The sequence below is a fragment of the Apus apus genome, chromosome Z (assembly GCF_020740795.1).
Source record: "Apus apus isolate bApuApu2 chromosome Z, bApuApu2.pri.cur, whole genome shotgun sequence".
NCBI classification, from domain to species: Eukaryota; Metazoa; Chordata; class Aves; order Apodiformes; family Apodidae; genus Apus; species Apus apus.
In genome coordinates this window covers 62034086-62086535 of record NC_067312.1, presented here as the reverse complement: position 1 = coordinate 62086535, position 52450 = coordinate 62034086, and the positions used below count along the sequence as shown (strand labels likewise).

Genomic DNA, 52450 nt, shown 5'->3' with positions numbered 1-52450 from the left:
CTTTGGCAATACTGAAACAATACTCTACCAAAAGTATTTAATTTCTTTCATTAATTTCTGAAGTTATCTTTGGTTTCTCCCCATTTTTTTTCCTAATAGACATAACTACACAAATACACAGAGGCACACTGTTGCTGTGGATTATTTTGTTTAAATGGGTATATCTATTGAATTTGGAAGTTGGGTGATTTTCTCTCTACATATTTACTGGCTTTTAGTAATGACTGATGAATAAAAATATACATTTTGGAGGAAAATTTCTATAGTTGTAAAGAAAAACTATTTCTTAGGCATGACACAGAAAACAGAAAAGAATACTTTTGTCTATTCAAAAGTATTTCACATGAAGTGTTCCATTACCCTGCAGGTATTAAATACATTACTGCTGCATAATATCAGCACTCTGTTAAGTATTATTATTCCTAGAGCTTTTCACAGATAGAGAGACTGGAATTCAGAGCTTGTGATATGGACAAAGATAAAAGACAAGTGTTTGGCAAAAGCTAAATGGAAATTTGGTATTTTTAATTTCCGGTTTCCTTCTCAGTTGATCCTTTGCAAAATATTCAACTTGTTACCGTTAGTAAAATCCTGACATTGTCCATTATATTTGTGGACATGTTCTTTCTTCAGAATCTCTTATGATGGAGTTGGAAGTATTCATCTCCACATTAGAGGACAGTTTTTTTTCAAACATGTATTTTTTAGTGGTTAGGTCACATATAGTTAACATTCTTGTGGATGAAGAGGATGCATTTTATTATAAAACATTTATTAGGGTTTTTTTTTAATAACTTTCAAATTTTATAGCCCTTTCTTTTGACTCCAAGTTAGAAACCTGACCTGAAGGCTCTCTTCCAGTACTGGGTCACCACAAGTGCACATGGAGAGAATGTGAGTGTTGGAGGCAGAGCCTGACTGATGTGTGTGGTGAGAAAAAAATCCAGCTGAAACTGATATACTGACTTTAGCATCAGGGCAAGGTTGAAGGAGCCGATCAAGGATGCTGTTTGTTCTTTGGACACCCGGTGAGTACCTGGTGAGTAAGAAAAATGTAATCTCCTTAGAGGAGACTGGCGTGGAGACACAGGCCAACCATTCTCCCCATTGAAAACCAGTGACAGTTTTCAGAAGTGAAGTTGATGAATGCACGCCTGTCTCCAACAGCTGCAGCTGTTCTTCCTGGCATTCTGAGACACTGGAGAGGAAGGGAATACAGGGAGACTTTTGGGAATTACCACTAATCCATTATCTAGCAGTTACTTCTTCTAGCTAGATACTAATCCAGTATCTAGCATGTTAAGCTTCTCCAAAGCCAGGTTCAAGGGTTCTCATTGTATGTGCTCAACTTTTTTGGACTTTTATGGAGACCTGCACTTACCCTGCTTGTCTTCTAATACATCACAGGAACCACATCCTCTGTTTTTCTGTTCCATAAGGAAATGAGGCAGAGATTGGGAAGGCTGCCTTTTAACTATAAATGTGCCTTTCACCACTTTTTAAAATAATGCTTGGTTAATAATTTGCTCCAGGTATTAAGAAGTTAATCACATTTCCAGGGTAAAAAATGAGCCATCTCTGTGGTTCAGTACAATGCAAACATTTTCCTTCCTTTGGCATTGCTGCACAAGATGTGATGTGTTTCAAATAGTAACTGAGAACTTGTAGAAGCAAATATCAGGTGCATACAGGAAACAATGGAAATGTGATCATCTTTGAGTCTATCCAGTTACTATAAGAGAAGGTATTTCTTTAAATGAACCACGTGCAATTTTGTACTGGCTTGCATCAAACTGCAGTATGTCACATCTGATATTTACAGTAGTTTATGTACTGAAAAAGAGTGAGGTGAATTCAGGGTCAGGAGGATACTGTAAATGCTATTCCTGCTGTTCTCTGTAATCCTGCATGCATGTGGTGGGGAACAGTTCAATTTCTTTTTACACTTGTGAATACTCACATTGGGCCATATGTAAAAAGGCGCTGAGCACCTGCAGACATTTGCAGGTGCCAAACATCTTCCCCCAGTCCAGTTCTCCTCCATATTAATTAGATGATCTGAAACCTTGCAACCAAAACTTAATTCCCAGCCCTAGTTTGTGGTCCAGCCTGGACTTGAACTCTGTGGCTTGTTGCTGATTTTGACCATTAATTTATTCCTCATTATGGAACAGCTAATAGTGACTGGGAAGCTTACAGGTCTAGTAAGTCAGATACTTTGGGAGAATAAAAACATGATATGACATTGCACCACCTGCACAGGAAAGGCAGCCTGATGGTTTTATAATTGACCATTATCCTGAAGGTGACTGTGGTCTCCTGCTTTTGACAAAGTACATGACTACAGCCAAAGTCTGATCTCAGTTACAGACACAGAAATAAAATTAAATTCACTGTATTGTCTGATGTAAACAAGACCAAGGTTCAAGCTTCAGCCTCTTTTTTTTATTATTTTTTTTATTTTTTTTCCTGTTCTGCAAATACGATATTCCACCAAGTTTCTGATCCACAAGAACTCACAGTCTGTGGTAGAGTGTACACAATGAAACCCTCCCCATCAAGACTGGGCAATGTTTAAAGTGTATCTGCTGAAACTTCAAGCAAGCTAACCTAAATATGGTCAAATATATAGATAATAAATGAAAATAGGGGTGAGAAAAAAAACACGATGAAACAGAAAAGGCTCAAATAATACAGTGGGAAGATAAAATCAATATGTGCTACAATCCAAAAGACTCATCACCTTATCTGCATTACTAGTATGTCTTTTTATTCCAACAGACACCCAGGTTTTCAAACAAATGAAGGTCAGATTCCAAGAAATGTGAGCCTTATGACACTATTTAAATGAGTGTGACTTGGATTTCCCCATCTTAGAGAAACCAGTGGACTTTGTAACCCTGTGATGTATTTCAAAACTCGGGAAGCAGCATCTATCTTTGAGATGTTTATCTGATTCTTTGTGCCTGCTCACTCTGCAGTCTCATGTGCATGGGATGGGTGCCAGGTTTGTGGCAGGCTATGTACACCTGTGAGGGCTGTTGGGGACCACCACATGCAGTGGAAATCATTGCAGTCCCTATGCACATCTCCTGGGGCATGGGGGAGCCAAGCGGTGGCACAGGGGTGACACTTCTCGGCATGGGAAGCTGCCACTAAGCAAGAAAGCTCCTCCATGCAGCCTGTGGGTGGTACACAGCAGGGAGGAGTGATGTGGGAAAGCTCTCAAAGCTGCTGACAGTTCCCATACTCCACCCAGCAACCCCCAAATGTTCTTCTTCTCCACCCACCCCCCACCTCCTCTTTCCCCAGGTTGAAATACATTAATCAAGCTGCATCCTTATTGATGTATGTCTCCTGCTGGATAGCTGAGGGTCCATGTAACTTTGGATAACCAGGGAAAGGAGGAAGCCCAGGCCCAGCTCTTACTGGGTGGCCTTGCCTCTGAGTTTGTTTCATCAAACCCAGATGGTGATGGTCAGCCAGTATCCTGGCACTTTTTCTTCCACATGGGGCCATGTCTGAAGGCCAGGGCCTAAGGCCAGGGAGTCACAGACCATGAGTAGCACCATGATGCAGTACTGGCAGATCTTGGCTTGTCAGACTGTGGTCTCTCCCCACAAGGGGCTGTCAGACAGTCTGACTTAGGAAAAAAACTTGGTCTTCGTCTCTCTCACTGACATGACCTCAGGTCTTGTCATAGCCCACAGAAGCAACCTTGCTCAAGCTCCTGATGCAGCCTCTGGGAAGACCTCTTAACTGTAAAACCATGAGCCCTCTCCTGGCACAGCCTGGTCAGAAGGCAGACAGTGATCTCCCCTGACACTGTGTGTGACTCGGATGAGGTTTGAGACAGCACATTTTTTCTTTTTTGTCTTTTTGTTGCTGTTGATGTTGTTTGTTTTTTCAAAAGGAAAGAGCAAAATCAGAAAAAAAAATATTCTCACAATTAGAGGCAGGAGACTAAAGAGTGTATCAGAAAGCTAAGGGCCAAATATTAAGAAAATTGTTGTGCAGCATGTCAGACATAAGAGCGTATAGCATCCCCTTCTCAAATACCCTAAGGATAGCTCCTGGCTTCCCTGGTGCTTGGTGGGTTGGGTTCCTGCAATGCATTTGAGACAGTTTTCTTCTCCAAATGGTAGAGGAACCAACAAGAAAAGGTGCTATGCTGGACCTTGGTCTCACCAACACGGATGGGCTGCTGGACAACATGAAGCTTTAGGGTAGCCTTGGCTGTAGTGACCATGAAATGGTAGAATTCAGGATCCTTTGAGCAACAAGGAGAGTGTAAAGCAAGCTCACAACTCTGGACTTCATGAAAGCAGACTTTGAACTCTTCAGGGATCTGCTTGGTAGGGTACCATGGGATAAAGCCATGGATAAGGAGAGGACCCCAAGAAAGCTGGTCAATATTCGAGGATCACCTCCTCCAAGCTCAGGAGCAATGCATCCCAAAAACAGGAAGGCAGACAAGAATGCCAGGAGATCCACGTGGATTAACAAGCCACTCCTGGACACACTTAGATGTGAAAAAGAAAGCCTACAGAGGATGGCAACAAGGACAGGTAGCCTGGGAGGAGTACAAAGAAGTTGTCTGAACAGCCAGGGATCAGGTTAGGAAAGATAAAGCCCAGACAGCCCAAATCTGGCTAGGGACATCAAGGGCAAAAAGAAAAGCTACCAAAAGTACATAACAGATAAAAGAAAGAGATCTGGTCACACAGGATATGTTGAAGGCTGAGGTATTCAATTATTTCTTTGCCACAGTCTTCACTGCAAGGGCTCTGGCCATAGCACCAAAGTTGCAGAAGGCAAAGGCAGGAACTAGGAAAAGGAAGATCAGCCCTGTGTAGGAGAAGAGAAGGTCTGAGACCATCTAAGGAACCTGACAGTGCACAAGTCTGTGGGACCTGGCAAGATCCATCTGCTGCTCCTGAGTGAGCTGGTGGATGAAGTTGCAAAGCTGCTTTCCATCATATTTGAGAAATCATGACAGTTTGGTGAAGTTCCCACTGACTGGAAAAGTGGAAACATAACCCACATTTTCAAAAAGGGAAAAAAAGGAAGACCAGGGAAAATACAGGCCAATAATCTCAAGACTGTGCCCAGCAAGATCATGGAGCAGATCTTCCTGAAAGCTCTGCTAAGGCACATGGATAATGTAGAGGTGGTTGATGGCAAACAGCATGGCTTCATCAAGGGAAAATCATGCCTGACAAATCTGGTGGCTTTTTACAATGGGGTCAGAGCTTTGGTGGACAAGGGGAGAGGAACTGACATCATCTACCTGGACTTATGCAAAGCATTTGACACTGTCCCACACAATATCCTGGTATCTAAATTGGAGACAAATGGATTTGATGGATGGACCACTTGCTGGATAAGGAAATGGCTGGGTGGTCGCACTCTGAATGTTGTGGTCTGCAACTTGATGTCCAAGTGGAAACCAGTGACAACTGACGTTCCTCAAGGTCAGCAACATGTACAGTGGAGCTCAGTGCACCCTCAGCGACTTTGCTGATGGCACCAAGCTGTGTGATGTGGTTGGCATGCTGGAGGGAAGGAATACCATCCAGAGAGCTTCACAAGCTTGAAAGGTGGGCTCATGCCAACCACATGAAATTCAACAAGTCCAAGTGCAAGGTCCTGCACATGGGTCAGAGCAATCCCAAGCACAAATGCCAGCTGGGCAGAGAATGGAGTAAGAACAGCCCTGGGGAGAAGAAATTGGGGGTGTTGGTTGAGGAGAAGCTCAACATGAGCCAGAAATGTACCCCTGAAGCCCAGAAAGCCAACTGTGTCCTGGATTGCATCAAAAGCAGGTTGAGAGAGGTGATTCTCCCCCTTTTCTCTGCTCTCAGGAGACCCCAGCTGGAGTATTGTGTGCAGTTCTGGAATGCTCAACAAAATAAGGACATGGAGCTGTTGAATTGAGTCCAGAGGAGGGCCACGAAGATGATCAGATGGCTGGAACACCTCTCCTATGGAGAAAGGCGGAGAGACTTGGGGCTGTTCAGTCTTCGGAAGAGAAGGCTCCAGGGAGACCTTATAGCAGCCTTCCAGTACCTGAAGGGGGCCTTCAGGAAAGCTCAGGAGAGACTTTTTAAAAGGGATTGTAGTGACAGGACGAGGGGCAATGACTTTATCTGGAAGAGGGGAGACTTAGGTTAAACATTAGGAAGAAATTCTTTAGTGTGAGGGTAGTATGGCACTGGAACAGGTTGCCCAGGGAGGTTGTGGATGTCCCCTCCCTGGAAGTGTTCAAGGCCAGATTGGATGGGTCTTGAAGAAACCTAGTCTAGTGGGAGGTGTCCTTGCCCATGGCAGGGGGTTTGGAATTAGGTGATTATTAAGGTCCGTTCCAGTACAAACCATTCTGATTCCTTCTTGAGATGTAGGGACACTTTGGAATCAGAAGGAATGCTTGGAGTGAACTAGTCTATCATTCATATATGGCTTGTCTGCAGTGAAGGCATCTTTCACTCCAGGTGCATGACATGAGTTTAAGTAGCAGGTATTACATGTGTATAATTGGGGAATAAAGGAGCAGGTTACTCAACACATTTCTCAAGCAGCTGTATCATGGTGAGAAGAAGCAATCAGATCTGTTCTCTGTAATTCCTGTTTGGAACTACATTTGCAAAGGCCTGTTTCTGCTCAACATTACAGAAAATGCCAGAGATTGTACATACACAGACTGACCTAGTTGTATTGGACTTCTTCTAGAACTGGTTTTGCAATATTAAATATTAATTTTAATTTCTATATTACCGGCTATTGTTCAGAAGATCAGACTTCTGGCAAACCTCAAGTTCCTAGTAAACAGCTTAGTGAGGGTAAAATTCTTGGAGGTCAGGGTTAGCAAAAGAAAATGGGACTGATTTGTAATGGTGTACTCCAGCAATCAGTTCCCCAACTTTAACACAGTGTTAATGAGCCTCGCCTGGCAAAGTCCATAAGCCTTAACTAATGGCTGGTTTTAAAGTACTTGGAGAGCTCTGAATGGAAGGTGCATGAAGAGTGCAAAGTGTTACAGCTATTAGAGTCTGTCAGATCTCTTAGCAGTCCTTTCAGAGTTCCCAGAGGCCCCTCAGCACTTTTGGTTCTTTATTTCACCTTGGGGCACTCTCCAGTTACTTCAGTACCTGGAAACCTGAAAAAAAACTGTATGTCCGCTAGGCTTGCCTTGTTGATGTATTTGTCTAAGTGTTTACAAATATTCGGGTCAATTTACAAAAGTGGTTTACAGCTAGAAACACCTTCTTTAAATATATAATTTGTAAGCTACACATGCTTTTTTTCCATGAGCTCGTTGTTTGAGTCTATTTAGAAGTAAAACATTTTACTCTGATCTCAAGTATTTTCACTCATTTCTGAACAGTACATATTCATGCACAAAAGTAACTGGCAATCAGTCAGCTATCAGGAGACTTGACCTTGAAGTCATACTGGGCTTTTGAAGGAAGCTGAGTAGTTGCAGATAGAGCAAACCTTTTGGAACCTTAACCAGAATATTTACTTCATGTGACTCATATGTAAAACCTGTTTAGAGCAGCATTTCATGAGAAATCTCTGATCAATGGTCCCACTGTCAACTTACATATATTAAGAAAATATCTGAGGTGTATTCCTAGATGTAATTTGGTCTCAGCAACTGCAAGACACTGTTCAACCTGAGGTGAACGTAATAGTTACTTGTTAAATCCTAAAGACACAAGAAGGATCCAGAGGTGGAAAGAAAGCCAGATTCCCACACATGGAATTCGCATTATTTTAGTGAATAAAAATCACCTTCAGCGTTGAGGCTTATTTTCCATGCAGGTCAGAGCTATAAATGACTATATTATAATAACGCTATTGGATGACCAGAGTTTAATGATTCCAAATTACGAGAAATGCTTATATTGCCACCTGCTGGGCTCTGTTGATTCACGAGCAGACAACGCAGCTCAACAACGTCTTTCACAAATGTGCGTTGTTCTTCAAATGCTTCTTGCAGATGCAGAATGGTCAATCACTTAAAGTTGAAGGAACAGACAGTTACAGAAAAAATTAAAACACAAACCCATCAATGTTAATGGCTCCAACATCTTTTTCTCACTATTTTATACTTGGGCTAGACCCCAGATAACAACTCCTCTTCACAAAACAATTTTTCAATCTGCTTCAGGGTTGGTTTTTTTGTGTGTGTTTTTGGTTTTGGTTTTGTGGTGGTTTTGGTTGTTAGTTTGGGGGTCTTTAGGCGGTGTTTTTTGTTTGGTTGGTTGGTTTTTTGTGTGTGTGTGTTGTTTTGTTTGTTTGGTTTGGTTTTTTTTAATGTAAGCAAATTCAGTTCTAAAGTGCATGTTTGGCAACTCTTGCCACACGTTTACAAGGAGGGACAAAATATATTTGACATACGGAATTGTTCTTTCTACAGTGCAAGATCTAATACTATGAAGGTAGGGTAACAAAAGTACTTGAATTTTTTCCTAGAGTCATTGGCACTGCCTCTGTGCTGAATATTGTAATCACTTCTGAAGTTATGCAAATATTCTAGAGTTCTGTGTGTGCTACTCTAAGAGTAGTATTGTTTTATACAATACAGCTTATACAATACATCTACAAGATGATGTGACAAAATTGGTGTAGATATGATGGCCAAAATTTGTAAGAAATTTACAGCAAACCAAAGTGCTTTCCAAATACTTTTTTTTCTCTTCAGATTTGGAAAAATCATGAGAGTGTGAACTAGTAGGAAATTGCTGTATATGGGACTTTGCTACTAGTGTGATAGGTTCTGTAGTAATAATATTCTTTATTCCATAAAAATAGCTTTTAGAAGACAAGTGAAATTAAATCTAAGGAGATAGTATATTTGGGAAATTTTTGAATCTGATTTTTATTTTTGGATGAAAGGAAAAAAAAGTTTGAAAACTATATTTTTGAAACTCAAACCCAAAGTTGTAGAAATAGTTCACTCCTTGTTTTTTATCCTGAACTTATTTTGCTCCCTTCACCATTATGTTATTTAACAGCAGGGACAAACAACCAACTTCCTAAAATGCAAAAGATCCAATCCTAAAAATGTTTCGCTTTCATTTGTGTAATAACTTTGTTTTCCCCACCTCCCAGACATCCCAGGTCAGAGGATTTACAAAAGTTTAATTAAGTTTTTCTGGGAAAACATGCAGTTCAAGAAAATGTTTCACATATACAATTGGCATTCTTCAGAGGGTTCTAGCTTGCTGATGCTCCTAGACTTAAAGTGATGAACACTGAAAAATGCAATATGAGTGGAAATACCCAAGGCACTTCTAAGGAAGCTCAAGCAGATACAGTTCAGAACTTGACCTTAACAGCATGCAATATCACAGATGCTGCAAAATCTGAATGCAAACAGATCATATTAGCCTATTTGGACCATCACAGTTAGACTGCTTTTGAGGTCAGAACTAGCTGGACGTTTGAATGCAATGCTCCAGACTGTAATATAGCCATGCTGTTGGTCAGCTTCAGTTACAACTTTTTCTCTCAGGAAGTCCCAAAACTCCTCACTGGCCCAAGCAGAACTGATCAGAAACATCTGTATAGCCACAATGTTGAAAAGCAGTGGGTGGGTATGTACTGAACTCTGCTCTCAACAACTGCCATTCTTTTCCTGCTCTGCTCTTTACTCAGGACAAACAACTTCCTTGCATTGCAGACTGCCACTCCCCATGCCACCTAAGCTGGGTTTTTGTGATTGTTTTCACTAAAGCGGGGAGTGAAGCTGTGAAGCTGACATACCTTCATGTTGATATTGTCAATAACAAAATATCTCTAAATGGTTTGGCAAGGGCTGATTCATTTTTCTGATAAGGTACTACAGTGTTTGGATGCCAAGAAATACTATTTCAGGTCGTTGCTTTTAACTAATTAGTCATATCAGTGTAATTGTACTGTGCAGAATTTTCTATACATTTTTATTTAAATGAATGAAAACACATGATTCAAAGTAAATTTGAAAATAAAATGTTAATGTCTAGCCCATAAGTGAGCCAAAAAGTCACCAGCAAAACAACCACCTGTGAAGAGAGGTGTTATAATCAGGTTTTGGCCATGAAAATAATTGCAGGACTCAAATGGTGGACGATACAGACAGATGGAGGCTATAAACTAGACTAAGGAAACTCTCAAGAAGCAGAGAAAACAGAATAAGGGCTGTGTTGTGTTTAACTTTGGCTTTGGGTAACTATGAGTTGATCTTTCCCTGTACCTCAGTCTGGATTGCTGGAATTGTGCTACAAAGGAGTGCCAACTACAAAAAGATGAGAGTCCTTCTCCTTCAGCTTTTCAGAGTGCTGTGAAACTGCAAAGCTTGTCTGGAGTGCACTGATGCTCAGTATGCACCCCAGACATGGAAGTTACCACTAGTATTCTCAGTTTGGAGTAAATGACCAGGGACTTCAAGCCATACACTACCACCTCTCCTTCTCTGCACACAGGTTTCCCTTAGAATAATGGAATCTACCAATATTTGAGAAGGTCACAGTAAGGAAGAAATCAAACTATGTCTCTCATAAGACTCTGTAAAACATGTGATAGTGCTAATGCGAAATCTTGAGACATTCATAACATACATATCCTTGCTGGGTAGGAACTTGCCTGATTCTTCATTCTTAGAAATACTATGCTGCCTAGCATTGCACTTGTCGCTTATTCATTGTGAAATCCACAGACCATCTTCAGCTCCTTCCTAACATGTGACAAAACTTTGCGCATGCCAACAGCTCACTCCATCATTTAAACTATTTACAGTTCTCTGTCTAAACACAGCTGGATCTCTTGAGCTAAAGGTAAGCACCTACTTTATTTAACCACAGACTCACACATAAAGCAGAAAGGTCTCTTATCTCCCTTGAAAAACAGCTGCCTGTCCAGATTACTCCATACTATAGTCACATTTTGACCAGCTGACTGGGGCTAGTCTCTCTGGCACTCAGCTCAGCTTCACAGACAATAATGTACGGAAAACACTAGAGGACCTGCAGGTACTTTCCGTAGATTGTTTCAGAAGAGCTGAGTTAAGCTGTCTTGGGTGTCCTTCCTTGTCTTTTCAGAAGAGTAAGTTTTGCAGATATTCCATAAATTTTACTGGGTAATTTTAGTACCACATAATGGAGGAACCTGGTATCTAGTCAGTTATGTTACTTAAATGAGATAAGTTTCTAATACATACACAGGTTCCTGGGCATGTCAAGGTCAAGTGTGCAAAATTGGACTGTGTGACTGTAAGTGCTCACTACTAGTCTTGAACTTTGTTTGTTTTTTAAAATTCTGAGCTGAAATATGACATGCATGATGGACAAAACAAGCCTCTCTTCACTTTGATAAGCTCAACAAACTGAGCCTTTTTATTCTCACAGCCATTACTGTTTTGCAAGCTGCTCATTCTTTTTAAATGTTATTTTCCCAGTGGTATAATGTAAATATTGCATACTAAGAGATTAAAAACCCTCCATTTGGCTCTGCTATGCTACTCAAGTGCATCCAGTTTACCACTTTGTAACATGGAGCATACAGTGTGATACACTTTTTTGACTTCTGCTTCTTCCAAGCTACACATATTTTGCAACTTTGTGGCAACATACAGAGAAGTGTAACTTCTCCAAGAGGTATTTGAAGATGATACCTCTGTCCAAATCCACCAAATAAGGCTAAATAATGGAGGAGAGGAGGAAGAAAGGAAAACAACTACAGGGAAAGTTTTTTTACAGCGCTTTTTGTACTCATCAGGACTGGGCTGTACAGGGCCCATGGGGTTTTTTTGTAAGTAAACTACCCATTGCTCAATGGACTGTATCATCATCAAGGTCTCAGACCTTGCCTGTGACCTGATCTTGCTCCTGAAATATCCTGTCTCCCTCATAGATACTAACACACCCAGCACTTGTGCAAAGAGGGAGCAGGCTGGAGAAGGAGGTCCTGAAAATCTGCTTTTATTACAGGCTGCATCTGACAATGTCTGTTTGTGGTTGGTTTTTTTTGTTGTTGTTTGTTTGTTTGTTTGAAATTTGCATTTTGTTGTGTTTTGGTTTGCATTTTTCCATCTTTCCAGCTTTTAAACCTGTTATAAATAGACAGTAGCAAATAGTTTTGAATCGAATGTACTTATTAAAAAAATAATGTGAAACTAACCAGAGCAAGCCAGTTTCCCAACCAGTTAGATTTACAAGTCCTGTGAGATAACCTAGGTAAATTTTTCTGCCCATAAGGCACCATAGAAAGCAAATACGACAAAACACACGTTTCAAAATCAGTCTGCTCTTTCTGACCAGCCTGGCAGCTTGTCTTCCATTTGAGACTGTATTTCAAAATTTTGTGTCCAAAGATCTCTCTAACTGCTGCTCTGAAAAAATACTTATCCCAATGTGACTCTGGACTCTGACTCAACTTCCAAATCCAGGGACAAATCCTACACCAGGTCAACAGCTCTTGTTTTGAAAAGCAGTTTTCTATTGTTATTTATGTTTGAGGGGGGTCTACATTCTTGGAGAAATGGGGCTACTGATGACACAGAGGCTTTTAAAAGATGTGCATCTTTCAATTTCTACTTTTTAATTGCTACCTTTGGGTGATAAATCCAAACTTGATTCTCAATTATGAAACTATGTTGTTCAACAATAGGCCATGAAAGACCGGGTGACATCATAAAATCCTTCAGGAATAAATTTAATTATTTATTTATTTATTTATTTATTTATTTATTTATTTATTATTTTTTTATTGGTTGGAAAGGACCTTGAAGATCATCACATCCAATCATAACCTAAATTCCCCTACCATAACCTAATTTACCCGTTCAGTGTTTAAATCATGTTCCTAAGCACTACACCTGCATTTCTTTTAAACACTTACAGGGATAGTGACTCCACCACCTCCCTGAGCAGCCTGTTCCACTGTCCAACCATTGTTTTGTTAAAGAAATTCTTTCTAATACCCAGTCTTAACCTCCCCTGGTGCAGCTTCAGGCCATTTCCTCTCGTCCTATCATTATTCACTTGGGAGAAGAGGCCAGCACCCACCTCCCTACAACCTCCTTTCAGGTAGTTGTAGAGAGCAATGAGGTCTCCCCTCAGCCTCTTTTTCTTCAAATTAAACAACTCCATTTCCCGCAACATCTCCTCATAGGACTTATTCTCCAGACATTTCACCAGCTTGGTAGCTCTTCTCGACATGCTCCAGCACTTCATCGTGCTTCCTCTAGTGAGGGGCCCAGAACTGCACACAGTACTCAAGGTGTGGCCTCACCAGTGCTGAGTACAGGGGCACAATCACCCCTCTACTTCTGCTGGTCACATTTGATTAAGGCATATACATACTGACATCTGATCGATCCCTTAGCTTTTTTTGTCTCCATCCTGTACATACATGCTAGTGTGGGACATGGCTTTAGTGACTACAGAATCAATTTTTTTGTTTACAAATCCTGAACTGAAGCTTAAGCATACAAATTGTCAGTGGTTAGTAAGCAGTGCTGAAAGTATTATTTCCATACAATGCTACGTATTTTCCAGGTTTGTGCCATGCAGAGAGAATTCATAGTTCTGCATAATTTCTCACTATCTTTTAGATAGAAACCGACATTACATTTACAATTTTCTTGCTCCTCAAGATCTAGTCTACTAACTGTTGGTAGTCTTTAAGAAAAGGGGTCATTAAACTTTTTTATTGAAGACTGCTAGGCATTTTTGCTTTAATGATGTCATCCAAGTCCAGCCAAGCCCCCCCCCCTGCCCCAACCCCCCACTGATCAAAACATCTGCAGTAAAGAAAGCAACATGGGTTCTTGTATTAGGGGCCTCGATCCTGCAGGGAGCAGAAGGTCCCATATGTAGACCAGACTTGCCACATAGGGAGGTTTACTGCCTCCCTGGTGCCAGGATGAAGGATGTACAAAAAAACATCCCTACCTTATTCAAACCCTCTGACTACTATCCATTGCTGGTTTTTCAGGTTGGCAGGGATGAAATTGTTACAAGGAGTCCAAGGGCAATGAAGAGAGATTCAGGGCCCTGGGACAGCTGGTTAGGGGGTCTGGATTGTTAGTAGTGTTTGCCTCCATCCCTGCTGGGAGAAAAGATGAAGAGATAAACAGGAGGAGTCTGCAGATCAGTGCATGGCTGTGTGACTGGTGCCATAGGCAGGGTTTGGGTTTCCTGATCATGGGCTGCTATACAAGACACCTGGCCTGCTGGTGGCAGATGAGAAGTACCTGTCCCAGAGGGGCAAAAGGCTTTTGGGCCAGGAGTTAGAAAGGCTCATTGAAAGGGCTTTAAACTAGGTATGAAGGGGGAAGGGGAGATACCTGGGCCTCTTAGGGACAAGCCCAAGAGAAACATGCCAGGGCTTGAAGGATGGTGGACAAGGGAGGATTCTCACTCTGTTGCTTCATTTGAGAGAAAGGACAGATGTTTAGAAATCATGGAAGCACCTGACAAGTGTCTGGTAGGAAATGGGGCCCACAGTGGAAAAAAGGTGTTGGAATCATTAGCTCATCTGAAGTGCATCTGTAACAGTGCACGCAGTATGAGCAACAAACAGGGGGAGCTTGAAGCCATGGTACACCAGGAAAACTGTGACATAATGGCTATCACAGAAATGTGGTGGGATGCATCACACAACTGGACTGCCACAATCAAAGGCCACAAGCTCTTCAGGAGAGATAGAAAGGGAAGGAGAGGGCGTGGAGTGCTCCTGTATGTTAGAGGATGCTATGAGAGCTTGGAAATCAAGTATAGTCATGAGTTTGAGAGTGTTTGGATTAGGTGAAGGGCCAATAAAGCTGATATTCCTGTGGGACTCTGATACAGACCTCCCAACAAAAGCAGTGAGGTGGATGAAGCTTTCTATAAGCAGTTGGGAGAAATCTCCCAGTCACTTGCTGTTTTTTTTGTGGGGGACTTTAACCTCCCAGACATCTGCTGGGAATACAACACAGCAGAGAGGGAACATTCCAAGACATTCCTGCAATGTGAGGAAGATAATTTCCTCACACAGCTGATTATTGAGCTGAGCAGAGAGGGTGCCCTCCTGGACCTGCTTGTTGTGAACTGGGAAGATCTTGTGGGAGAAGTAAAAGTTGGAGGCTGTTTAGGGCACAGTGATCATGAGATGATTGAGTTTTTGATCCTTGGAGAAACAAGGAGAGGGGTTAGTAAAACTGCCACCTTTGACTTCTGGAGGGCAAACTTTGACCTGCTCAGAAGACTGATTGACTAAGTCCCTTGGGAGGCTGCCTTGAAGGATAAAGGAGTCCAGGAAGGCTGGACATTCTTCAAGAAAGAAGTTTTAAAGGCACAGGAGCAGGCTGTCTCTGTGTGCTGAAAAACCAGTAAGTGGGGTAGGAGTCCAGCCTGGCTAAATAGGGACCTTTGGCTGGACCTTAAGAACAAAAAGAGAGTCTATGACCTTTGGAAGAGGGGACAGGTCACTCTTGAAGTCTTTAAAGATGAAGTGAACCTGTGCAGGGTGAAAATTAGGAGAGCCAAAGCACAGCTAGAGATCAAATTATCTACAGCTGTTAATGATAATAAAAAATGTTTCTATAGGTTCATTAACAGCAAAAGGAGGAACAGGAAAAATCTCTCCTTTATTGGATGCAAATCTTAGTAACAAAGGATGAGGAAAAGGCTGAGCTGCTCAAAACCTATTTTGCCTCAGTCTTCAGCAGTGGAACTAGCTGTTCCATGGATATACAGCCACATGAGCTAGGAGACAGGGAGGGGATGCAGAACAAGGTGATCACAGTTAAAGAGGAAGTGGTAAGAGACCTTCTACACCACTTACACACACACAAGTCTGTGGGACCGGATGGGCTACATCCAAGGGTGCTGAAAGAATTGGCTGACGTGATCCTCAAGCCACTTTCCATGATTTACCTGAAGTCCTGGCTAACTGGGGAGGTCCCAATGGACTGGACGGTAGCAAATGTAACACTCATCTGTAAGAAAGGCAGAAAGGAGGATCTGGGAAACTATAGACCTGTCAGTGTGACCTAGTACCAGGGAAGGTCATGGAGCAGATCATCTTGAGTGTTATTAGAAGATGTATAGAGGATAACCAGGGGATCAGGCCCAGTCAGCATGGATTTATGAAAAGCAGGTCCTGCCTGACGAACATGATCTCCTTCTATGACATGATAACCCTATTATTGGACGAGGGAAAGGCTGTGGATATTGACTATCTGGACCTCCAAAAAGCATTTGACACAGTTCCCCATAGAACTCACATAAAAAACCTGGTTGCTCATGGCCTAGATGAGCATATCATCTGTTGGATCAAGCACTGGCTGGACTGTCGGGCCCAAGGAGTGGTGATCAGTGGAGTCAAATCCAGCTGGGGCCAGTCACAAGTGGTGCTCCTCAGGGCTCAGTGTTGGGACCATTTCTGTTTAACATCTTTATTGATGATCTTGATAAGGACATAGAGTGTATTACCAGTAAGTTTGCAGATGACACCAAGTTAGGTGAGAGTGTTGATCTGCATGAGGATAGGGAGGCTCTACAGAGAGACTTGGATAGACTGGATTGTTGGGCTAATGTTAATGGTCTTCAACAAGGCCAAGTGCTGGGTCCTGCACTTGGGCCACAACAACCCCAGGCAACGCTCCAGGCCTGGGGAAGTGTGGCTGGAAAGTGTCTGGCAGAAAAGGACCTGGGGATTCTAACTGACAAGCGGCTGAATATGAGCCAGCAGTGTGCCCAGGTGGCCAAGAAAGCCAGTGGCATCCTGGCTTGTCTTAGAAATTGTGTGACCAGCAGAAGTAGAGAGGTGATTGTCCCCCTGTGCTCAGCACTGGTGAGGCCACACCTGGAGTATTGTGTCCAGTTTTGGGCACCTCAATTCAAGAGAGATATCGAGGTGCTGGAGCAAGTACAGAGGAGGAAAGCAAAGCTGGTGAAGGGCCTAGAGAATCAATCTTATGGAGAACACTTGAAGGAGCTGGGAATGGTTAGTTTGAGAAAAGGAGGCTGAGAGGAGACCTCATTAGTCTCAACAACTACCTGAATAGTCATTGCAGAAAGGCTGATGCTGGTCTCTTTTCACAGGTAATTAGCAACAGCACAAGAGGGAATGGCTTCAAGCTGCAACAGGGTGGGTTTAGACTGGACATTCACAAAAAAAAATCACAGAAGGAGTGGTTAGACACTGGAATAGGCTGCCTAGGGAGGTGTTTGAGTCACCATCCCCGGATATGTTTAAGGGTCATTTGGATGTGGTGCTGGTGGATCTGGTTTAGGGGAGAACTTTATAGAGTATGGATGATGTTTGGACTCAGTGATCCCAAGGGTGTTTTCCAACCTGAATGGTTCTATGATTCTACGGTTCTATGATGCGGGACTTCTTAATGCTTTTATGATAACTAAAGGACTGTGACATTTTTCCACTTGGTAAACTATACTACTGTAGATTTAATATTTGGCTGCTACAATGGAATTTTTTCATTAATGTCCAGTTTTTAAGTCTGCAGTTCAACTTACCTAGCCTATGGTCTTCAGGATTGCTTTTCTAAAATGTCTGGTTTTTTTAAAATTGGAAGTTGTATGTTCAGCTGGCTAAACCAAAACATCATTTAGAGATTTTTTTAATGATCTGAAAGTGGACACTCATTTGTTTATTGTGATTGAACTTTGCTTGTCAATCCATCTTCTGTCTCTCTGTATATTTTGTCAAGGAATAGCTTTAGCTACTACCAGGACATTTGTGACAAAGGAGATGGCATACCGTTGTTTTTGAAGTACAGGAAAACATTTTTCAGCTCTTCAGATGTATTGTGCCAGTAGGAAACATGGGATTGAGCTGGAAATCACAGTGAGCCAACACTGGATGAGATAAGGTTAAGTGACAAATCACTAAAGTATGGAAACAAAGGAAGCAAAGTAGTTCAATTTCTCATTTCCTGTTTTGCAAAAAATTCAGAATGATAAATGTCAAGCAATAATGAAAAATGCTCATATGATCTCAATTTAACTCTGTCAACAGCAAACCATAGAATCATAGAATCATAGAATCATAGAATCATAGAATCATAGAATCATAGAACTGTTTGGGTTGCAAGAGACCCTTGGGATCACTGAGTCCAAACATCATCAATACTCTATAAAGTTCTCCCCTAAACCAGATCCACCAGCACCACATCCAAATGACCCTTAAACATATCCAGGGATGGTGACTCAAACACCTCCCTAGGCAGCCTATTCCAGTGTCTAACCACTCCTTCTGTGATTTTTTTTTGTGAATGTCCAGTCTAAACCTCCCCTGTTGCAGCTTGAAGGCCTCCTTCAGAGGCTGATGTGGAAACCATACTTCAGTTATATAGCTTCAGGAGCTTCTTTATTTTGTGGCAACACACAACAGGGCACTAGAAGTAAGGTTAATATCAGTGTTGCAGTACATGATGCTTGCTCCTAGGAGCCATTCTAGCAATCACAAATCAGTGCCTCTGTTGTTCTTTCCTCAGGCCACATGTCTCTTTCCAGACAAAAGAACGAGGAATGACACCAGTCCAGCTCCAACAGCGATTCTCCTTACATTGGAGACATTAACAAGGACAGATCTGCAGGGTTTACACAGCTTTACACTGTAGAAGAGAAATTGAACCTTTGACTCCTGAAGATACCTATCTTCAGACAATAAAATTCTCATTCTGAAAGTGAAAGGGCTGCTGATGTGCCATTGATTGTTTTGGAAATTATTTTAATCAAAGAATGCTGGTATCTTTCCCATCCTGAATTAACAGCCTGCCAGGGATGGAGTCAGGGGCACTCATCGAATAACAGAACAATGATTGTACTTCTTATTTCACTTACGCCACAAATCACACAGCTTGACAGCTTGGAAAAGAAAAGTTGCTCATATTTCATTTTTGTGTGTATGAAGACATTCACTTCATCTGATTTTTAAGTGTGGTAGTATGTGTAAATGCTCTGAGAAAAGTTACATTGGTAACACCATACGTAACAGCCAGCTCTTGGCCTTAAACCTGAAGGTGAAAACATACATGAAGTACAGCTTCTTTTATGGTATCAGGAAGCCTGCACTGCTGGCTAGCATCTTATATTGGATTTTGTCATACCTTTTTAATAACCTCACTGACTACTTCTAAAATCACTTCAAAGTAAGAAAATAAAATGTGCTTTCTGCAGTACCTTGTTAAAGGGATGATTTTTTTGACACTCATGCCATGTAACATAAAAGCATTTTTCAAAATAGCACATTCAAACATTTTGCCCACCCCTTTCTTTCATAATACCTATCATTCTTGCACATACTGGCACCCTGTTATGGTCACATTTGGCACAGAGGGTAGGGTGGTACTTTATTTGAGCCATCTGATGCACCACGCTTGTTTGGTCTTGTTATAAAAATATGCTTTCTTTTACCAAGTTCATGATAAAGATGTGCGTCACTGCCTTCTAATTTTTTTTTTTATTTTTTTTTTTCATGATTGGCTTATTGACCTGAGGAAAAATCACATAGTCAGTATCATTACTTAGCAAGAAATGCTCCAAGCAAAGGAAACTTCTGGGGTGTTTTCTAAAATCAGCCAGTCCCACAAGGGAGTGCTTCATGGATTTAAGCCTTAAATGTGAGTCAATTAATATTCTTGTGCCAAAGAGGGACAAGAATACACAAACAGCCCACAAACCAACAAACCCAAAGGACCTACTTGGTTTTTATGATTAGTTAAGCTGGAGGTCCTTGCACTAAGCAGACAAGCCTTCTATAAAAAGGAAAAAAATTTCAAATCATTAATTTTCCTCATCAACATCACCTTGGCTTTTCTTCTACTGAGATTCAACGAGTTATTCCTCATTGAAAATCTTATTTCCTGAAAGTTGTCTGATGCTTCAGTTTCTGGAACAGTAGATAAATATATTCACCGAGTAAGGGACATGCAGACAAATGTCCTTGTGTGCCAAGAGAGCTCCTGAGATTATACCAACTCTCCCAGTCTCACAGATCTGCTGAAAAGTAAGACCACAAGATGGATCCCTGGGGGATACTCTTTTGTGGATCTCTGCAGTGAAAGATCTCTAACAGCTACGGATCATTTATTTCTGTCCTTTGCTGAATAAGAAAAAACAAATAAACAAACAAACAAAAACCTCTATGCCATGTAAAAAAATGGGAAATGCATGCAGAAGGCACAAGTTCTTTCAAGCATCCAGATAGCTAAATCTGAAAGGCTGTGAAAGAAGTGGGGCTAAAGAATATGCTTGAGATGAAGACACTGCCTTCATTCCCAGAGTTGAAGACAGCACAGCAATACAGAAAAGAAACTGGGAAGATTCTTTACTTGTGTTCTCTTGCACACAACTAAGCACAGGACCAGGAGAAGGAAGATGATATTCAACATGCTCAAGTATTCATATGCCATCCCTCTCAAACTGTGGTTTCAAGGTGACACTACCTGATTGATAGAAAAGAGGAGGCATTTTTGCTACTGCTGGGCTAAAAAATCAACACATTAGACTTGACATTACAGTAGCAACTGCTGATTTTACTCCAGGGGCTTTTGGATCACGTGATCTGATGACACAGTGCAGTTTTCATGCCCTCTGTTCTCCAGCTGGATTTCATTTCTCTCACAGTTTGGCTGAAAGGTATAGGTGCATGTGTGTATTCATGCACACACATACACACAGGGGTGGGTGGGTGTGAGCATGCATGCATAGGTATGCTTGTGTGTTACATCCACTTCACTTTGCAGGTTTCGGTTTACAGGACCGCTGGTGGACAATCAGTCTGTCTGGAAGAAAAGTACGCCCACAAATATCACATGGAACTAGCTGGTTCTGGGCGCTGGTCCAGGCAGCCTCATTTAAAGAATCGAGATCATAGAAACCTTTGGCTGGAAAATTAAAAAGAAGAAAGTATCAGCTTTCATTCTGGAGACCCACATTCAACTCTTCATGGAAAATATTTTCAGGAAATACCTGTTGACTGAGCCTTTGGGTTTAACCAAACCATATTGCTTTTGCAAATGAAAAGAAAGAAAAGAAAGAAGCAAAAGAGTAAAAACATACTGAAAAGACTCTGCTTTTTGTCCCAGGGGCTGAATTAAATTAACTTCAAACTGAATCATTTTGTATTGTATGAGAGTACAGAGAAAACATCATGCTGTGTTTTATGATATGCATTCTCAGCTAATTATTAACATCTTTGCATACACACTATTATCTGCAAATGTCACTTTTCGGCTTTACTTCAAGTTCTGTTTAATAAGCATGTTATCTGACCATGGCACTGGTCGGGAGCCTATCGTATTTGAGAATATGCTCTTTGTACTGCTCTAGACAGGAGGCCAAATTTTCCTCCTCTTGAAGTCTGTGCAAGTTTTGCCAATAAGTGGAGTAAAGCTTAGGTAAGCCTAAAACCTTACAAATAACCCTTACAGTTTTCTTGAGCCACAACTTCCAGTGAGGTCATTGCACTGATGCATCTATTGTCATCTAAACACTAATCCAGCCTTACCCTCAATTATTTTCCAGTGTGGGAAGAGTGACTGCTCTGAAAGCTCAGGAACAGTCTTCAAATGCTCACATCAAATGTATTTTCAATATTTCATTTAAATATTGAAAAAGTCTTGTTCACTTTCATCTTGAAATGGACTTTTATATTGTGTTATTTCAAACTGATTTCCAAAGAGGCCAGGTAGGCTGCTTAATACCTGGATTTAGATGTCAAACATTCACTTGAAGTGCATGCAGAAAAAAATCTACTTGGATTGATTTGAATATCTATCTGCTTCACCCTTCTCAAAAGGTATGACAATCCAGAAAAAGACTAAAAAAAACCTGGGTCTGTCTTTGAACTGTTAGCAGCAGACCATTTTTAAAAGAAAAGGACTTGTGCATTTAAAAATATTCCATGGTTTCTGTCATTGGCACATGATAGAGTTCTTCATTAAAGGCCCATACAGTTTTAATATGATTCATATCCAATGGTTCCCATAACCACAATAAGCCTTAGATCTCTTAATATGCCTGTTCCTAATGTTCTTTTTGTTAGAAGAGCAACCAAGTCGTGTTTCTTTTCTTGGCTGAGACAAATATCCCCTTTGCTTGCAGGAAATGAATGTGTATTTTCTGTACTTTAGAAAGTTTATTGAATATAAAAAAAAGAGCAAGAGAGATGACTTTCTCCTTGCAGGCATGTGTTAGGCATTCCACAAACAAAACACTGTGTAATCAGGGCAGTGGTTGTCTTCCTGTGACACTTGAGTTTTCAGAAAAAGATTTATGTAAGTTATAAAAAGTTTTATGTAAGCAGTTAATATTTCTGAGCTTTTCTTGAACATTCAACAACAGGGGTAACCCCTCCTTCCCAAGTTGAGAAACTGTGAGACATGCAGTACGTGTATGTGGTCTCAAGGTCAGTTATAGCATTTACCAGATGATTGAGAGTAAGTCTTATGGAAAAAGAACAACACTCAGATTATTTTCTCAAGGCCAGGAGCATGAGGCAACTGCAGGGGGAACAATTTTAGCTCTAGCTACAGAACTGATCAGACTTGCATCAGCAGGCATTTAGGGACAGATGCTGGAAGCAGGTCAGTGTCCCCTGGGGAACTGTGGGCACACAACACCTCACAGGAGATGTGTGGCGCCTGATATGACTCACTGCATAAATGAAACAATTTTCTGATTAATATCTGGGAGCTTTCTGCTGGATTGTTCTCTCAAAGAGTGGTTGTCTTTCTCCTTCCATTCCCGCAAAATAAGAATAGTACATTTCAAAATAACCTGATTTGTTTTTTTGTATCCTTCTTTTTCACATGGAATTCTCATTTTCTCCATATTTTTTTAAACACACAACATGCAATTATTAAAAAAACTTTGCAACAACAAGAGCAGATAAAATGAAAATATATTTTGAACCTGCCTTTTACTGCTGATTCCACTCTACTACTTGGCATCTCTTAACTAAATCCTGATTTGATATTATTTGAATTGCGATAATTATTATTTTGAACAGCTAGTTAGTGTTCTCAGTGATCCTGCTTTCTTTTGTGTGTGTGTCTTCGGGGGATGTATTTCTTTGTACTGCTGTAAAGTGATCTAGTGTATGACTCTTTCACAGTGACCTGCGGAATTTGTCTGCTTTTCCAGACATTAGGGGAAGCTGTGGGAAATAGTGGGGAATATATAAAAAAAAGAGTGGGTGAATTCACTGCCTGTAAGTGGTTGAAACTCAGGCCAGAGTAGTTCAGAGCAGCTGGCAGAGCCAGGGAAAGCATCCACCTGAAATGGTGAAATAGCTTCATACCGGGAAGTGTTGGGAGCAGCTTCCAGGCAAAGTACAGATAAGATTTCCTTGTGATCCTACAGTGAGCACCCACTCCTGGGACACAAATGGGAGCCCAGCTCTTACATGTTGTGGAGATCACTAGTTTTCATTGATTTGAAGAAGTGGTATCTAGACATCCTAATAAAGTGAACTCACAGCACAAACACACATAATTAGCAGAAAGAAAATGTTTATTTTATACTACACATATTTTTTGTCCACTGTGTTTATATTATAATGTCTCACAAAGAAGGCTTCTAAGGCTTGTAAATAAAAAGCAACCAATAACATCTACTGAATATTCATTGCAGAAGATACTGCATTTTTTTATATAAATAAATGTTAATAAAAACATGAAAACAGTACATGTTATAGGTAGGTTTTAAAAATACCTTATTTTCTACCACTCATCAGGCATCTAGTATTGTAGTTCCTATTTTACCACAGAATTCCTATTTTTGAGACCACTCACTGTTTACCATAAAGTGACAGTGTCAGGATTGTCTTTTATAGATGATGGTATAGGTCTAAAACCTGGCTGAGGTGTCTACCCCTATGTTGCCTGAAGGGTATTTTATTCTAATGACTGTATATTTTCAAGTCCCCACATTGGCTTTGGAGGCTTTTGCTCATTTAAAAATGTCTTTCTACAGCATTGAAAATAGTCAAAATGTAGTGATGTAGCTGTGAAGTAGCAGGCTGCTATTTTTTTTGGTGTTTTGATTCAGAATATATTGACACATAAAGAGGACTCTCCCAGGAGACACGTCTCACCAGGCAACAACTACTGTGTGGATGCAGAACAAAAGGAGAATAGGATACTTAACATAAAACTTAAAACAAACCATGATAGCTACTTTCTCTTCTGAGCAAGATGGAGAAAGGAGCACTTGCAAACCACTAAGCTTCTGTTTACATTGTTTTTTTTCTTCCTCCCATGTTCTCCATCCCATTTCCTCATTTGGTCTGTAGTTTACCTTTTATGGGACTGACTTCAGGCTTTCTGGGCACTGGCCTTTTCAGGTGCTTGGGCAGCATGTCATTCTCTTGGTGCCATTTTTTAAGGCATTGTGGCTCATGGATACTAATAGATTTTGTTCCATACTCACGGCCACATATGTAACAAATCACTGTCGGTGGCCGTCTTATCACTTGTGCCTGCAAATAACAATTGCGAAGAATAATAAACATTATTTTCAAGATTAATTTTGAGCCAGAACAATTGTGGATTAAAAGAATCACGCGGATTGAGAAACTAATTCCTATCTGGGAAATTAGTATAACTGTCTCAGTTTCATTTTGTCTGGATCCAGTACTCAAGATTGTAGAGATACTGCCTCATTAACTGACCACCTAGAACAGGTAGGCTCTTTCTGCAGACACTAGGCTGAAAATTCATGTGTGTCACCTAATTAACAGTTAGCTATGTAGCTCCTTTATTTTTTCACCATCAACGTCATGGAAATGCTGAGTCTTCACATGCAGAAACAACTCCTCTGCTTGATCAAGTTACTGCAACACAGTGTCCTAAATGTTGAAGCCCTTTTTTCCGTCTACCAAACAGAAGTAACAAGGAAAGCAGCAACAAAAGCTTCTTCAGCAGGTATCAGCTGAACTGCTGATATCTAGTGCAGTAGCAGAAAGACCCTCATCTCAAGGCAGAACACAGCTAATATGCAATGTCCAGCCTTAGCATCTCTCTCACGCTGGACAGTGTGGACAGCTGTCTCAAGCTTGTGTAGTCCCTAACCTCACACTGTTGGCTTTGAAGGATTAATACTGATCCAGGATATTCCAGGATAGGGGACAAAAAAAAAGAAGTGTTCCTTGTTTTTCCCAAAGGCCTCAGTGTGAACTTCGCCAGTGACTGCAGCAAGGGCAGGACTGGACTCCAAGCCAGTCAGTATTTTTGAACTGCAGATCTACTTTTGTTCACAGAGAAAAACAGCTCAACGGAAGAAAAAATTCCCTCAAGCCCAAACCCCACAAATGCATATTCTAAGCTTGAAAAATATATAATTACTGTGGCATTGCAGATTAGGAATTCAGCTGTGTCCTTAGGCACATCTTGGGTTAGGCGTGGTGTCAGTACCAGCCCTACTCCAGGAGTAGTGTAAAAATGTACTGCAGAGACAGCACTTTGAGGCACACTGATGGATCTTACAACTGCCAGCATTTCCTGCACTCCTTACTGCAGAATAGCAGTAAGAGACAAGCTATACCCTGCCCTCCTAAAGGTAGAGGGACTGCCATGCCAGACCAAACATGGGAAGACTTTCTCACTCAAGAAAGGGAGGTGGGGATTTATTTTTTTCCTCTGATGCTGTGTAAAACAAAGATTAACCTATTCCAGTATTTATGACTCTGTCAGCCCATCAGTGTATTCAAGAAATTCTGGGCAGCTCTTCTTGCATTTGGGCTACACTCTGAAAATGCCATTAGAGAACAATCTGCAGAAGCTTTCTTTCCTGTGTCACACATGTAAACTCAATTACATGAAGAAGTACTACTTTACGAGGGATATTTTTGCTGGGAAACGTTGAACTTAATAAGGAAAATTCTCATAGTGAATTAAAACATAACTTACCCAAAGATAGCCTTTCCAAGGACATTTTCATCATCTTAACTTTCAAATGGAATTTCCTTACCCATCTTTGATAACAAGGTATTTTATATATAACCTTCTCTTGCTATTCATAGCTGAATATAGCAACAGCTATTTAAAGAATGCCCTCTAATTTTTCATTATCAACTTTCACCGACTTCCTTACTTCACTTCTTGAGCTAGACTTCTGTCTGATTCGGAGATAAGATTCTGGGTCCAGACAGAGTCTTCTGAAGGCCATGTGTGTTTCTTTGTAGGCTCTGGAGGGCTTTAGATAAGGACACTATAATACAAAGTCCTGAAGTCAGGAGACTCATTTCAGCGTGCATGCTTGTTATGGGTATGTCTATAGCATTTTAGAAATGGTTCTATAAAAAAAACCACCAGGTGTAAAAACACTAAGAACATATTTTCCCCCTCAAGTTTTCATTAGTAAGGTTCCTGCCGTAAAGTAAAAGAGATTATTTGTTGGCTGAAAACTAGGGAAGAGGAATTTGATTCACATTCTGTTTGTAAGGACTCTTAACATACTACTAGAATGGGAAAAAGGAGTTCTAGTTCAAATGGAAACCACGCTTACTTAGACTGCAGTGTCACAACCATTTCCATCATATAGGGCAATGTAATAAAAGCAAAGGGATACTTAAAATCATTATATGAGACAGGTGAAAAGTCACTGAAAAAAAAAATACTCCCAATAAATTTAACATACATATAGTTGTTAAAATCATATAGGTTTTTTAATCTTAGTAATATTTCCCTACTGAATGGAGACAGTCTTTTATCATTGACTGCTTCATCCAAATCCACTACACTTGCTCTAAAGTAATTGTGGTATCTTACTGTTGAACAGCAGCCACAGACCTGCAAGGTAAAAGTTAGTGACCTCCATCCAGTCCAATCTGGATACATTTCTCCACTTGTGAGATGGTTGTTTTAGTAAAGAACAAACCTAAAACTTAAAGTGTGAATGAGCAGTATGGTGGTCCCTCCAGGTACTGACAGAGCATTTGCAGGTGGGTTTTGTGTTATAACTGGGCAAAGCCAGGCTTGCAGCTAAACAGAGGATTCTGTTTTCCAAAGTTAACAATCAGGATTGACTCATAACTAAATCCTGGCTGTGAAAAAAATGTTTCAGAAATATCTTCAAGTAGAAATGTCACTGCTTTGTAACCTCCACAATTAAAAACCGTACAGAAACAATAGCAGAGATGGGAACTAATTAAAAACAATCGGATCACTCTAAGGGTGGATTTTTTTTTCCAGAAATGTAATGAGTTTCACCCATCACCACACAACAGATTACACACACAAATTCCTCTTCGCAAATACACACGTTAAAAAACTGAAAAATAAAGCCTGAAGAAGAATAGCTTTATAATTGGTAGTAACAGCTCTTTTGTTGTTTAACTGTGGAATCTGAGGTATGATAAGCTTTATTTGGAATTTCTACAGCTGATGATATTTATCTTTCATTTATATTTCTCTTCAGAGTGTGCCTATCCCAAATGTAACATCTGGAGGCCTGCAGTTTGAAAATAAACTATTTTTGGAATCACCACAATTTTCCAACCCAAACTACTCACAGGCCAGTGGCTAGGCTGTCTGCTCAGTGCTTTGTTTTTCACTTTTAAAAAGAGTTCTAGGGCAGGTCTGTTCCTGAGGATATGTGTTGATATAAAAATACCTACAAATACCTAATAGAGCAGTTAGGCTTTCCTCTCATGTCTCAGTATTTTCTTTTTTTTTTTTTTTCTCCAAAACTGCTAAGTATGTCTGCATGACCATGAATGAAGTTATTTAGCTCAAAGGGCTATGCAACTATGTATTTTCAATAGACCTGACATTACTTGAGGTTAGCCCCAGACTGCTGTTATGGTGTCACATAAGGTCAAATCCTCCCATTCCGCACAAAGCTTTTAATTTCTTATTAAATACATCAAATAAGACTGACTCCCAAACTCCTCTCCATAAATATTTATCATTCAGGACTGCACACACCCCTGCCTTTCTTATTTGTTTATTTATTTCTGTGGCCAGAGCTTTCGTCCCAAGCTCGAATCACCCAAGGAACAGAGGCTCAGGAAAAGACTGGTACAAACACTGAGCAACAGCATTGTATTCTATGAAAGCAGCCCTTTCTCCACATTCCTCTCTGAAAAGTAAGAGGCATTCAGCATAAGAGATTGGGACAAGCTGTGACACGGCTCTCATGATCAATCAAAGGTGCATTTAACAGCCTTCTGGAGTGCCTTCAGCCACTGTCCCGATGCAGCAGCAGACAAACATCAGAATTGGTCATATGCCTCTATATGAAATTTCATTTAACAGCAAGGCACTTCTGCCCAATAGTGCAGGTATTTTAAGATTTTACTCCACTGAAAGCACTAGAATATCCCTTTTTACTCCTAATGTGCTACTGTCTTTTAAAAGAAATATATCAGTATAATGAATATGGAATTTGTATAAAAGCAGAAAGGCAGAAAGCTCAATCAATCATTCTCCATGACAACATTCAGTATGTTTCATTCAAACTATCCATTCACTGTCAATTCTGATCTGATTTTCTATACTTGCAAGTATATTTAACAGTATTCTCAAAAGAAGATGTAAAAAACTGTTGCAACTGAGGCAAACAAAGTTTATCACTGACTTCCAGCTTTCATTAGTTTTACACAGCATCTGGAGTAGTTTTTACTAAGTGACTAGATGACTTTATGCTAGAGCAAGATACAACACCAATATTTTGTTGTTACACAAGTTTTCAAGACTTATGCTGTGTTGATATGCTCTACAATACTGTAAAGGTAGAACACAGATCCTATTTTTAGATAATTAACTCGATAAGAAAACAGCAGATGGCAGCATCAGATGCTAGTGACATGTCTGATAGGATTTTAGGACAGGCGGTCTCTGTTGCCAAAAAACTGTAACACATACACCCACAGCAAGTCATTAGTACTCACTTACATGTAGCAGACATTTTGGTCTATGAAAGAATGAAAAACACACTCTGCTTTAGGGCAAGTCTGAATTTCAGTAGTCCCAGACATCACTTCCATTGTCTGGGGTATCACAGCAGAATTCAAAACACACCAGAGCTGATGTGATCCTTGAGAGTCTCTCTAAGCATAGGCTGTTGTTTGCTTCACACAGCCAGGCATTGTTAATTCAGATGTGTTCATGCATTCTGAGAGCAAGGACAGTTGGAGGAAGAGATGGCTTACAGAGGCTGTTGAGTGTCCAGCTCTTAAGGCATGTAACACAGAACTGAGTACATTTTTGTCATTAATGATACTAGTCTAGTTGATCCTGCACTTCACAGTTCCCACTGACTGGAAAAGGGGAAACAAACCCCCTACTTTTGAAAAGAGGAAAAAAGGAAGACTCAGGGAACTACAGGCCAGTCAGTCTCACCTCTGTGCCTGTCAAGATCATGGAGAAGATCCTCCTGAAAGCTCAGCTAAGACACATGGAAAATGTGGAGGCAAGTGGTGAAAGCAAACACGGCTTCACTAAGGGCAAATTGTGCCTGACAAATTTGGTGGCCTTCTATGACAAGGTTTCAGCATTAGTGGACAAGGGAAGAGCAACTGATGTCATCTACCTGGACTTGTGCAAAGCATTGGACACTATCCCACATGACATCCTTGTCTCTGAATTGCAGAGAAATGGACTTGACAGATGGACCACGTGGTGGATAAGGATTTGTCTGGATGGTCGCACTCAAAGAATTGTGGTCAATGGCTTGAGCTCCAAGTTGAGATCAGTGACGACTGACATTCTTGAAGGGTTGGTGTTGTGACTGGTGCTGTTTAACATCTCTGCTGGTGATATGGAAAGTGGGATTGAGTGCAGCCTCAGCAAGTTTGCTGGTAGCACCAAGCTGTGTGGTACAGCCAACCCACTGGAGGGAATGAATGCCATCCAGAGGGACCTTGACAGGCTTGTGAGGCGGGCCAACGGAAACTGCATGAAGTTCAACAAGGCCAAGTGCAAGGTCCTGCACATGGCTCAGGACAATTCCATGAGTGGATCATCTCCCTTATGAGGAAAGGCTGAGGGAGCTGGGTCTCTTTAGCTTGGAGAAAAGGAGACTGAGGGGTGACCTCATCAATGTTTACAAATATGTAAGGGGTGAGTGTCAGGGAGATGGAGTTAGGCTTTTCTCAGTGTTGACCAGTGACAGGACAAGGGGTAATGGGATCAAATTGGAGCATAGGAGGTTCAAGGTGAATATTCGAAAAATGTTTTTTACTGTGAGAGTGACAGAGCACTGGAACAGGCTGCCCAGAGAGGTTGTGGAGTCTCCTTCTCTGGAGACATTCAAAACCCGCCTGGACACGTTCCTGTGTGATGTGCTCTAGATGACCCTGCTCTGGCAGGGGGGTTGGACTGGATGATCTTTCGAGGTCCCTTCCAACCCCTATGATTCTATGATTCTATGATTCTATGATTCTATGATTCTATGATTCTATGATTCTATGATTCTATGATTCTATGATTCTATGAACAAATACAGGCTGGACAGAGAATGAATTAAGAACAGCCCTAAAGAAAAGGACCTGGGGGTGTTGGTTGATGAAAAGCTCAACATGAACTTTCTGTTCAACATGAGCTACTGTTCTTCCATGACGTTAGTTCTTTTTCAACATCCTTCAATGTGTGTGTGGACTTTTCTAAACTCTCAACTGAAGGTGAGGAACCTCACACAGAAAATTTAAACCTATGGAAAATAGACTTCCTTTGACAACCTCTTACAAGCAGTCTGCCAGTCCTGAACATTACCAGTGATCACAGAACATGTCTTCCACTTTCTCCATTCTTACCTCTGCCTTTATTGCTTACCTCTGTACAAAAGGACAGATCTAAAAATAATTAAATAAAGGACCTCCAAGAAGTAAAATCCATCATCCTTTCCTCAAAGTCATTGTTAATAATAAAGTCCTCCAGAGTCAATTACAAACTGCAAGCTGTAAAGCCTTATTAGTTCTGCTGCAACTGATGAACTGTCACTGCTTGGAAGTAAATGAGGAAACCTGTTGTTCACACAGAAGGGAGAACAGATTTGAACACATTTAATCCTGGCTCTACAGAGCTCACAGAAGGAAAAAGTGGTAATAATGTTGTTGCTCAACAAGTAAGCAGATGTGCTGAATCCACACAGGGGCCAGATATGTTGTGCAAGAAGGCAACATTTTTACAGAGTCACTCAATGCCAAACCACACGCTACACTTGGTTTTTTACGACGTTGCAACTGTGGACATTCTGTCCCCACCCCCCTTATTTTTTAAACATGCAGAGTTATGTGTGGAAGACAAAAATCTCTGCTTAATGCCCATGCCTTCCATTGAACAATCATCTGTAGAACAAGGCTAGTTCTTCAGTAAACGGTACAGTGTAGTGTAACACAACAAGAACATCTCCTTTCCTATACCTATAGATGCATCTATGCAGCTCTTTGAACCATTTGTGGGTTATTTGAAATTACCTGTAAAAGACCTGGGGAGTGGACCTAATTTACCAGCATATATCAATCAGTGGCATCAAATAACATAATATAAAAATGCTTCACATTGTCTTTATTCTCATATTTGTAGGGCTAATGCTATTATCTCATTTTATTCAGCAATCAGAAAACTGAAATACAGCATATTTTGACTTTTAAAACGGTTTTAGAAATGCTCTGCATAGCATTGCATTCCTTTGGTGACTGGGAAAGCTAAATCCCATTTTGAAAATAATGTAGGCAATCAGGAGTCCAACTCCCACTAAAAAAAAGTCTTCTGTTGTAGACACTGAACCTAAATTTAGACATCTATCTTTTTACAAAACTCCTGGCCAAAAGAGAGCTTGTGCAGAAACAAATGCAGAAAAAACCCCACCATTTTCCAAAACTTTGTTTAGCTTTTGGATAATGTGAATCAGCTTCTTTTTTCTTGGATCTTGAATCAAATTCAGTGGAAATAAATGTGCAGCCTTTTTTATTGTGTTGTTGTTATACTCTGAGTTGCTGCCTTTGAACACAAAGTCCTCAGTAAATTTGTGTTCCACACCAAGGGTAAGAGCAACAGTAAAAGCTGAAAATCACTGGAGTGTTTACAGGATAATGAAATATTTTCTTTCATGTTAACTAAATATAACCCCCTAGTACCTGCTAAAACATACAAATTCAAAGCTTGCCTAAGCTGCTTGGTAGAATCTCCTAGAGAAATATAGCACACAACGATCACTTTTAGGGACATAACTCTCACAGTTCAAGAGCATGAGAACCCAACTATCCTCTTTCAACAGGAAAATCAAAAGAAACAGGAGTAACTAGTTTCCCATGCGTACTCAGTATTCTCCTTCCCTTTAGCTACTAGCAGAGAAATGTTTGCATGTAGCCAGAAGATCCTTCTGAAAATAAGTTATTTTAAATTTGATTGGAACTCAGTCTCCCTTGGAGTGCCTAGCATCAAAATGCATCCACACCTCTCATACAGAGCATGCTGAACAATTTACCTTGTCTACTGTGACTGGTGCAGCCCTCCTCTTTCCTTGATGGATCTTAGATGGGTCAACACTTGCTGTGCCAGATCCAGAGCTTGGGAGTCTCACACCACCACTACCTCCTCTACAACTCCTTTGGTGCACAATAAGACGGTCGGGAAGGAAGGTTCGTCCACAGTTTCCACAGGGCAGGAGCTGAGCTTGAGCACTCTGATAAGCTGCTTCATTTTCATCTGTAAGCATGTGTGAACCAGCAGTATGGACCTCAGGTTTCCGGGGCTCTGGTCTTCTGAGGTGCCTTGGTAGCTGATTGTTTTCAATATGCCACTTCTCTAGGCACTGGGGTTCATGTATAGAAATAGACTGTGACCCGAATTCTCTGCCACAGATATAGCATACCCTGAAACCAGGTCTTCTTGGAGGGATGACGGGCAGATTCAGTGGTGTCCGAGACATGTTTGAAGAATCTGACCGTTTTGATATTATTGCAGTGCCTGGTCGCCTTTTCTGGGGTCCAGCTTCTAGATGTACAATGTTGGGCAAAATTCTGGTAAGATCTGACACATTAGATGGTGAAACCTGCTCTGAAGGTAAGATGCTAGAGATACTAGCAGGGGTCTCTCCAATAGTTGGCAGATTGTTACCAGTCTTGTTCACATTCGTTGTCTTGATCTTTGTTTCCATGAAAGGTACAATATTTCAAGAAACTTTTCTCTTCTGAGCATAAGGGCCTGTGAAACCCTGTTACTCAGCATGATGCTCCATCTTCTTAGTTCAGTTTAATTGGCTTGAAAATACAAGGGAATTCAAAGCTGGACAACTGCACTTAACGACCATTTCAATAGGGAAGGAAGGTTTCTGTATGCTTTTGTTTTGCCTTTTGTTCCTGCAACAAATTCAATTAGTACATATTAATTAACACCATCTCTCTTGTTAAGGCTACCGACCAGTGATTTATCACCAGGATGAGTTTACCTTACTACTTTGTTGAATTTTTAAATAGCAGACAAATAGCATCAAACATAGCATATATCTAATGATAAGCTGAAAAATGTAAATCTGAAATTCCAGTCTCAAGGGGTGTGAAGTCATGAGGAATACGAAAGAAGATGGCTTTGCACAATTTGAAGCTACTGAAATACATGTGGGTTTGAGTATAATCAATATTCTTTATTTTCAGTTATTGACAGAGCTGATATTTCTGACATAGACTTTAATTTCTAAACTACTTAATTTTAAGCTTAACCATTACATTAAACATACTTTCCCTGTCTCAAGAGAAATTAAAATAAGTTGCTTAACAGAGCCATGCTCATGTTCAATCTCCAAAGGATAGTTAGCAAGTAAAATGTTCCCAGTCTTTAGGCTGAAGGAAATATTAAGCCCCTTTACTCAGCACTTGTGATTTGTTATCTCAATTTCTCTGACAAGTCTTGATTCTCCCTGTAAAGGAGAAATACTATTAAAATGGAGCAAGATTATCAATAAGAGCTACTGAGGTGATTTGGGGGCTGAAGCACATGCCATATGAGAAGATAAGAGCACCACATTGGTTAAGTCTCAAGAAGTCAATGCTAAACATATTTCAGTTTTTCCATTTGCAGTCTCTCCCTGAATACAGACAACTTTGTGTTGTATCACTTAAATATCCATTTTTCACACAGATAATATTTTGTGCTGGTCTTCCAGGGGTCAGAAAATAAAATTCAGACTCTAAGTATGTTACTGTATAGGTTATTGTTTTATTGCACAAATACAAAATAACTTGCTGGCTAACTTTAGTCATCCACAAATAAGAGGTTACGCAACTGCCAAGGATAGCAAGATCACTGTTGTCTCCTTGATAACAGAAGAAACAGCTGATTATTGCTTATTTTGCCACCAAAGTTAGGGTCAAGGCACAATGGCCACTGTTCTGGGTTTGCCAGCTCTTCCTTTGACTTAAGAGTTACCTTGCTATTACTGAGTATTTTAAACGTTATCTCAACCATTCCAAATTTTTAGGGGGTTCCTAACTCCCAAACGTACCTACCCAGGGATCTCACTGATCCATGTCAGGTTACATTCTCTGCTGCCAGCAACCAACCCAGCTCTGCTCCAAGCTGTTATGTCAAAAGCCATTTCACCCTTATCATTCCCATCTCTGAACCCAGGGACTGAATTTTACTACAATCAAGGGCGAGGACACAGGTTTGTCTTTACCCTTTCAGGTTACAAACAAACTTTGCCTGTGATACTGAGAAGCACTCAGCTGATTTTAGTCTCTTAAAAATATTCCAGAGGATACCTTAAGGACATGGGCAACTGTGAAAAAAACAAGTTGTCACCAGGTTCCCATGATGCCAGGGACACAAAGGTGTTTAGATTGCAGCATTCACACTGCTGGCTTAAATATTCACATAATCAGATATTCCATGGACACTTGTGACACTTCTCATTTTAGAAAATTTCATGTGAAGCTCAGACTTGTTCGTATGCAAACTGGAAGATGTGAAGACCATCAGAGGGAATCTGTGAACAAGTGTGTTACAGTTAGATGTTAAAAATAAAGTTATTGAGGGATATTATACTTAGCACTCAAAGTTTCCACCTCCCTTAAAACTCTATTTGATAACTGCAGTCTGCGGAAAAATATAGTTAAGTACAAGTTACAGCATCCTCTCACGTCTTAAGCTGTCAGATAAGCATATAAAGTATTTTAAAGGATATACAAAACTGTAGCATTGGAATTTTTGTTTCAGATGTTAAAAAAATGAGGTTTTTATGTGAATCCTATTCAATGTATAATTGTGAAACATCTAGTGGAAAGCATACCACAAACTGACAAAGCACAGTAGCAATTAATTGTATTTGGATAGCTAGAGGATTTCCACCTGTGATATCCTATTTTTAAGAAATATTTTTTGCCCTCACCAGCAATGATCTCTGATTGTAAAAATCTTTTCTAATTGTGTAGAAAGCATGACAAAAGTTCTTTGTACAACAAACCCCAAAGCCTTTCCCTTGTTTTCCTTTTAAATGGCCTAAATTTTGTAACCTTAACTTTATAGAAGGCTGATAACTTTGTACCATAATTTGTCACTGCAGCAGTTCGTAATTTTCCATCAGGTCGTGCATGTGATTCAGTTAGGTGAATGGATTGACAGTAAGTAGAATTTAAATCTGCAAACTAGCATTGAGGCTACTCTACTGCAAGTCCCTTTCAAAGACTGGGAGAGTTTCCAAAGAGGGTGGCCTTTTGGATGAATACACGTTGGGAAGAAGCCAAGCTCTTTAAAAGGATGAAGGGAAAGGAGAGCCAGGGAAACATTAAAGGGCCATGAAGGCAGGGGAGATAAGGGTTATTGGAGGGTCACAGGAAGGGAGCATCAGAAAGTTCAGCTACATTTCAGGGAACTTCTGAACTTTTCAAGGTACTATATATGTCCTATTTCTTGATTTATGTCAGAATGATACTTTCTACTACCTGAGAGAATTCTTAAAGCAACAGTGGACAACAAACTTCATGCCATATGAAGAATGTTAGGCAACTAAATCTGTTACAATTAAGAATGAATCAGTCAATAAAAGAGGCTATAAACAACCTATTAACAATATAACCTATTGTTGGATTTCCAAGCTTGCTATTGTAAATACCTCATGAGAGAATTATGCTTCCTTGTGGGGATTACACCATTTGGTCTACATTTATTCCTGCCAAGTTGACCGATATTTGGAAACTTCCTATAAATTCAGTGTGAAATGAAAAGGCATAAGAGCTGTTCAGATCTTCCTTTCTCAAGCTCAGTGGTAAAGATGTGGAAGTAAATAAAAAATTACACTTAACATTACTTTTTCAAAACTTAAAAATTCCTTTTTTTCTTTTCTTTTAAAAATGTTGCAATATGTTATTTAATAAAGTGGAAAAGTATGCTTGATCATTGCATATAGCTGTTGGAAAACTGTCCTCTGCCATTCCACAATGTTTAAACAATCTCATGAACTGCAGCCTTACAGCACCTGCAACTAATGGAAGAGTTTAATTACAAGCAAGTGAAACACTATGGCTAGTTCAGTATCAGGCATCACTTTATCCAAAATAGAATGGAAGGACAAGAGTGCAAATAATGCAGAACATTTCTTATCTTCTTCACTTCAAGAGGAAACTGGAACCCTTGCACACTGTCTTTAAGCTTTTCCTAACCCAAAATTGTAACAATAGCATTATTATCCAGGCTTCATTAATATGGCCTTCTCTTAGCTGCCATATGTGATTCAACCTACACCGGCAAGTAGAAACTTCTTCCCTGAAATGGCCTTCTTTATGTTTTCTTTCATGTCAGTGTTGGAACTTGGAAACAAAGTTGACACATACGTTTCCTATTTCCTGTATGCAGTCGTTCCTGAAGAGTGATCCTCTCTGTTTTTCATCTCTCTTGATTCTGTCATGTAAACAATTCCTCAAGACCCATTATAAGGTCATTTTATAAGCCTGGATTCCTTGATGGAACAAAACATACTCATGCTAGCTGGGGGATTAAATTGGCTGTTTCCAATGAATCCTCAACAGTACTGCTTTTGACTTAGCAATAATTCCACATGGAGACCTCCCAGCTGAAAAAAACAGAGTCTACCTTGTGGAAGAACAGATTGCATGAAGCCTCCTGCTGCCAGGACACAATCATGTTTGTTCAATGGACAAAATACAGGAACAATTGTGACAATTTGGGGAATCTGTTTATGTACAGTTTATGAATTCTGACTGATATCACAGCATCTCTATGTGCAGCTGTATCAGACTAAACTCCATTTAAATTATATGGTTGGATTACTGCCACTGTTCCCATCTGCCAGCACAGAAAGAGACAAGATAAATCCTTGCACCAGGAGCTAAAACAAAAGTCACAGAGCTTTCAAGCTTAGACAACTCAGAGAAATACTCCTTGGACTCGCCTGTCTCCTTCTAAAAGCAGAGCCAATTTTCAAGTCTGGATTTAGGAGGGAGGACCATAAAAAAACCAAAATAAATAGCGGCAACAACTGATTCCTTTACTATTTTGAAAACAGTGATAAAGCTCTGAAAAGGATTTATACAAAGCACTTGCTTGAGGTGGCAGTGGCTTACATCCAGGAGGCTCTTTGGAGAGGTCATCTATAATTGCAAACTGCTTACAAAATCAGGAATCACATAACAGAGTTATGAGAATGTCTGCATGGCTTGCTCTGCCTGAGGAAGTATATGACAGGCCACAGGGATACATTAAACAAAGGGGCAATCATATGGTTCCAAAATGGTGGCACCCAAACACAACAGCCCGGTGAAAGCCCAGCTACAGATCAGGATGTCAGTGTCAAAAAAGAATAAATTAATTTTAGGCTGCAAAAAGATTCTGGTTAATCCAGTATCTCATATTCCAGAGCTCCTGGCTGTGGAAGCCCTTATTTATGCAAACCCCCACTTCACAATGAGAAGTTTTCCCTTTGCCTTCATCGCAGCTCTTATGTGGGACGCTTAATTAAGGTGATTCATGTAAACAGGACTAAAGCCACAAGTATTCTAAAAGAAAAGCTATTTCAATTGTAGTGCCTAACTTTACTGTTACATAAGTTTCAAATTTCTGAAATAGCTTGAAAAGAGAAGCAACAAGCAACAACTTCTTGCACTACAATAGTACCCAGAAATCCTAGTCTTCTAGTCTGGGCTGAACTGTGTAAAAAGACAAAGGAGAACAACTCAGCCTAAAAGGACAAAAGATACAGAGAGGGAAATTAAGTGATCTACTGAGCATAACAGAGCAAGTCAGAAAGAGAAGTAAATTAATCTATATTTTCTAGTTCCTTAATACTAAATTAGTCCAAGAATTTCTAAAGCCGATCCCTATCTTTAACATCAAGGTAAGACAATTCTCTTCTTTCATCTCTTTTACTGGGTTATTATCATATTTATATATGCAAGAGGTGTCAGAAAGGACCAAACTGATGTCCCATGTTGAGTGCCAAAATGTCTTGCTTCAGGTATTAAAAAAAAGAAAAAAAAAAGTTTTCTAGGAGACTTCCTGTTATTCTTTAAAGTAAAGCAAAGCAAATTAAACCAACATTTTAAGCTGCATTTTTCTCTTGTATTAAATGTTGGTTTTTACTGCTCAATTATAAATAATTTTAGAAATCTGTTAAGACAAATTACTCAAACATAAGTTGGACAAAAATATTGGATAATTTGTACTATCTTACTGTTGGATCTGTTCTTCACTGAAAGATAAAAGGAAAAAACATTCTTATGTTTCCAATAATATTTTTAGCAAATTAACAACACATTAAAACCCTCAGATTTTTCCAGTTCAGCACTGCATTCTTCTCCACAGTTTCTGGCTGGAGGAGTCTCCTTTCATTAGTCCTAGAGACTAATCTTTTGCTCCAGTCATGTGAAAAGAATAATATATTATTTGATCAAACTTACATAAAGATCATTGAGATGTAGGAAAACCATTTTCTATGTCAAGATGATGTATCTTGACATAGCTGAGCACAACCCATGTTTTTACTCATTCTCCTATCTCAAGAAATTATTTGCAAGTTCTGAACATACAAATATTGGCACATACCCCCACTTCTGGCAGCTTCAAGACTTTGTAAGTCTGCAAAATCTAACATTACAGCAGTCTGGCTTAAATGTCTTATGAGTAATGCAGACTCAAAAACATCCAAGTATAAATCTTGTTCCACCAGAGGATCAGCTGCACGTATAACAGTACCTTCTCCCCCATACTAACCACAGCCCAGGGGCTGGTGCTTACACCTTCATTAAACATGGATTCAGCTAGGTAAGGGCAAGGCAGGACACTCAAAACCAAATAGACCAGGTTAAAAATCCATTGTTTTCTGATGTGTACAAACAAGTTAGAACTGCTTGGGAATTTTCTTACAAACATCTTTCCCACCATTGAAAGTGTTCGTACAACAAAACTAAAACTTTCTTCCAAGATTTTGCATTGATTACACAAGAACAAGAGTGAAATCAGTAGTGTGTGTGCATGCATGCTTGCAAAGGTTCATTAGAATGTAAGAGAAGAAAAATATAGAACCATGAGGTTTAGATATGATTCTAATAAAGAATTATTTAAAGTGTTTGTGGTGATGAGACAATCAACCTAACCAAAGGTTTTGAAATTTTGCTCTGACCTATTAAAATACCCACATCTCTCTTTGGATCAGAGACTCTTCTACCAAAAACTTATGGGGTTAATCCAAAATTCGCTGGCATCAAAACCAGTCATTGTACACTCTGCTTTTGAGGAGATCCTATGTATAGTTATGCAGTAATTACATTTGTTTTATTTATTTAACTGTATTTGATTTAAGTTCATTACAGAGTTGCCAGAGAAAGCTGGAGACTTATTCCAGTGACCCAGCCATTTCCTCCTCTTCCCAAACATAAGAAAGAATTCCTCTGATTTGATTGAAATCATAACCTTATATGAAGGAATTATGATGGTTACTTGTTGAAATACATGGAAAAAGTTAAACATTCTTAGCTGAAAAATTGCTACATGTCTAAATTTAAAAATTAAAATTGTGGACATTCTCCAGTAACGCTATTCTCTCTCAGATATCCTTTATTGTCTACAAATAAGGTTCTTGCTTTCCATATTTTACTTAGTGATGCACTGTAACATAGCAGGATGAAGATTACCTTAGCTTTACTCACATACAATTATTTAAAACGCTCATCTCACATTTTAAATAAAGTTACTCTGCCCCCACATTTACTCTTTTGCAAATATCAGCACAGACATATTCCCAGTTTGGGTAACACTGGGGATACTATGCATCACATTCTTAAACATCATCAGCCACTGTAGTAGATATGTGGTATTTAACACTATGCAAGTCATAGAGGGCATATCAGATATGCATCAAATAATGAACAAACTGGGCATGTCCACTCTGTCCACTGCACAGGAGTACAAGAGCAAGTAGGCACTGAAGCAAGTAAGTTTACACAGCTCAAAGTGAGCTACATGTACTTCCTAGCTCAGGTGATTTTGTTCAACGCTTCCATTTCTGGGGTTGATGTGGACAGAATCTGAAGGATTGCCAGTGATTTTGATGGCAAGTAGCAACTTGTGCAATAGTTTCAATAAAGTGCGCTGATCTTTTAGGAGGAGGTAAAAATAGGTAGGTGTATAAATGTTTAATTGCTTGAGTCTGTTTAATTGAAAAAATAGAAGCCAGGCATGTCAGCTTGTAAAAACTGACACAAGTCAGTGGAAATCAGAAGGATGACCACATACATGTGCTTATTAAAAACAAATTGAAAACTAACTGATGAGCAGAAAGTCACAATGACAGAGAACCAAGAGGGACTCTAGACAAGCAGATTAAATAATCTGAAGTAGAAAAAGGCTAGAACAAGAAAACTCTGGACGTGCCACTTCTTTTGTGAAATGCTGGTAATCCTCACAACAAGTTATTAAATACTCATAGTTGTATCTTGCATTAGCAATAACGCACATCCTAATACTTCGGAGAACATTCATAACAAAAAGAAAATGGCCACCTACTGAATCTCTGGTACAGAAAACAGAGCACTAGGAAGACAATCAAAACACTCATTATATCCAGCAGTAAGAGACTTGAAGGCATTCTAGCATGAGGCTGATTTTTAAGGATCTTGTTGGTAAAAAATCTTGAAAACCTAATTCTTCTTGATTATTGTTTTTCTCCTTCAATCAACAGTAGTTTTTAATTGGTGTGAGAGGACACGGCTGATTAACTTCAAGTTTTGTATGGTACCACTGGGCCCTGGCAATTCTGTAACTTGTCATATTTAATGGTGATCTTTTTCTCAATTTATATTTGACGCTGTCACCCATATATCTTTCTGTGTTGTTGCTTTTCCTGTGTAATTATTATTCAGTTAACAGACTATTATTTAATTCTATGAGACAATAGAAATAAGTATGGAATAGAAGCCTGAAATAGTCCCAGATAATGTGCTTAAATGAGGATACATGTAAAAACCCATATACATCTGGCCTCTTTACTGTGTAATTGTAGTTTCACCTAGTTAGAAATACATGCATCCTATTGTAGATAAACGTCCTAGGGCATTAAGTAGATAGAAAAGTAAATTTAAATATAAAACCCAAATAAATCATAATTAAGTCAACAGTGTTAATTTATAACTTGATCAATCAGATCACTGAGAGTATAATAAGAAGAAATGTTGTGAACATCAGCTTTAAGATAAACCTCTTGGAAATGACAGCAAAGTTTTTTGTTTCTCTTGTGCTTTCCAAGCCAAAAGTAGAAAACCCAACTTTTATAGTAAGCCCTTCCATTAGTGTTGAGCACCATATATGTTCCAGGAACAGAACTGAAAGATGTTAGCTGCTGTGACATAGAACAACCCACAATTACGTGTCAGGTAGGGTTGTCTTCTACATTTTGGGAGTACGATTTCTAGTTCTCAGTCCAAGCGGTTGCCCATGATGGTTCCAATTGTATTCTCCTGCTTCTAAAAAGACACACATTAATGAACTCCATTCACTTTCCAAGAAAAGTAAGGGGGAAATTAGGAAATCGGAATATCTCACCTTGTAAATGGTATTTACTCATGCATTGTTTTCACCAGGTAATCTCTGCCAATATTAATTCCAAGGGATAAATACATTATCCTTGCAGTAAGCACTATTGCACACCCATTTATTACAAGCTAGCTGGTCTGAGGGGAGAAAGTCACTCAAGTCTTTGCTCATTGATGTCACTACTTATTTATAACTGAGCCTCTGAACTCTGCAGGAACCTGGCCATCTGCTACTTCAGGTTGAAGACAGGAGATAGATGGCATTATTTAACCCTTGGCTTACTGCAGTTCAAGTCAGCCATGTTACCAGCACCACCACCCCAGTTTTACAAAGAAATCACGTAAAAACCAGATAGACTCTGATCTGAGCTCAGAAGATCCCAACTGCCCATGCTCGTTGGCCAGGCAGAACAGCTGTCTGGACTTCAGAACTGAAGAAAAACCGCAGTGCTTCCTCACCCAACCATTCCTCCACCATCCTGCCCTAAAAAAGTCCATAGGGTTATTCAACTCAACGCTCAAGAGACAGTACCAGGCATTGCATTATCAGCGTCTTCCTAAACATTACCTTGGTTCCAAAGAATGGCTCAAAAATTCTTAATTTTCACAAGATCTGGGCTTCTCTGATGGTGCCTCTTGGTTCACTTTCCCCTTCGAGAAAGAGAGAAGTTGAACAGTAAAGTGAGGCGAGCACACCTGGAACAGACCTCCACCCCCTCCCACCGTATATTGAGGCTTCGCCCCTCGCAAATTTTACTTTTTCAGCCACTCTCCTTCCCTCCCTCCCGGCCGCAGCCCCCGCGGGGTCCCGCCAGTCACCGCTCCGGGCAGCGGCCCCGCTCGGCGCCGCGCCCCGCGGTTGCCACGGCAACGCGTCAACACACGCACGTTTTCCGCCGGTTTCCAGGGGGCCGATTGGTCACGGCTGCTGTCAATCACAGAGGGGGGCGGGAGGAGCCGGGGTCCCGCCGCGGGGGCTGCTGCGCGACCCCCCCCCAGCCCCGCTCGGTGCCCGCAGGTCCCTGCGGGTGCTGACTCTGGGGTGGGCAGCGGGAGGTCCCTGGCGGAGCCGCTCTGGGGGCAGAACCATGTCTCTTGCGGCCAGGCAAGCAGCAGAACTGTCTCTGAGGGGTGTTCAGTGGGAAGGGGCCTCAGTTAGGCGCGACACGCACAGACGAGGTGTCAAGTTTAACACTGGGCCGGCAATCAAATGGCAGATATTCTCTGCTAACCCCTCTCCCTTCCCAGACAGGGAAAAGAAAGAGAACAAGGGAGCGCGACTTGTGGGCTGGAAACTGAACTACACAGCTTTAATGACACAGATGAAAAAGAAAATAGTGAAAAATATGCAAACATATGCAAAAGCGATATCACATGTCCTGGCCCCCTCCCCAGTAATACGTCACCACCAAGGCTGCAGGGCAGGCCCTGGGATAGTCCTAGATTGTGCTCCTGGACTCAGCAGAATATGGAAGCTGGATGCAGGAGAACAGGGGTCAGATAAAAGGCAGATGAACGGATGGAGTTTCCCCAGGACTCTCGCCATGGACTGAGCTTGACCCTCAGATTCATATCGACTATGATGCATATGGGATGGAATACTTCATTTGGACAACCTGAGTCACCTGTCTGGTCTACTCCTCCCCACAGGAGGGTTGCAGGTGTGACCCCTTTCCTCCCTTGTGTTTCGAAGTGTAGCAGAACAGGGCAGTGGCCATGGGCCTGCATACCATTCTCCAGCAGTAACTATAAACTTGGAGCATTACCAGTCCTAGAGGCTGACACTGGCTGAAAAACATGCTGTTAACTTCAGCAAAGTGCAGCTACTCAGAAGAGACTTGACTGAAAAGTAAATTTACTAGAAAGGGAATTGGTTCTGTCCTGGCTCAAACCAGGACATGGGGTCTTCTCCCTCAAACTGTTTTCCCTCATGACTAGGTGAAAAGGGACAAATGGCCTTGTTGGGAAGCCCAGGCAACAGAGAAGATTAAGAGCATAAAGGAGCTCTATTTCCATTTCACAGGTCCCGTTCACATTTTTTTGGCCAGAATGTTTCAACATTTTTCCAAATTTAATTTTTGCAAGCTTCGTCTTTTCTATGAAAAGTTAAATTCCACAGAAACAATGATAAGTAATTGCTACAAGAAAACACCACTGGTTCAAACATACCTATGGCAAGTGTTCTCTGCTGGCAGCACAAAGTGCAAGCCCATAGCACTTTTTCCATTCTACATCTTTCTGCGTAACAAACTTTGATTTTCTGTTACTTAAAACCAGAAAAGATACAACAGGCTTCATTTGCTTAGAGTCTTGGCAAGAGCAATGTCTTGTATTCTGCTAAGCAAGAGACCTACTGCAAACAAATTCTAGTATCCTTTTCACACTGAAATTTTTGGTGTGGCAGGTATGCTGCTAAGGTAGATGTGAAGAAAATCTGTCAAATGGATTTTTATAACATCACATGCTTTGACCATCTCCCCTAACAGTTTTTTCAAATTCTCTAAATCATGCTAATTCCCAAGCCTGATATACAGTACAGAAACTGACAAAAGGCTTACAGAGAAGTAAAATTGGGTTGTCTGAGCTGAACAAGTTGCATTGCAAAACACTAGTGTGTAAAGGAGAAAAGGGACAGTAGGCTAGCCCTTCTGACACTGCAGTTTCAGTATCCCAAATGCTAAATTCAACTTTACTCTATGTAAGGCTGAAGTTGTTTATCAAATGACTAATATCAAATTTGGATAACAAACAAAAGGCATTTAACCTTCACCTAGCCTTAGGGAATAAACACAATTTGTATCACACAAAATTTGTTGCCAGCATAACACAGGGCTCCCATCTTTTAACATGATTTAGATGCAGCCTGGCCTTTTACCAGTACTTGCAGGATGCTTTGGTGCCAGGAAAAATACATGAAAAAAAATATTAAAAATTCACTTTCAGTAATGATTCTGTCACCCAAGACTATTAGCTTCAACTTATTTGAGGAATATGAAACTGCAATGACTACATGTGACAGACAGGGAAATAATTAATAAAGAATAATACTGCAGTTATGCAGCTGAAATCCAGAAAGTACTAAGATTAAATTTACCCTTTGCTTCATAGATCCAACATAAATGTTATAAAAAGAAATGCTCGCATTTTCTAAACACTTATATTCACTTATGTGTCCTCAGAAGATACAAAAATATTTTTCTCCATTGTAAGATTTTAGCTGGAACCCATATTAAAAAAATATTTAAAAAAATCTGTTGTTTTGACATGAGCTGTCCCAGGTATCAGTGCAAATGTCTGGAACTAGCAAGGGAAGTATTCACAGTACCAGATTATTAGGAAAAAAAGGAAACATTCCTAATTTTTTTTTCCTTTGAAAAAAAAAAAATAAAAGTGCCTTCAGATCATTAGCAATAGGGAACAAAGTAAACAATTCTTCAATTTAAAAGCCACCCCCCAAATCTTTAAAAAAAGTTCTCATCAAGGTGATGGAAAATATTTTATGTCACAGAAACAGTCAATAAAAGAGGTTGATCTTTGCATAAGTTACTAAGGATATAAACCTTGGTACATAAAGTTATTCATACTAACAATATTAAAAATTGGTGACAATGTTCCAGCTAAATTCCTAGTTGGCATTTTATGTATGTATGTTTGTGTGTGTAAGATATTTAGATATTTGAAAAAGAAAAATGGACAACCCTGAAAAATGTTTGCCGTGTTACATATACCATACATATGGTTTAGAGCTGCTGTCTGGTTCAGATCTCTCTGCTGCTTTAGATTTCATGGCAACAATTTGCCTTGAATCTGTTTTGGTTTGTATATCTTCAGCACTCCATCATCAACCCTTGTGACTAGATAAAATACAAAGAAAACGCACAGGGTTTACTTTTACCAGAGGAAGGAAAACAGCAGAAGTTAATTACTTTCCATTGCCTCGTCTTCTTAAATCACATTATGGACAAGATACTTTCTAGAGCAGGTTTTATTATATGAAGTAATTTACACTTAATGGAATTAGTGAGAATTTATAGAGCGAGGAATAGAGTCTACTAATAATTTAATTTTTCCTTGTATACTTAATAAATAATACTGATGATGGCTTTAATATTTTCCAAACAGGGCATCCTGAAACAACAGGAAGGGTCATAGAGAAGCCATGAGAAAATATAAGAAATATTACAAAATTTATCATAGGATATCAATGTGTTTGAGAATTTCCCAAAGGGTCTGAGGCAAACATCAATAAAAATATTTGTATCTGAGCAAGACAGGCACAAACCTGATATAATTACTTTGCACATATTTTTGTGACCATCATTCCAGCTAATAACTCCTTTGCTTCTGTTGTTCTGTTTTTCTTCCTGCAAAACTCTGGGTGGGATCCTATCAGAAGGTCAACTTGGAAGCAGCAGAGGAACAATAAACAAACCAAGAGTATGAAAAATGCCTTAAAAAGCAGCTTGCATGGGGTGAAGGTGAGAGGCCATCAGTTGCTAGGACTTCTTTATTTTTACTGTTTATTGTAGCTCATTTGCTCATGGTAAGAAAATAAAGGAGGAAAGTCCATTTCATCATACATTATTTTTACTTTCTGGTTTGCTTTTCTGAAAGTTTGGAAATGTTTGTTATATAGCTTTTCCATTACCAATGTTTCCTTTTGCCTGTGTGTAAAGCAGTAATGTTGGGTTCACTGAAGTCTTTCTTATGACAGCTCTTTTTGGTAACTAAAGATTTAAGAACTTGACTATTCAGCCCATTAAATCAATCTATGTTTAATATAATTCAATTTTTGTGAAGGCATTAGTTAGAAAATGCAGGTATTTATTTTTTAGTATTGCCCTGGTAGTTGCCAGCTTTTTCCTGGCATCTGCTCTACAGATTAGCAAGCAGATGCCCTAACAAAGCATACCTTCAAAACATCTGAAAGGATGTCAGAAACTGAATTACCCTCTGGGTTAAAGAACTTTCCTGAGAAAAAGAAAGGTTACACTAAGGCTGAACGGATGGTATGCCATGTTTTCATTACCATTTCTAACGGACAGCCAGAAGACAGAAAAGATTATGTTGCGGCTAAAAACACAGTTCAAACATGTACAACCAGATTTCCTTTTGAAGCTGAAAGATATGGCTGCAGCTGAAGCAACAATAATTTTTCAAGCAGTAAAATACTGCTGCACATTCCGAGGCTGGACTACTCCAAGCAAATTACACAGCATTAATGACATTTCACTCTGTGACCACCTGAAAATACCCAGATTTTGTTGGTGGGTTTTGGTTTTGTGGTATTTATTTCTTTGTTTTAGTTATTTGGGTTTGTTTGGGTTTTGTTTTGTTTTGTTTTCCCAGAATTCTATTACCTTACAATTATGCTCCTACAATACCTGTGATAATATTTGTCAGTATCAGAGATTGGTAGGAGAAATGTCAAATCCTCTGAATTAGTATCATGAACAAGAGAAGGAGAAATTCTGACACAAAATTTTGAAACTCCAAAACACAATAAGGGGGTGGAAAGTATCCTTATGTTTGGACAAAAAAAGAACAAATCCAGTATTTATAAAAAGTAATAGCAGAATAAATTGCAGCATGAAGATCCTGAAATTATGAACTGCCCAGAAAAATCTTACATGAAGAAGAATTTTAATTAAAGCATTGAATTTCTCTCCCTTGGCAAAATGGGGTAACATCATTAGTTATGAGAGACATCTATACGTACATTTTTCCTGTGAATGGCTGTGCAGTGCTCTAGCCTTTCGTCATACGTGTCTCACTCCATCACTAAGGGGGAAGTTTATTTTGTCCTGGATACTACTACTAGTTTTTGCTCCCTCTTCAGGACTGTTGTTGCAGTACGTGGTAACCACGTTTATTGGCCTGCCTTCCCAGAAGGCAGCCTAAGAGTCATCACTCCTCACACACCAGAGCTTTCCGCTGCAAGTTTCCCCCCCTACTGCCAAGAACATCAGATGAATTGGATTTGCAGAAATCCAAATTCCTTGCCTCCAGCTCAGGGCAGCCCAACGCTCCTCTATACAGACTATACATTTCTTCCAGCTCCGTCGGAGTGGCTGACTCATTACAGCCTCACACAGTCTGCCATTTCACTTTCTCTTGCTTCTTCTTACATCCCACATAGGCAGCCAGCACTGCCAAAAGTGTTCCCAAGAGCTGGATTTGCCTTGTTTATGGGGCAGCCTGCTCTACCCTGCTATGGTACTGCAGAGCCATCAATGAGCCTGTGCCATGAGCCTGCTAGCATCAGTACCCAGATGTAGACTGGAACAGCAACACACCAGCTGCAGGGACTCTGAGCTACACCCAGTATAGCTCAGAATTAGGCAATTTTCTTGAGAACAGAACTTCACCCTTCCAGGCTCTCATACTACTGCACTCTGGACAGAGGATGTCTTTTCTTTCACGCATATTTTGCACCTCAAATATATAGTTTCATAAGGATCTCTCACATCAAGAAAATAATAGGTAATAAGGGTCTCCAGTAAGGCAGAAAAAGTGTAACAAAACAACAACAAAGAGTCTGAAGTAGTATATAGTGTATTTAAAACAAAAAGCAATGAACTACCAGAGGACAAACTGTTAACTGATGCGTTGAGTTCTCCATCCCCTTAAATCTCCAAATCAAGTCCACCTGACTTTGGGAAAGACAAGCTTCGGGCTAGCTGCAAAATTAGCTGGATGAAATAGTTTGGCTTATATTACACAGTAGGTCAAACTAACAATCTGTTGATCCCTTCTGGCTTTAAAATCTATGAGTCATGTAATTCTTCCTAAGTGGTACCCACAGGGATATAAGCCTCAGGGACTTAAACCCCTAACATTTCTATTTGCAGTTACTTGTTTAGGGTTTACAAGTTTTTAGGGTTTTTACCTACCAGCCTCTCACTTCTACTTTCTTCATAGTATACCTCCCAAATTGGATCTCGAAATAAACCAGCTAAAAATGACTTCCTATCCTTTTTCCATTATTAGCTGCATTGGAAATTAAATAAGCCAAGAATAATGCCAGAAGAAAGAACTGATCTTCAGTTCTTCCTTAAAAATCTCTTTTAAGCAACATTCAGAATTTAATTACAGTGAAAAAAAGACAAGGACTGCTCTTAGACCGGTTTTTATCCTATACTTCTAGGCCAAGATGTCACTAAAACAACAGCTGCATATTATAAATGTTACATGGGTTCTAAAATCTCTCTGCACTCAACTTAGCAGTGAAGAAAGACAGAGATTCTCCAGCCTTAAGATGGGTCTGAAGACACTTGAAGGTCCCCAATGTGCAGTTTGTTAAGACATCAGAGTAAACATATGCCAAACATGTAAAACATCTGCTGAGGCCCTTCATGAGAACATGGATGTACATTTTGAACAAGACCAAGCAAAGTCTTGGTCTGAGAAGCAGAGTGGACACTTTGCAAGATCAGCAGTCCCTTTGTGTTAATAATAAGTGTAAGCATCTGTCACTGTCACATTCCTAACTATGTGCCTTTCTTCTGGCTGCCTCGTCTTTCCTTTTCCATTTTATAATCTTTACTCCTCTCTTACTTTTTCTCTCTTTCTTACTTTTTATATATCACTTTCCATTTATACTCTGTATCCTCCATTTATACTCTATATCCTCTATTTATCTTTTCTAATGCTGTTTCTTCTTCTATGGCAACCCTTCCAGTGCTATACTCTGTCTTAATCCTCTCTGCTTTTTTCCCTCAGTTTGCTTTCCCTCTCACTTCACTTTTCAGCATGTTATCCCTTTTGTCTTCATTGCCCAGCTGTACCATTTGAGCATTTTCTCAGCTATGCATTTATTTCAGTCATATGTTCATGTTCCCAAACATGTACACTTAGCATCCATTTTTGTCACAAATACTATTCTAGATACCTGTTTTCTTCAGGCACATATCCATTTACTATTCAATATATGTGAATAACTTGTAACTGAAAGAAACATGTCAAACCCCTAATCCACCCATGTGAAAAACACTTCAATTTCTCTTTCAGTACTTTTGCTATTTCTTCTCAGTCATCTTCTGGCCTTTCTAGATAACACCATGGTCCACAAATTCTCTAGGATTTTCTATCCTTCTCATGATTTTGTACTTGCTTTTTGCTGCTGGAGTTGAAAACACAGCATAGGAGCCATTTCCAATTGGCATCACCTCCTTAAGTCATCCTTCCTGGCTGCTGAGATGCAGGAGCAGCAGGTGCATCTCCCTCCTTCTTAACAGCCCTAGCAGAAGTAGGGAACGGAACAGGTCTGGCTGACCCTGAAGAGGGAAGGTGAAAGGAGATGAGGTAAGAGTTGTACTATGACATTTCTGAGAAAGTAGGGGGCAAGGTGTTACAGAAGAAACCAGAGACTCTGCAGGGGATTAAAAGAGGCCACAAAACACTTCTGAAAATCAGAGACCTGGATGAAATGAAGGGGCACATTCCTTTCCTGCAGAAGAGAGATCCTCAAAGGACAAAGAGCCCCATTAATCTAATTGCTATCACTGGATTTAAAGCCATAATAATGGAGGATAACAAAGTTAATCTTTTACCCATTTCCCCCTCTGAAGTTGATCCCCACATATTGACCTCTCTCAGTACCTGCATGAGTATCTTCCCTTCCTGTACCCTCCTCAGCCCTCTGTCTGCATATACAACTGGGCAGCTCCCTTCACATTGCCTAAGCTCAGAGGATTTCCTCAGCCCTTCCAAGTCCTGTATGATGCAAGCATGCCAGACAAACACTTAGCCCTCAAATGTACTTATGTGGCCTCTTGTTTTCCCCTTGTGTGACTCTGAAGGGTTATGAAAATAAAAGGCAAAAAAAATTCATGCCAGCAGTAATCCAGCCCCACCCTTCAGAATGGGCAGACACCACATGGCCCAAGGAACAGCCAAATTTCATTATTACATTTAAATAAATGTTGACAGTTGAAAAGACTGCTCTGCTACCCCCAGTTTTCCTGTCTCCTCATGTTCCTTCACTGCAGGGGGCTATCAGCACCTTGGCTAACTTGGCTGCAGCATGAGAGGAGGAGACTTTGCTCTGTAGGAACAAAAAGTTCCTGTAAAAACTTGAAAATACCCACGTTACAAAGCAGCGTTAGTAAACAGGATTTCAGCCAGCGCCACAATGCTTAATGATTTCAGGGGTTAAGAAAAGACATGGATGAGGTGGGAAGAACCAACTGTTTTTCCAAATATTAAGTTCATTATTTGCCAAGAGCTGCAGGAGGGAGACACAAACAGTAATATTAATAACAAAAATAAAGGATTTAGAACTGTATTTCACTTCATTTTGCAGGAGGTTTGGATTTTGTTTGTTTACTCTCCTTTTTTTTTTCTGGACTTGGCTGCAGGTACCTGTATTATTCTCTAGACACTTGTGGCAGGAATGTATAGTTGTCTTCTGTTGAATTGTTCACAAGCTGTATGGACACCAAATTTGTGTGTCTCTGTCTCCTTGTGTTTTTTATTATCCTTAATTCTAGGGCAGACTTCTATGCTCTGCTTCTGACTGTACATGAACAGCATTTTCAGGTATTACCAGAATGAAACAGGAACTTCCATGAGCCAAAAGAAGAGTGGAATTTTTGTTACCTGCTTCAGAAAGGAAAAAGGAGATACTGCCTATAAATGAAACCCCCTTTTGAAAATTAATATATTCAGGAAAAATACAAGACTATGCTCAACACTATTGTTTTCTGAGAACTGAGAATATGACTTGTTTGCTCAGCCATTTCACTGAAGCTTCGCTGTGCAGTGTGATTTGAATGCTGTCAATACAGATAAAACAGGACATGTGAGGTCATTTTTAAAGTGCGTTGCATGGTCAAATAATTTAGAAAAGTTTACTCTACCTTGTTTGGAATACCAGCTAAAATTTTGCAAATCATATCATCATGGTTTGTTTGATAGCTTTTTAAATGACAAATACTGCATTTATTTTTTAAATTACGTTACTAAAGAAAATTGTGATGTAGTTCAGGCTGGATTTTAACTCATTACTTCAACTTGAAGTTGATTGTATACCAAAGACCAAAACTACTAACAACCAACTTGTAATAGGTAGCTGCCAAACTGTAAAAAGACTATGATTCATTTGCATTTTCAACTTCAGTATTTTTTAGAGATGAAAATGGAGTTAATATCTTTTTTGGTTTGGCATCTCTTACACTGTAAGTACAATACCATGATGAATAGTGTTGTGTCTATCAATAAAAAAGTAAAGTTCTTTGTAAACAACAGTGTATAAGTTTGGCATTTTTGGATACCCACTCAAATGAGATTACTTTTATCTTCTTTTCACATCTGCTTTTGACTTCCCACCTTCCGTCATTCACGCTGCTACTTCTCTTTGAGCATGGATTACAGAATAATAGAATTATTTGGGTTGGAAGAAACTTTAAAGATAATCTAGGTCCAACCTCCCTGCCACAGGCAGGGACGTTGGACCTTTAGATCAGGT

At 40.0% G+C, this 52450-nt stretch overlaps 1 protein-coding gene across 1 annotated transcript; it reads right to left on the bottom strand.

The window, feature by feature from the left end:
* Nucleotides 1-20716: 20716 nt before the first annotated feature.
* LOC127395274 (zinc finger protein 474) lies at nt 20717-33101 on the bottom strand. Its single transcript, XM_051641937.1, has 3 exons — nt 32430-33101; nt 24297-24477; nt 20717-20881 (listed from the first exon to the last, which is right to left on the bottom strand). The coding sequence occupies exons 1-3, from the start codon at nt 33099-33101 to the stop codon at nt 20730-20732; spliced, it is 1005 nt and encodes a 334-aa protein (XP_051497897.1). The 3' UTR covers nt 20717-20729.
* Nucleotides 33102-52450: the final 19349 nt, after the last annotated feature.

What these genes read in the sequence shown, in the direction of transcription:
- LOC127395274 (XM_051641937.1), bottom strand. Translation starts at nt 33,101, where the DNA reads ATGGAAACAAAGATCAAGACAACGAATGTGAACAAGACTGGTAACAAT. An exon ending in CACCAGTCACAGTAGACAAG is followed by an intron (nt 24,478 to 32,429) that starts GTAAATTGTTCA and finishes TGTTATTTGCAG; the next exon opens with GCACAAGTGATAAGACGGCC. An exon ending in TGAAGTCAGTCCCATAAAAG is followed by an intron (nt 20,882 to 24,296) that starts GTAAACTACAGA and finishes TTAATTTTCCAG; the next exon opens with CCAAAGGTTTCTATGATCTC.